The sequence below is a fragment of the Oryctolagus cuniculus genome, chromosome X (assembly GCF_051225735.1).
Source record: "Oryctolagus cuniculus isolate XC-2025 breed Fujian yellow rabbit chromosome X, ASM5122573v1, whole genome shotgun sequence".
Taxonomy (NCBI): Eukaryota; Metazoa; Chordata; class Mammalia; order Lagomorpha; family Leporidae; genus Oryctolagus; species Oryctolagus cuniculus.
In genome coordinates, this window is record NC_142888.1 from 90,488,475 (window position 1) to 90,560,147 (window position 71,673).

General features: G+C 45.6%; 1 protein-coding gene across 1 annotated transcript; it reads left to right on the top strand.

Annotated features, from left to right (window-relative positions):
- Positions 1 to 9,197: 9,197 nt before the first annotated feature.
- Positions 9,198 to 30,630, top strand: LOC100342837 (nuclear RNA export factor 2). Its single transcript, XM_008273091.5, has 22 exons — positions 9,198 to 9,325; positions 11,808 to 11,902; positions 17,206 to 17,386; positions 17,599 to 17,752; positions 18,366 to 18,449; positions 18,548 to 18,652; positions 18,753 to 18,833; positions 18,962 to 19,031; positions 19,187 to 19,275; positions 19,396 to 19,503; positions 19,655 to 19,764; positions 21,354 to 21,390; positions 21,769 to 21,837; positions 21,923 to 21,978; positions 22,114 to 22,221; positions 22,344 to 22,402; positions 22,513 to 22,628; positions 22,711 to 22,753; positions 23,323 to 23,392; positions 23,912 to 24,088; positions 30,198 to 30,258; positions 30,365 to 30,630. Exons 1-22 carry the CDS (start codon positions 9,291 to 9,293, stop codon positions 30,407 to 30,409), a joined length of 1,953 nt encoding a protein of 650 aa, XP_008271313.1. The 5' UTR covers positions 9,198 to 9,290; the 3' UTR covers positions 30,410 to 30,630.
- Positions 30,631 to 71,673: the final 41,043 nt, after the last annotated feature.

The following is a 71,673-nucleotide window of genomic DNA, read 5'->3' on the forward strand; positions in this document are numbered from 1 at the left end:
TCCCTCTTTGCAGATGACATGATTCTTTACTTAGGGGACCCAAGGAACTCTACTAAGAGACTATCGGAACTCACAGAAGAGTTTGGCAAAGTAGCAGGGTATAAAATCAATGCACAAAAATCAACAGCCTTTGTATACACAGGCAATGCCACGGCTGAGGAAGAACTTCTAAGATCAATCCCATTCACAATAGCTACAAAAACAATCAAATACCTTGGAATAAATTTAACCAAGGACATTAAGGATCTCTACGATGAAAATTACAAAACCTTAAAGAAAGAAATAGAAGAGGATAACAAGAATTGGAAAAATCTTCCATGCTCATGGATTGGAAGAATCAATATCATCAAAATGTCCATTCTCCCAAAAGCAATTTATAGATTCAATGCAATACCAATCAAGATACCAAAGACTTTCTTCTCAGATCTGGAAAAAAATGGTGCTGAAATTAATATGGAGACACAGGAGACCTCGAATAGCTAAAGCAATCTTGTACAACAAAAACAAAGCCGGGGGCATCACAATACCAGATTTCAGGACATACTACAGGGCAGTTGTAATCAAAACAGCATGGTACTGGTACAGAAACAGATGGATAGACCAATGGAACAGAATTGAAACACCAGAAATCAATCCAAACAACTACAGCCAACTCATATTTGATCAAGGATCCAAAACCAATCCCTGGAGTAAGGACAGTCTATTCAACAAATGGTGCTGGGAAAATTGGATTTCCACGTGCAGAATCATGAAGCAAGACCCCTACCTTTCACCTTACACAAAAATTCACTCAACATGGATTAAAGACTTAAATCTACGACCTGACACCATCAAATTATCAGAGAGCATTGGAAAAACCCTGCAAGATATAGGTACCGGCAATGACTTCTTGGAAAACACCCCAGAAGCACAGGCAGTCAAAGCCAAAATTAACATTTGGGATTGCATCAAATTGAGAAGTTTCTGTACTGCAAAGAAACAGTCAGGAAAGTGAAGAGGCAACCAACAGAATGGGAAAATATATTTGCAAACTATGCAACTGATAAAGGGTTGATAACCAGAATCTACAATGAAATCAAGAAACTCCACAACATCAAAACAAACAACCCACTTAAGAGATGGGCCAAGGACCTCAATAGACATTTCTCAAAAGAGGAAATCCAAATGGCCAACAGACACATGAAAAAATGTTCAAGATCACTAGCAATCAGGGAAATGCAAATCAAAACCACAATGAGGTTTCACCTCACCCCAGTTAGAATGGCTCACATTCAGAAATCTACCAACAATAGATGCTGGAGAGGATGTGGGGAAAAAGGGACACTAACCCACTGTTGGTGGGAATGCAAACTGGTTAAGCCACTATGGAAGTCAGTCTGGAGATTCCTCAGAAACCTGAATATAACCCTACCATTCAACCCAGCCATCCCACTCCTTGGAATTTACCCAAAGGAAATGAAATTGGCAAACAAACAAGCTGTCTGCACATTAATGTTTATTGCAGCTCAATTCACAATAGCTAAGACCTGGAACCAACCCAAATGCCCATCAACAGTAGACTGGATAAAGAAATTATGGGACATGTACTCTATAGAATACTATCCAGCAGTCAAAAACAACGAAACTCGGTCATTTGCAACAAGATGGAGGAATTTGGAAAACATCATGCTGAGTGAATTAAGCCAGCCCCAAAGGGACAAATATCATATGTTCTCCCTGATCGGCAACAACTAACTGAGCACCAAAGGGGAAACTTGTTGAAGTGAAATGGACACTATGAGAAACAGTGACTTGATCAGCTCTTGTCCTGACGGTTGATGTACAATGTAATACTTTATCCATTTTAGTATTTTTTTGTTCTAGTACCATTGGTTGAACTCTGTAATTAACACACAATTATTCTTAGGTGTTTAAATTTTAACTGAAAAGTGATCCCTGTTAGGAATTTGAAAACATTACGCTGAGTGAAATAAGCCAATCCCAAAGGGACAAATACCACTTGTTCTCCCTGATAGGTGACAACTAACTGAGCACCAAAGAGGAAACCTGTGAAAGGGCTGATCAAGTCACCGTTTCTCATAGTGTTCATCTGAAATGAACACTATGAGAAACGGTGACTTGATCAGCCCTCACCCTGACTGTTGATGAGCAACTTAATATGTTATCCCTCTTAGTATTTTTTGTTTGTTTGTTCTACTTAATACTTTTGGTTGAATACTGTAATCAATACACAATTCTTCTTAAGTGCTGAAACTTAACTGAAAAGTGATCGCTGTTAAATATAAGAGTGGGAATAAGAGAGGGAAGAGATGTGCAATTTGGGACATGCTCAAGCTGACTTACCCCAAACGGTAGAGTTAGAAACATACCAGGGGATTCCAATTCAATCCCATCAAGGTGGCATGTACCAATGCCATCTCACTAGTCCAAGTGATCAATTTCTGTTCACAATTGATCATAATGATAGGACTAAGAGTCAAAGGGATCACATAAACAAGAATAGTGTCTGCAAATACTAGCTGATAGAATAAAAAAGAGAGAGAATGATCCAACATGGGAAGTGAGATACACAGCAGACCTATAGAATGGCAGATGTCCTAAACAGCACTCTGGCCTCAGAATCAGCCCTTAAGGCATGAGGATCCTGCTGAAAAGCCCATGAGAGTATTTCAGTCATGGAAAGCCAAGACACTCTGGGAAAAAAAAAACTAAATGAAAGATCTCCACGAGTGAGATCCCAGTGGGAAGAACGGGTCATCAAAGAAGGAGGTACCTTTCTCTGAAGGGAGGAGAGAACTTCCACTTTGACCATGGCCTTGACTAAATAGTATCAGAGTCAGTGAACTCATGGGGCTTTCATAGCCTTGGCAGCTGATGACAAGAGCCTAGGGTGATTACTAATGCCATAAACAAGAGTGTCAATTTGTTAAGTCAACAACAGGAGTCACTGTGCACTTACTCCTCATGTAGGATCTTTGGCCTTAGTGTGCTGTACATTGAGATTTAATGCTATAACTAGTACTCAAACAGTATTTTTCACTTTATGTTTCTGTGTGGGAGCAAACTGTTGAAATCTTTACTTAATGCATGCTAAACTGATCTTTTGTATATAGAGAATCGAAAATGAATCTTGATGTGAATGGAAGGGGAGAGGGAGTGGGAAAGGGGAAGGTTGCAGGTAGGAGGGACGTTATGGGGGGGAAGCCATTGTAATCCATAAGCTGTACTTTGGAAATTTATATTCATTAAATGAAAGTTAAAAAAAAAAGAATCGATAGGAAATAGACAAATACATGGGGACTGAACAACAAGCTCCTGAATCAACAGTGGGTGCTTGTTGAGGAATAAAACCATTTCTAGAAACGAACAAAAATGAACACAGGATGGGGCAGTGCTGTGGCCTAGTATATTAATGCGCTGACTGCAACGTTAGCATCCCATATGGGCACTGGTTGGGGTCTCAGCTGCACCACTACCAATCCAGCTCCCTGCTAATGCACCCGAGAGAGCAGCAGAGGATGGCCAAGTCCTTGGGCCCCTGCACCCACGTGGGAGAACCAGAGGAAGATCCTGACTCCTGGCTTCTGCCTGGCCCAGCGCTGGCCCTTGTGACCATGTGGGGAGTGAACCAGTGGATGGAAGATCAATCTTACCCTGTCTCTCCCTCTCTCTCTCTCTCTGTAACTCTGCCGTTAAATAAAAAACTAAAACACAACACTCAAAACTTTTTTAAAGATTTACTTATTTGTTTCAATGTCAGAGGTACAGAGAGGCAGAGAGAGAAAGACAGAGAGAGAGGTCTTCCATTCGCTGGTTTACTTACCAAATGGCTGCAACGGCCGGAGCTGGGCCGATCCGGAGCCAAGAGCCAGGAGCTTCTCCCACATCTCCCACAAGGTGAGGGGCCCAAGGACTTGGCCATCCTCCACTGTTTTCCCGTGTGCATTACCAGGGAGCTGGATCACAAGCGGAACAGCCAAAACTCAAACTGGTACCCATACCTTCAATAATGCAGCTGTCCCATTCGTGGGAATATATTCAAAGGAAGTGAATTCAGCATATGGAACAATGGCCTGCACTGCCAGGCTGACAGCAGCTCCATTCACACTAGCCGAGATGCGCAATCGATCTAGATGTGCAGCAATTGATGACTGGATCAAGAAAATGTGGTGTATCCATACACCACAGGATATTACTCAGCCATAAAAAAGAATGAAATCCCGCCAATGCAACAGAATAGATACAACGGAGCTCATTATGATAAGGGGAATAAGGCAGGCCCAAAAGGGGGAAATAAGCACGCTTTTTCCTCGATTTCTGGTAGGTAACAGAGAGAGTATACAAATTGTGTGAATGTCATATCATGTGGTACCTGTATATAAGTATCCTTTCACGGAATCATACCCTCTAAAATGACAATATACTCTCGTTTCCTACGTGAACAATAAGGAAACGGAGGTGGTAGAATAGTGAGGACTCTTGGGATACTAATAGCATTTTGTTGTTAACTTGGGCATTGGCTCTGAGTGTGATCAGAGAAACAAACATTCAGTTACCTGCACACGCATGTGCAGTTCTTGGTATGTAGACTGCATAGACATTTTTGACAAAATGTCTAAAATAAATGTTTTTATATATATATATATATATAGTTTTTATATGTAGGTGCCCTTATCCTCCATTGAATAATTTGATTTCACAGTACATTTCTCAGATGTATAAAAGGCATAACTTTTGTAGGCCCAGGGGATTCATTTTCACTGCTGTATATTATCCCACGGAAAGCATGGATTGCGATGTCCATTTGAAGTCCTGTTGGTGGAAACGGTCTTCGATACAGTCTTGCTCTCACAAACAATTCTGAATTGGATGTTGTTACAGATGAGGCCGTGTGTCCACTACTCTCTGGTTACCCAAAGTGTGATCCATGGAACGGCAATTGCCTCACTACTGGCACCTTAAGCAGGGTTCTGCAGAGAAACAGAAGGAATGGGATGCCTGTTTGTGAGTGTGTGTGTATTTCTGTTACACACTCAGCTCCAGCGAGTGTAGAGCCTGCAAATTTCACAGTCTGCTGAGAAGGCTGACAGGCTGGAGAACCAACAAAGAGCTGCAGTTTGCGTCCAAAGGCAGCGTGCTGTCAGAATTTCTTCCTGCTTAGGGGAGTCAGCCTTTTACTCATCAGCCCTTCAACTGATCAGATAAGACCCACCAAATATGAAGCAGGGCAAACTGCTTCACTCCCAGCCTACTGACTTTCACAGTTGTCCCATCTAAAAATATGCAGACTCATGGTTCACTATGTATCACGGTCCTGGCACTTACTCCAGACAATACACAACAGTGGCCATCACACCTAGATCCTGTTACAAGGAGGACAGGAAGGCCCTGCCGCAGACACCCCCCAACGCCTAGAATGTGGGCCCTGCTAGCATTACGTCACTACCTTTCTCTTTAAATGTTTCTTGTATTTATTGGAAAGGAAGAGCAACAGAGGAAGAAAGGGAGAGGGAGATGAAGGGAGGGATGGAGGAAGAGACAGAGAGAGAGAGAGAGAGAGAAGAGAGATCGATCTTCCCTCCCCTGCTTCGCTTCCCTTGCCAAATGGCTGTGACAGACAGCACTGGGCCAGGCCAAAACCAAGAGCCAGGGCCTCCGTTCCCATCTTGCACCCACATGCTTGGCCAGCCTCTGCGGATTTCCCAGTGCTTTAGTAGGAAGCTAGGTGGGAAGTGGAGCAGCTGAGACTGCAAGTGGTGCTCTGATGTGGGATTCAGGTGGCTTAACCAGCTGCATCTCATCTGCCCTAAATTCCTGTGATGCAGGTTAGGGCGCTAGGAAGAGTGACAGCCTCCTCCTTCCCACTTTGCTTTATTTGGCCAGTCTAGGGGACAGCGTGTACCCTGGCATGCTCCAGGCTGGAGCTTCCCGCCTTGGGATATGGCCACCAAAGGAAGGAAGGGTTCACACGCAGCACCGGATTTCTCCAGCAGAGTGCTTACAGGGGCACGGGCCCACGGGAGCAGTACACGGAACGGAGTTCTCTCATTGAGGGAGTCATGCCATGTAAACCTCTTAAGCAGCCAAACAGTGTCACCGAATGCAGTGAGCCAGCGGATGGAAGATCCCCCCTCCCTGTGACTCTTTCAAGTAAATAATTAAATCTTAATCCATAATTTTAAAAGTAAATAAACTCCTGGCTCCTGGCTTCGGTCTGTTCCAACCCCTGCTGTTGCGGCCATCTGGGCAGTGAACCAGTGGACGAAAGACCTCTCTGTCTGTCTCTGTCTCTGCCTTTCCGTCCCTCTACCTTTCAAACAAACCCATCTTTAAAAGAATTTGTTTTGAATTATTTTGTGACCCACCCTATGCTCTGTCCTGGAGAATGGTCCATGTGTACATGTCCCATGGGTATTCTAAAGCTAGTGAATGGAACATTCTGCAGATATTTGCCAGGTCTAACTGATCTGATGCAATAGGACTCTACATTTGGTTGATTTTCTGTCTAGATATAACGGAGCGCTAGAGTAATCTACTCTTATTGTATTGGAGTCTGTCTCCCTTGTGGTATATTAATATTTGCGTTATGTATTCGAGTGCTCCAGTATTGGGTGCATATGTTTTGACAAGTGTTTTCTTCTTTATTTAGTAATTCTTTTTAAACATTTTGTATTTTCTTTGCAAGGCAGAAACAGAGAAACTGACAGAGAGATTGAAGCTTGTATCTGCTGGTTCACTCCCCAAATGCCCCCAACAGTCAGGGTTGGGCCAGGCCAAAGCCAGGAATCTGGAGCTCACATCAGGTCTCCCCTATGAATATTAGAGCCCAAGTACTTGAGCCATCATCTAATGCCCCACAGGGTCACACAACAGTAGGAAGCTGCGTCTGACACGGAGCCAGGACTCAAACCAGGCACTCTGATGTGGCAGCAGGTGGCAAGTTAACCACTAGACCCAATTCCTGCCCCAGGGAGTGTTAGTCCTTCTTGCTGACATGGGGGCTGTAGCATGATATAGTGCCCTTCCTTTTCCCTGTGCACTGCCTCAGATTTTAAATCTGCTTCATTTCATGGAAGGATGGCCACTCTTGCTCTTTTATTCCACTGGCATGGAGCATCGTACTCCACCCTCTCACTCTAGGCATGGCCTTAGAGGTGAAGTGAGTTTCTTGTAAGAAGCAATAGTTATTGTATTATCTATTTGACAACCGAAGTTATAGAACGAGGTGGATACAGAGAGAGAGAGAGGGTCTCCCATCTGCTGGTTCACTCCTCAGATGGCCACAAAGGCAGGAGCTGTGCGGAGCCAAAGCCAGGCACCAGGAGCTTCCTCCAGGTCTCCCACGCGGGTGCAGGGGCCCAGGGACTTGGGCCATCTTCCACTGCTTTCCCAGGCCATAGCAGGGAGTTGGATTGGAAGTGGAGCAGCTGGGACTAGAATTGGAGGCCATGTGGGTGCTGCATCCATGGCTTTAACTCACATTGCCTGTTTGTTTTCTAAAGAGCCAGGAGGGCCTGGCCCACACACCCCCTGCCTGCAGAAAGTGTCAGGTGGACCACCCGCAGGAAGTCTCCCCGCCCCCACTCTTCTCTGGTGTACCAGCCTCCTCTGACCCCTTCCCGACCCAGGGCCGTGCCCCCGACAGGGTCGTGAGGAAAAGGCACGCCTGAGAAGAAGGCACCAAGGGCCGACCTGCGCAGCTCCCGGACTCTCTGAGCCAGGGCCCGTGCCACACCTGGGACGAGCGAGCGCTGGTGGCGTTTAGGGGCGCGAGGCTGGAGACTCGCGGCTTTGCCTCTGCCCCTGATCGGGCCGGGGGTTCGGGGGGGGTATGGGGTTGGGTGGGGGGTGGGGGGTGTGGGCGGGCTGGACGCTGGACCGCGCGACCCCACTCCCCATGGCGCGGCTTCGGGTCTGCCCCCGGGCGAGCGCGTGCACGCTTGCCCTCTTGGCTGCGCGGTCCCATTTCCCCTGCCGCTCCTCCCACCCCAGGCCGCCCCAGGCGGCACCGCACTGCCCTGGCATTCGCTGGCGCCTTGGCAGCCGCCAGGATGGGTTTGCTGCCCGGAGGGGGTAAGGAAAGAGGCGACCCGCCACCACCCCTGCCGACCAGCCGCGTGCAGGCCCGCGGGACAAACCTTTGAGTCAGGGCTGACTTTCAATAGATCGCAGCGCGGGAGCTGCTCAGCATGTGCCTAACCCTCCTACACCTGGTGTAGCGCTGGGTTCCCTGCCAACGTGCTGCTGTGACAGGAGAGGGGGCTGCCACCTTTCCGGCACACCCTGTTTTCAGGACCCAGTTCTCTGGGTACCGACCCCTCCCTTCGAGGGGTGGGGCCCGTTGGCACCGCCTAGGAGAGCATGTAGTGGTGTCGCAGGTAGCAAGGGGCGGACTGCTGTCCCAGGCCAACGGAGGCTGCTTCTGCGCTGCCCATCTATCTATGTTCCCTAGGTGAGAAGACCCGAGTGTAGAGTTACAGATGCTTTTCTTTGACCATTGAGGTACCACGTGAAGAAGAACGTTGTCATTATGCTTTATGTAATGACGAATATTCCCGTAGTCCATATTTTGAAGAGATCCACACTCCAACATAAGGATCCAGAAAGTATTCAACATAAAGTACTGAAAAGTGACAAGTGGTAGGAAACAAGCTATGACAAAGGCAAAGTGGAGGCATAATTTGTAAACTGGTGATATCTCACTTATATTGTGTCCCTACTGTCAAGGTGTTAATTCACTGCCTTCTCAGTCACGTGGACATTTTGAATTCTAAAACCCTATATACCTGTGAAATGGGGGAAAAAATTGTAATCACCATGTGGCCAGCGCAGCCAGCCCTTGCTGGCGTGTTCACAGTTTTTCCTATTGTCACATGTCACATTATAGTCACAGGAGACTCAACCAAATCGGTCAGTTTAATATTTCAGTTCGGAAAAAAAATTATGTGTTCAGCGCCGCAGTAAAATGATTGTAAGTGCCACGCGGCTAGCGCAGCCCTCACTGTGGTTTGGGCAGTTTCTGCTATGGTTACACGCCTGCTTCACACTTCTCCAGTGAGTCTGCTCTCTTAGCGACCCAAACGCAACGAATTCGAGAACACCACCGATCGACCCACACGACCCCAAGGATCCACCACGGCGCTGAAGCGCAGCCCTTTAGGTCACGTGAACCCCACAGCCGTCGGACAGTTGTCACTCCTGTCGATCACGTGGCCCCCTAAGGTCTCGCGAGACTCTGCTCTGGCGTCTCTGGAAGATTCTACGCCCAGAGCCTCGCGGTAGCGGTAATCATGCTGCCGCGAAAAGACAGCAAACTGAAGGCCAGGTAACGCTGCCGTCCCGCGGGTTACCTAAATCCCATGTTAATCTGTCCTCCTCAGTGTATACTGAGGCAGTGTTTGGCCTTCTGAGGAGCCTGGGCCGGACTTTCGGGACTTTGGTGGGGCGAGAGGCTGAGGCGGGGGGAAATGGCGCCGACAAGCCTGGGCTTGTCCGTTTCCCAAAGCCGGGGCGCTGCCTGTCCCCGCCCTCTCAGCGCCCTCTCAGCGCCCTGTCAGCCGGGGCGCTGCCTGTCCCCGCCCTCTCAGCGCCCTCTCAGCGCCCTCTCAGCCTGGGCGCTGCCTGTTCCCGCCCTCTCAGCGCCATCTCAGCGCCCTGTCAGCCGGGGCGCTGCCTGTCCCCGCCCTCATCCTTCTCTCTCACGCGGCTTTTTACTGCCTTTGCCCTTACTGCCAGTGACTACTGCACGAAATTCATCGCCTTTTCTTCTCTTCTTCTCTGATTCTGCAAACGAGGGAGAGGTGGTTTTTTTTTTTTTTTTTTTTTTTTTTTTTTTTAGCGAGACTTGAAATAATTTTTTAAGAGAGCGAGACTTGAGGCCGGCACCGCGGCTCACTAGGCTAATCCTCCGCCTTGTGGCGCCGGCACACCGGGTTCTAGTCCCGGTCGGGGCGCCGGATTCTGTCTCGGTTGCCCCTCTTCCAGTCCAGCTCTCTGCTGTGGCCCGGGAGTGCAGTGGAGGATGGCCCAAGTGCTTGGGCCCTGCACCCCATGGGAGACTAGGAGAAGCACCTGGCTCCTGGCTTCGGATCAGCGCAGTCGGTGCGCCGGCCGCAGCGGCCATTGGAGGGGGGGGGGGTGAACCAGGGGGTGAACCAACGGAAAAAGAAAGACCTTTCTCTCTGTCTCTCTCACTGTCCGCTCTGCCTGTCAAAAAAAAATTTAAAAAATAAAAATAAGAGAGCGAGACTTGAAATAATTTACTACAGCTATAATAGTGTGAAAGTAGCTACCATGTAAAAATGAAGAATTTTTGTCTCTTGAGGCCCGCGTTGCGCCGCCAGCCTAAGCCACCTGCGGCGCCCACTTCCCATAGCCAAGTGCTGGTTCAGCTCCGGGCTGTTCTGCTTCTCCGGCTGCCTGCCTCTGGGCCTAGGAAGCAGCAGAAAGTGTCTTGGGCCCCCCGCCATCCCGTCTGGAGTTCCTGGGTCCTGGCTTGGGGCTAGCACAGCCCTGGGGAGTGAACCAGCAGAGAGATCTTTCTCCCCGCTTCCGTCCCTGCCTTTTTCTCTCCCTACTTCCCTCTTCACTTTGCCTTCCAGATGAATAAATCTTGTTCTAAAGAATTTTCCTTTTATTTACTAAGCCATATGTTTTTCAAAGTGCCATCATTCTGTACTTGAGATTTTTAAGTAGCTTACACTAGTCCAGCCATGTACTATTTCCCTCTGGTCTCCCCAGCCCCTCACCTCGGGTTTTCTAAGCATTCATTCTTATACTTTTTGAAAATTCTCTTCTTTACTTAATGTGGAAAAAGTTATTATTAAATAAAATTATGGGTGATACTTACAGTTCACAAAATTAATGAAGATAGTACTAAATGGGCCAGAGGTTGGGTACACACAGCAGGTAGAGCGGCCGCCCGCAGAGTCTGCATTCCCACTTCCCATCTGGGCTCCAGTTGGAGTCCTGGCTGCTCCATTTCCCATCCAGCTCCCTGCCAATGCGCTTGGGAAAGCAGCCTGCCCCGCGCGGGGGCAGAGGCGAAGCCGCGAGTCTCCAGTCTGGCGCGCCTAAACGCTGGCCCCCAGGTGTGGCGTGGGCGTAGGCGTGCCCCGCCAGACCCAAAGAGTCAGGGGAGCTGCAGGAGGTGGCCCTTGGTGCCCTCTTCTCAGGTGTGCGGTCTCCTCACAGCCCTGCCGGGGCACGGTCCTGGGTCTGGGAAGGGGTGGAGGAGGCAGGTATGCCAGAGAGGAGTAGGGAGGCGGGGAGACTGACTGCGGGTGGTCCGCTCGCCCCTTTCCTGAGAGGGGCGGTGCGGGCAGGACCCTCCTGGCTCTTTAAAAAAAACAAACAAGTTGCTGCAGGTTAAAGCCCTGGCTGCAGCATCCGCATCCCATAAGGGTGTGGCTTCGAGTCCCAGGTGCTCCACTTCCCATACAGCTCCCCGCTAATGGCCTGGGAAAGCCCTGCACCCGCGTCGGAGACCCAGAGGAGAAAACTCGTGACTCCTGGCTTTGGCTCCGAGCCAATTGTGGCCATCTGGGGAGTGAACCAGCAGAAGGAAGACCTCTCTCTCTCTGTTTCTCTGCTTCTGCCTCTCTGTAACTCTGCCTTTTAAATAAGTAAGTCTTGAAAAAAGTGCTGAATAGTAAACAAATAAAGGACTATGTTCACATTTATGGAGGATTTAAGTACTGTTTGGGTAGTGATCTAATGTAGTATATATATGAAATAATATATACATAGTAATACATGTTAATTATGCATCATATATAGTTTAAATATTCTATTTTTTCTCATCACAGTAATTCAAAGGTAGTTCTGCAAAACACTGAGTCTGAGAAACAGCAACAGGAACATGCTGTACCATCAATGAAATATGAGAACCATGAAAATAAAGGTAATTCCATGTTGTAGAAGTTTTTTTAGATAATCTGCTAATGTAAAATCTGAATCACGGAGGGAGGCATAATTTCCCCAATTTACATGGGAATGGAATATTTTTTCCACAGAACATTTGAGAAAATATTGTTTTTTCACAAAATATTTAAGGACACCCTGTTGAAACTAAATCTTCCACCACTTTTAAATTTTGCCATTGTTTACTAACAACAGTGGACTGTATGTTTATAATTATTGTAATCTATTATTCTTTAAGAAGTTATTCTTTTTAACTCATTTTTCTTCTTTCATTAATCTCTCTCATGCTTGAAACTTTCCCTTTTTTATAGCATATTTCTAATATTGTGATGGCAAGAAGTAAGTCCATAAGTGCAAGTTATTTGGAAGTGTTATATATAGCGACAAGTAAAGTGTCTCACTCTTGAACAGAAGATACCATTTATCTGTCAGGATTAGCAGACATAATACCCCTCGTTTTATACAGATTTTCCACACTTTGTCAAAACCATTTTGTTATTATTTCATATAAGTTATCTCATCTAGCTAAAAGAAATCCTGGAAGGGTGTTATTTTAATTTTCAGATGAGATATTTCGGCGAGGAGAAGCTGGGCAATACTCTGGGTTATAGGCAACCTCAAAACCTCAATGGCTTATTTCTCACTCCGATTACATGTCCATGGCAGGTGCACATCTTTCACAGGGTACTGAATGTTGGGGTCTCAAGTAATTCTTACTGAAAAATCTCAGAGACCGAAACAGAGCCATTACCATCCAGAAAGTGATTAGTCATCCTGCCAGAGGGTGAGAGTTCTACAGGATCTCAAACCATCAACCATGTATATTGGCTTAGACATAACACATGTTGCTCACAAGCCATTGGCCAGAGCTAATCACATACATAGCTCCACCCAAAGGAAAGTGGTCATGAAGTACAGTTTTACCAGGTGCCTGGAACAGGGGTGGGGTGAGAGGGGTTGAGGAGTGGAGGGGGTAGGGAGAAATGGAAACACCTGACTACCATGAGAAGTAATTGAAGTTCAGAGAGATTAAGTTACTTACCTAAAATTACATAGGCCCTAAGTGACTGCAGAAATCAGATATTTATGAGTTCAAGGTCCATGCTGTTTCTATACCTACCGCTTTCTGCATTGTATGTTACTCTCTTAAATGGTCAGGCAAATGCTACTTGACCCATAACATTCCACCACTGGCTCCCAAAAAGTCAAATTCTTTCAATACAGCATACAGTCCCATCACCCAAATATCCAAACTCTTAGTCTGCCATTAATTTAGAAGTCCATAGTCTGATCAGGTACTCAAAGCAGACTCTTGCATAATTCGTAAACAAGTTACATACTTCAGTGTACAATTGTGAAGCATAAAAAGGTATGCATTTCCATTCCATACAGGGGAGAAAAGGAAATAGGATAATTGGGCCAAAATAAGACTAAAAACCAGCAGGACAGTCCATAAATTCCATATCTGACATCCTCACACTGTGCTGAGGGCTCATCTCCCAATGGCTTGCGCGGCCATGCTCTTATTGCTTTGCTTGCCACAGCCTGTTTGAGTTTTCACAGATAGGGATCTCATCTCTGTGTCTCCACTAGGCACTGCCCAAGTGGAAGCTCTTTGCAATGATTCTGCTCCTGGAACCAATCTCTGTCTTGGCTCCCAGTTTGTCCTATACATCCTTTGAGATCCAGGTGGAGGCCTCCATGACTCCATGGCCCTGAAGGTCTTTGCCCACATGGCTGCTCTCTTGAGGCTAAATGCTGATGTCTGAAGCCTTCCCAAGCTGGCCTGCCTCACTGCTGGTAGCTTTTCTCAGTAGATATCTCACATCTCTGGTACTTGAGCTAGGGTGCTGCCTCCCAGGGTACACATTAGTAGGAAGTTGGAATTGGAAACAGAAATGACAGCCAGTCCCGTAGACTTTAATATGGAATGGTGACATCCCAAGTGGCATCTTGACCACTGCACCAAACACCCACCCCCACTAACTGCTTTCCTTTTTTTTTTTAATATTTATCTATTTGTTTGAAAGTCAGAGTTATACACAGAGAGAGGGAGAGGCAGAGAGAAAGAGAGAGAGAGAGAGAGAGAGAGAGGTCTTCCTCCGGGTCTCCCACACGGGTGCAGGGGCCTAAGGACCCAGGCCATCCTATACTGCTTTCCCAAGCCACAACAGAAATCTGGATCAGAAGTGGAGCAGCCGGGACTCAAGCTGGCGCCCATATGAGATGCCGGCACTGCAGGCAGCGGCTTTACCCACTATGCCACAGCACCAGCCCCTAACTGCTTTCTAACATGCCTGTATTGCCTTTGATTCTGATAGCACAGCTACAGGACAGGGGTTGTGCAGACATGCAAGACTTCAGTGTTGGATGCCCCAGTGTGTGTTTTGTCTTTGGCTTCTCTATCAGGGCTCTCTGTGGCTTTGCATCATTTGTGCACAGTGCTATGTGATTCCCAAAGCAGCCTTGCCTGAGATTGTAGTTGTAAATGTTAGGTAACTCAAATTTTACACTTTTCCCTCAGTGGCATCATTTAATGAAGGAATTTTTAATTCTCAAAAATGATGCTTCCTATACTCCATACCTTGACCAAGTGTCCTCAACCCTGATGATATTTTATTTTTTCATTCATTTGTGGACTTTCATGAAAGTGAGTTATATTTCTAGAATTCTACACATGTCACCAGCAAGTTTCTTTGTTGTTGCTTTTGAGAATCATTATGGACTTACAACTTTTTAACATGTTGAAGGAGGCTTCAAACTCCTGTTACCACGTTTTGAGCAGGGGAATGGCAAAATTTTACTTACACCTGAAAAAATCCTCTCTGCCTGCTGTATTGAAAATAGATGGTAAGGGAGTTAGTGTAAAAGTGGAGGTGTAGTTGGAAAGTACCATAACCCAGGAGATAGATATTGGTGACCTGGTTAGGGTGGCACCCCTGGACAAAGTGAGAAGTGTATGGACTCTGGATATGGTTTGAAAACAGAGTTGTTGAGAGATGTAGAGTATGAGGGAAAGGGTACTCAAGTCTACTTCCAAGTTTTTGAGAGCTACTAAGTGGAATGTCTGGGTCAAATACTCTACTCAAATTTGAATTCCTGCTCAGTGCCATACAGGGAAAATCCCAGAAGTTGTGAATAGCAGAATTATCCTGGTCAAAACTCAAACAGTGAAAGTAATGACTACCTAGCCCAGCAAGAAGTTAATCTGTCTGATTGTAAAATGATCAGGAGTGAACCAAGGTTTCTTCATATGTGTGTCCTGAGACAACATGGAGTAATTAATGTACAAAAAGCATAACACAGAGACTTAGAGAACTTTACTAGAATCCAATAGGAAGCTGATTTATAATAATCTAATTACCTTAACTCTTTTCTCCAAAAAGCACTCCTATTATCATTTGCTTGTACATCATTTCAGCTGGCTGTGTCAAAAAGAAAATAACTTTAGTGAATCTACCTATGAGAGAGAAAAATGAGAAGACAAGCCAAGTCTCACCACATGGTGAATTAGATATGTTGACAGGACACATGCAGGAGTGGTGGTATTTCGAGGAGTGAACTCAGGGTGAACTCTAAACAAAATGCTTTGTAAGCACACCTGAGGCTACATTCTCCAATAAACAAGATGACTAGACAAAGAAAATTAGTGAGAGACAAAGAGGGGCATTACATGACAATAAAAGAATCAATCCATCTGGAAGTCATAAGGATCCCAAATGTTTTCACACCAAACTATAGAGTCTCAAAGTGCATGAAATAAAAACTGATGGAGCTGAAAGGAAAAGTAGCCAGATCTACAGTTACAGTTGGGACCTTCAACACCCCCTTCTTAGCAAGTAATAGAAAGGCAGCAAGTATGTGGAAACACTAAATAATATAATCAGTACAATGACTGTGTGTAAATGGCAAAAATAAATGTTCTACCCAACAACAACAATTTGCTGTTTTCTAGTTTTTCCTTTTTTCAAGTATCTTGTAACATTCACAAAGGTAGAGCATCTCCTGGGCCATCAAACAAACCTCAACAAGTCTAAAAGCACTAAAATCACATAGACAATGTTCTGTAACAGCAATGGAATCAATAGGGAACTGAACAACAGAAGGATAACAGGGAAGTCTCTCTAAACATTTGGAAGTTATAGTCGATGCTTGAAATTCCAGTTGCCATGTAGACCCTTTTACAGAAGAATCGGGTTTAGGAAGTGTTGTCTCCTGGGCAGAAAGCATTTCAGGAAGGGCCAAAAGAAAGCTCTCTGTGGATATTTAAAACCAGGTATTGTAAAGAACAATGGTAGAAGAAGGCAGACAGTCCAGGAGGCTGCTGTAGCAGGTTCACCTGTCCTTAAAGCTTTCTCTACACCAGCAAAGGAATTTCAGCTTGCCCAGAATCAGTGTGGTAGCCAATTGGATTTGGGAGGTGTGAGAAAGGTTGCCTCCCAGGTGTTCCCGCAGTTGTTAAAGAACCCTGAAATGGGGTCAGCACTGTGGCACAGAGGTTAAAACCACTGCCTGTGACGCCAGCATCCCATATGGGCACTGGTTCGAGTCCCAGCTTGCTCCACTTCCAGTCCAGCTTCCTGCTAATGCACCTGTGGAAGCAGCGAAGGATGGACCAAGTCCTTGGGCCCCTGCACCCATATGGGAGTCCTGTAAAAAGCACCTGGCTCCTTGCTTTGGATCAGTGCAGCTCCGGCCATTGCTCGTTGCTGCCATTTGAGAAGTGAGCCAGCCGATGGAAGATCTCTCTTTCTCTCTCTCTCTCTCTCTCTCTCTCTCTCTCTCTCTCTCCCTTTCAAATAAAATAAATGAATCTTTAAAAAACCTGAAGGAAGGCAAGATTGGGACAGCTTCCTGGCATGTGGCTGATGCCAGTCTAACCCATGGGTATACACACTTCTGTTCTTTATAAATCTTACTTTATTTTTTTGGATCCTGTGTGGAGCAGCTGGTACATGAACTGGTGCCCATATCAGATGCCAGCACTGCAGACAGCAGCTTAACCCACTGTGCCACATTGCCAGCCTGAAATCCTACTGTATTTTTTACAAGGTTCAACACAGGTGCTTCCTCCTTCAGGATTTCTCCCTTAATGTGCCATCATTGAGATATCTGGACAGGCAGGGGAGTCTGATTTCTGGGGTTTGTATGACTGATTCCCACAGGGCAGGTTGGCACTTTGTTCGCTCCTTGTTCTACCATGTTGTTGTTGGCTATAACATGATACATGGTAAGTGAACCATTGGTGTATCTTCAGACTTTAATTTTTATTCCAAATTTCAGAACATAATGATGATGCGAGCTCTCCTGATGCAGGAAGGAATGTTGAGAGCTCTTTCCAGGATACTGTTGGTGATGGAAACGTTCATGATAAACACAGTAGATATGAGCATCTGCCCTCATACCTCAATGATGATGGAAATACAGCAGTGAGGAATGTCCACAGGGACTCTCAAAGGCGGTGGTAAGTGACTGTGCAGCCCTGGTTTGTGTGAAGCAGGCCCTAGAACCATGCAACTCTTTCACCGTGATCTTTTTTTTCTTTTCTCATGGAATGACTGAAGATTGCTAGAAGTGCAGTAATGGCTGAGCAGTCTTACCTGCAGTCCTGGTATCAGTGAGAAGAGGGTTCTAGAAGACTGTCTTAGCACATATTGGGCCCTCTTCTTTTTCCAGCACTCCTTATGATGTGCGTCGCAACAAGAGGACAGTGCAATGGCGCTATGATGACCAAATCCATATTACTGTATGGAGAGAGAAGAAATCTCTAGAGAGACAAAATAATAAGGACACAAAGGATGAAGCCACGGATATCTGGTTCAAGGTCATGGTGAGTGTCTTAACAATTTCTTCAATACACAGAATATTCTGAAACTTTATAGAAGGAAGATTGCATTAATACCTGAAGTTGACTTGGTGGGGAGAGATTCTGAATGAAGAGAAGAGGAGTGTAGGAAATTTGTATTTGGCACGCAAGAAAGAAATCCTGTCAACGGTCACTTCTTGGGAAGTCCTTTAAAACGATGTAGAAGGGTGGACCTTCAGCACAGCAGGTAAGTCCCAGATTGGAATGCCCATATCCCAATATCAGAGTTCCTGATTTAAGGTCCAGGTATTCCACTTCCAATCCACCTTCCTGCTAATGGAGACCTTGAGAAGCAGCAGACGATGATTCAAGTACTTGGGTCTGTGCCACCAACATGGGAGACCCAGATGAAGTTCTGGACTCCTGGCTTTGGCCTTGTCCAGCCCTGGCAGCTGTGGGCATTTGGGGGAGTGAACCAGTATATGGAAGGTATTTGTCTCTCTGTCTTTCAAATAAAATGAAAATCAGTCAATCAAAAACTAGGTAAAAGGTTGGAAAAGAATAGTTGGTTGAGCCCTTTCTCAGCCCCTAATTCTATGACGTCTCTCTCATCACATTCCTCCTTTTTCACACTTAGGTTCCATATGGGAAAAATTATGACAAGAAATGGCTGATGAATTCAATCCAGAGCCATTGCGCTATCCCCTTCACTCCGGTTGATGTAAGAGAGGATGGTGAAGCCATATGAGCGGGCAAAAGGGAAGGGGGTGAGGCCTGGAGTCATTCTGAGATTGTTTCTTTTGCCGTCATTCCTCATAGTTCCACTACGTCAAAAATCAGGCCCGGTTCTTTGTCCAGGATGCTAGCACTGCTGCTGCATTGGCAGAAGTCAGCCACAAGATTTGTGATAATGAGGACAAAAAGGTGTGTGCTGAGGACATTGCCTATACTAATTCCCAGGGCCAGAGGCTGGTGATCTTTGGAATTAGAGGCCCTAGTTTTTACCACACCCCTCCTTTCACAGATACCTATTTTTGTCAGCCGCTCTGTTGTACCCTACTCTGTGCAGAATAAGTTGCAGCCAGAACAAATGGAGCAGCTAAAGGTAATGCAGACTCAAGGCATGCTATGTATTGTCTACTCCCCAGATCTGCCTCTTCTCCCTGCACCCCCATATTTCCTTGTCATCAGCACCCCAAAGTTTCAGACTGTGCTCTCTTTCGATTTCTGCAGCTGGCCCTGAGCAAGCGATATGATGCTTTCCAGCGATCTCTTGACCTCCAGAGACTCCGTTTTGACCGAGGTATGTCTGACAGCAGTAATTCCAAGACAGGTGAAGGCAGAGGGCTTGCCTGGGTGGGAGGCATGGGGATGACAACTTGGAAAGGGGATGGTGCTGGCACTGTTTCTGCTGGGCCTTTCTCCTATTTCTGATTCCCTTTTCTTGGCTTCTGGAAGATTTGGTAAGCCATAATATTGACATGATACTGAATCGGAGAAACTGCATGGCTGCTACTCTGGAGGTCATTCAAAGTGATTTCTCTGAGGTGAGGTTCTAGGCCTCGGCCTGGTACTTAGGTCAAAGGGTGGAGGAGATGGGGTAGAGGGTATATTTATCTCCCAGGTCTGAGATAATAACTGACATTCTAACTGTTCCTCCCCTGAAGCTGGTGTCTTTGAATTTGAGCAGCAACAAACTCTACCAGCTGAATGGCCTGTGTGACATTGTTGAGAAGGCCCCCAAAGTCAAGATCCTGAACCTCTCTGCAAACAAGGTGAGAAGAGGGAGCCAGATGGAATAGGGGTTGAAGGTGACAACCTGCAGACAAAAGTACCTGTGGGAGAGGGAGGAGAGCTAAAGGAGCAGAGGCCTAGATCTCTCTCTCCCTGGAACTCCTTTTGCATTTTTCTCCCTGTATCTCTCAGCTGAGGACAGCATGGGAATTGGAGAAAGTGAAAGAGCTGGATCTGGAAGAGCTGTGGCTGGAAGGGAACCCCTTGTGCAGAACCTTCCCTAGCCATGCTGCCTACGTAAGGTCAGTGGTGGTGCCTCTGACCCTCGTGGGGACCTTCATCCCCCACAGCCCGAGCTGCCCCAACACTTGCCACCTGTAGGCAGGCAGCCCTGGTCCACTGGGAAGTCCATGGCCCTGCCCTCTGCTCTGTCCCTCAGCTCTGAGCTGCTTCCCTTTCCACCTGGTCGGGTGTGTTTCTCCCGTCTGTACATCTGGCTGCCTCCAGCACACCCTTCCATAGTTGTGTTCCGGGAAGCAGGGCTCCCTGTCCTCACCAGGGACAGAGATGCTGGAGACATGGACTCCGGTGGGTCCTCCAGCCCAGGGCCTCGTGCTGACTCAGGCTTCCTGTCCTTGGACTGAGACGGGGCTGGCTTCCCTCCCCTGTCCTGAGAGGGGCCTTCCTTCCCTTGCTCCAGAGAGGTCCTCCCTGCCTGTTCCAGGCTGACACAGGAGCTTTCATGCCTGACACTAAAGGCTGAGGCTCCAGGTGGCTGGCAGCAGGACGTCTGTTCCTCTGGTGCAGTGCTGGGAACTGGGCTGTCCTTCAAGACGAACTCAGGTTCCTTGAGTCAAAGGGTCAGATGCTGGCCAGCTGCAGTAAGAAAGGACTTCTCAAGGCACAGGTTGGAGGTCAAGGGCAGTGGAGGGTGAGGTTGAGAAGGACAGGCCTGTCCAGAGCACCACTCCTCCCTTCTTCCTCACCACGTCCTCCAGGGGATCCCTAGGAGCCCATGATGGGTCTGCTTCCTAGGGTAAGGCACCAACGACTCAGGCACAGCTGCGTGGGGATCTGGAGGAGAGAACACGGTGATCCTGAGAAGGTTCCAGGACCCTCTACCCTGTGCTGACCTGGGCCCTGACCCCTCACTGCTTGTGAGGAAGGTCTCCTGTGGCTACTCCATTGGCCACACTCAGCTCAGACTGGTCTCATACAGGTGACAAAGGCTCAACCTGCCTCCAGGGCCTCCAGCCCAAAAGGTGCCTGTTTTCTTGCTTATCTTGGGCCTTCAGGTCCACCCAGCATTAGCTGAAGAGAAGGGCTACAGCAGGGAAGCCACTCTCTGCTCTCTTCCTCCCTGACCCCCACTACCATGGTCAAGTCTCTTCCTCTTCTCTTTGCTTCCTCTCCCTCCCTTGTCTCTACTCTCGTACGTCTCCCCCACCTCTCCCTGGCCTACCTTCCTTCCCTCCCTTTCTCTTATCGTCCCTATGCCTTCCTCTTCCTGCCACCAGAGCCCTGCCTCACTCCCTTCCCTGACCCAGCTGCCTCCTGGGCCATCCCTGGGGGATGAGCTGGTCTTGTCCAGTCCATGCTTGGCAGAATGGTGGACACTCTGAGAAGTAGCAGAGGCCTGGGCTCCCATACCATTCCCTACTTCCTGCAGTGCTTTCCAAGGGGACCTGATGGAGGCGAGGAGAGAAGGGAGAGAAGGGAAAGCCCAAGCTCCCAATGAGACTTGTTGTGGCCCTGGAGAAGGGGCTCAGGACAATGTAGGTGGGAGATACCCAGGGGAAGGAGGGGGAGAGAGAGAGGAAGAGGCAGACATCGAGAGACTGTGCAACATTTTTCCTGTTAATCACTCCATTCTCTTTGTGGTTTTGGGTAGTGCCATCCGAGATTGTTTCCCCAAGTTGTTACGCCTGGTAAGTACCTACTACAATAATCATTGTTTTCTCTTAGTATGTATACTGTTTCCACACCTGCCCCCAAGCCCTTTAGGACTTGTACAGATTACACTATTGCATCATACTCTTACCTGTTTTAGAGACATGAATTACTGAGAAAGAAATTGCCTAGAAAATATATCCATAAAGATGTACATGCACACACAAAAGTTGCATATAATAGGCATTTCCTGGACTTTACAATTCAGATGTCCCCTGTAATCTTACCCGTGGAATTTTTGGGTCTGTTTCTTGCCTGGACTCTGATCCTTGCTCCCCTCTGGCCCCGTTCATTTCCTGGGTGATCCAGTGCCACCTCTCTGGTCTCCAATGCTGACTTCCTCTTCTCTTCCCCAGGATGGCATAGTGTTACCCTTGCCAGTTGGCGTTGACACTAATGAACTGCAGTTAGTAGAACCCTTCCCGGTAAGGAGGAAGGACCAAGCAGGATTTGGGATGTTGCAAGGGAGGCTTTATCAGTCATGTGATCTAAAATGACTTTTTGTTCCAGGAACCCCCAAAAGAAACTGAAATGCTGAAGAGTTTGATCTTGCGCTTCCTGCAGGAGTAAGTACCTCTGGAACTACTAGGAAGGGGAAGCCTGGAACAGGCAGCCCACCCAAACTCAGGTCTTCTCACAGTTTTCAAGCCTCATGGGGGCCTAGACCACAGAGATAGCCTGTTCTCATTGCTGCCCCACAGGTATTACTTCATCTATGACTATGGAGATCGCCGGAGTCTCCTTCGTACTTACCACGAGAAGGCCTGCTTCTCCCTGACCATTCCTTTTGATCCCATGGACCCAGTCCCGTGAGTATTGCGATTCAGACTCTGCCTGGGGCAGTGTAGCTCCCAGGCAGACACAGGTCAGCTCTTGAAAATACCTGCACTGCCTGGACCACCACTTCTTGCTGTTCCTCTTTATCTTCTAGGAGTGGCTTATGTGAGTATTTCAAGGACAGCAGGAATATGATGTATCTCCAGGACCCCTGTAAGTGTATGATGGGGAAGACTAAGCAGGGTAGGAGACTTTGAAGGTGACAGTTGTAGGGGCTGAGGGCCAGAGTGTGGCAGCCCAGAACCTCTGATTTCCTTGTGCAGACCTGCGAAGGCAGATGCTGAAGCACACAAACTGGGACATTGTGAACACCCTCAATGTGTTGCCCAGAACTCAGCATGACTTCATCTCCTTCTCAATGGACATGTGGTTCCAGATGGTGAGCACCTGCTTCCTCCCTCGGGCTGGGGCTGGGTGGCAGGTGGAGGAGGATCCTGAGTGCCCAAGTTCTTCCCTTTCAGGGAACTGCGCTCTGCTTTTCTGTCAACGGGGTGTTCAAGGGAGGTGAGTGTCTGTAGAGTCACCTCCTCAAAGCCCCCACCACTCCCTCTCACTGGGCTTCCCTTCAGAACTCACCCAGCTTTCCAGAATCTGTTCCCTTCCTGCTTGTTCTTCCTTCCATGTTCTGCCCCTATTCTGCCCACAAACCACCCTGGTCCACTCTAGGCCCGTGCCTGCCCATCCACCCAGCTTGGCATCAAGGACACAAACTGTGTGGAGTTTGAGGGCACCATCTCAGGTCCTTACTCTGTGACCCTGAGCCAGTTATCTCATGCCTCAGTGTCCCCATTTACTAAATATACTGTCTCTAATTCTTGGGCAGCTGAGAAACAGGAATCAAGTGAAGTTGTGAGGTGGCTTGTTCCAGGGCCCAGTACATGACAAGGATCCAGTTACCTGGGGTAGATGCTTCCAGTTGTTGCCCTCTCCATTCCCTCTGTGCTCTCCTGACTCCAAGTGAACAGTTTTCTCTGTCTGAAACCCTTCAAGTGAAGACCCTGACTGGGAATGCTGTGTGAATATGTAAAGCTTGTGCAACTCTAAGGGGTTATTGTTTATTGCCCTTTAAATAGGAAGTAATTCTTGGGATTCTGCATTTATCTTCACCCGGATCTTCATCACTGCTCCTAGAAGCAGTTCTAGGTAAGTACTGTGTTGCTGGTGGGAACACTTATTCCTGTCTAGGCCAGTGCCATGGGAATGCGGTGGTATGGGCCTCAGGATATTTTCAACATTGGGAAGATCCAAGGAGCAGTGTGGCCTAGTGGCTAATACCATGGGCTCTGGAGTCAGAATGTCAGAATAAGGCATCTCTTCCTGACCTCAGCACTCATTTTCAATGTGATCTAATCAAATTACTTGACCTTTCTGTGATTTAGCGCCTGCCTTTGAAAATAAGACTATCTACTCCCTTGCACTGTCATACAGGACAGAGGCATTGGGATTAAGTCTACAAATCAAGTGCAGCTGGTAAATGGTATCTCCAAAGGTGGGCTCTGTGCAAAGGTTAGAGGGCTTTAGCTAAGGAACTTGGGAGCCAGGCACAGTAAGGATACGGAAGGAGTCTGGGTGCCGAGTGGCAGTGGTTATGCAGGCTCCTGTTCTTAGGGTTGTGGGATGGACCATCTGTGCAGTTGTTTGAGGAATCATTTTTTTTTCCAGTCTGTGCATCCTGAATGACCAGCTGTTTGTGAGAGATGTCATGCCTGTTATCCATAACAGCTCTGTTCTAGGAGCCATACCTGGCTCTAACACAATGGCCGACCTGAACCAGCTGCAACAGAAAATGGTGCAGGCTTTCTACATGCAGTCTGGGATGAAACTCGAGTGGTCTCAGAAGTGAGTGCTGCCTGTGCCTGGGAGTAGGGGGGAGTTGGTCCAGCAGTGGTGTGAAAAATGGAAACACATGCACTTGGGAAAAGAACTATGTGAATATTTTATTTCCATACAAAAAGAGCAGACCTGTGAAAAAGAGAACATACTTTTTTTTAAAAAGATTTTTATTTATTTTTTACTTGAAAGTCAGAGATACACAGAGAGAGAAGGAGAGGCAGAGAGAGAGTGAGAGAGAGGTCTTCCATCCGCTGGTTCACTCCCCAGATGGCCGCAATGGTTGGAGTTGCACTGATCCGAAGCCAGAAGCCAGGAGCTTCTTCTGGGTCTCCCATGTGGGTGCAGTGGCCCAAAGACTTGGGCCATCTTCTACTGCTTTCCCAGGCCATAGCAGAGAGCTGGATTGGAAGTGGCGCAGCTGGGACTCGAATTAGTGCCCCTATGGGATACTGGCACTGCAGTCGTTGGCCTCACCTGCTACGCCACAGCGTCATCCTCAAACATACAGTATTTCTTTTTAGGTGTTTGGCTTGTTTCACTCAACATTATGTCCTCCAGTGCCATCCATTTTACTGCAAATGACAGGATCCCATTCTTCTTCTTCTTTCTTTAAAAGATTTATTTATTTATTTGAAAGAGTTACTCACACACACACACACACACACACGCACACAGGTCTTCCTTCCGATGGTTCACTCCCCAATTGGCCGCAATAGATGGAGCTGTGCTGATCCAAAACCAGGAGCCAGGAGCTTCTTCCGGGTCTCCCACGTGGGTACAGGGGCCCAAGGACTTGGGCTATCCTGTACTGCTTTCCCAGGCCATAGCAGAGAGCTAGATGGGAAGTGGAGCAGCCGGGTCTCGAACTGATGCCCATATGGGGTGCCGGTGCTTCAGGCCAGGGCGTTAACCCACTGTGCCACAGCGCCGGCCCCCCATTCTTCTTTTTATAGATGACTATTACTCCATTGTGTATATATGTATATATGCATGCATTTTATATATATATATATATAATTTTCTTTATCCATTTATCTGAGAATGGACACCTTGGTTTTTTATTCCATGTTTTGGCTACAGTGGATAGAGCTACTATAAACAATGGTGGAGCAGATCTTTCTTTGATACAATGTGGTCGTGTCTTTTAGGTATATGCTAATTAGTGGGATTGCTGGATCATTTGGCAGTTTCTTTTCTATTTTTCAAATATATCCCCATACTGTTTTCCACAATGGCTGCACTAATTTACAATTTCCATTAACAGTATGTAAGATTAGAGTTCCCCTTTCTCTACATCCTCACTAGAATTTGTTACTCTTTGTCTTGTTGATAATAGCCATTCTAACACGGGCAAGCTGATAGCTCGTTGTGATTTTGATTTGTATTTCCCTGATAGCTAGTGATATTGTGCATTATTTTCATGTATTTGTTGGTCATTTGTATTTCTTCTTTTGAGAATTGCTTATTCAGGTCCATTACCCACTTCTTAACTGGATTTTTTTTATTGAGTTTTTTGAGTTGCTGATATATTCTAGATATTAATCCTTTGTTGGATGAGTAGCTTGAAAATAATTTATCCAGTACTGTTGGATGTTTCTTTACTGTGTTGATCGTTTCCGTTGCTTTGCAGAAGCTTCTGAGTTTGGTATAATCCTGTTTGTCTTGTTTTACTTTTGTTGCCTCTACCTTTGGGGTTTTATACACGGAGCCGTCACCTACGTCAGTGTCTTGAGATGTTTCCTCTAAGTTTTCTTCTAGCAGTTTCATAATTTTAGGTCTTACATTTAGGTCCTTGATCCATATTGAGTTGATTTTTGTATACGGTGGGAGATATGGACCAAATTTCATCCCAGTTTCACTGGCACCATTTGTTGAGTAGACTATCCTTTCTCCAGTGTATGTTTTTGGCAAGTTTGCACAAAATCAGTTGGCTTCTTGTGTGTGGATCAATTTGTGGGCTTGCTGTTCGGTTCCATTTACCTATGTGCCAGTTTTTATGCCAGAATCATGCTGTTTTGATTACCATAGCTTTGTAGTATGCTTGAAATCAGGTATTGTGATGCCTCCAGCTTGATTTTTTTAAAAAGTTTTTTTTTTTTTTATCTTTTTTGCCCAGGATCATTTTGCCTGTTTTGGATCTTTTGTGAGTCCCTGTGAATTTTAGGATAGTTTTTTTTTTCTAATTATGTAAAGAATGTCATTGGTTTTTTGATAGGGATTGAGTTGAATCTGTAGATTTCTTTAGGTAGTATAGACATTTTAATGATATTCTTCCAGTCCATAAACAAAGAGTATCTTTCCATTTTTTTGGTGTACTTGATGATTTCATTCATCAGTGTTTTTGTAATTTTCATTGTGGAGATCTTTGACTAGTCTTCTTAAATTTATTACTAAATATTTGATTTTATAGCTGTTGTGAATGGGATTTCTTTCTCGATTTCTTTTTCAGTGAGATCATTATTGTTGCATAAAAGCACTATGTTTTATGCAACTTTACTGAATTAGTATATCAAGTGAAGTGTTTAGGTTTTTCCACATACAACATCATGTCATCTGCAAACATAAATATTTTGACTTCCTCCTTACCAATTTTTATGTCCTTTATTTCTTTCTCCTCCCTAACTGCTCTTGCTAATACTTCCAATATTATATTTAATAAAAGTAGAAAGTGGATATCCTTGTCTTGTTCCAGACCTGAGGGGAAATGTTTTCAGCTTTTCTGCATTCAGTACGATATTGGTTGTTGGTTTGTCATATACAGCCTTTATAAGTTTGAGATATGTTCCTTCTGTACCTAATTTTTTCAGGGTTTTTATTATGAAGGGATGCTGAATATTACCAAATGCTTTCTCTGCATCTATTGAGATTATCATATTGATTTTGTTGTAATTTATGACATTTATTAATTGGCAAAGGTCAAACCACCTTTGCTTCTCTTAGATAAATTCCACGTGATCATGGTGTACGATCTTTTTGATGTAGTGTTAGATTTAGTTTGCTAAAATTTGTTGAGAATTTTTGCATCTATATTCACCAAGGATATTGTTCCATAGTTTTCTTTTTTTGTTGTGTCTTTGTTTGGTTTTGATATCAGAGTGACCCTGGCTGTGTAAAGAGTGATTTTCAGAGTTCCATCCTTTTCAGTATGTTGAAATAGTTTGAGAAGTATTGGAGTTAGCTCCCTTTTAAATGTTTTGCAGAATTCAGTAGTAAAGCCATCAAGTCCTTGACTTTTATTTGATGGGAGACTTTTAATTACTGCTTCAATCTTGTTCTTTTGGGTCTGTTTAGATAATCTATATCTTCTTGATTTACTCTTGGTAGATTATATGTATCCATTTCTGTGAGGCCTTCCAGTTTGTCAGCATATGGTTGTTCATAGTAGTTTCTTATGAGCCTTTATACTTCTGTAGTATTAGCCGTAATGTCTCCTTTTTTGTCTCTAATTGTGTTAGAGTGTTTTCTCTGTTTCTCTTTTTCAGCCTGGCTGAAGGTTTATCTATTTTGTTTATCTTCTCAAAAAGCCAGCTTTTCATTTTGTTGACCTTTTGTGTTGATTTTTTTGTTTCAATTTCATTTGTTTCTCCTGTGATTCTTATTTTTCCTTGCCTCATGCTAATCTGGGATTTGATTTGTTCTTGCTTTTTTAAGTCCTTGAGAAACATTATTAGATAGTTTGAGATCTTTCTATTTGGTCAGTAGAAACACTTATCAGTATATTCTTCCCCCATGGTACTGCTTTTGCTCTAGCCTATCAGTTTTGATATATTCTGTTTTCATTTTCATTTGTTTAAAGAAGTTTTTATTTCCTTTTTAGTTTCAGTGATCCATTGGTCATTCAGTAGTATGTCTAATTTCCATGTATCTGTGAATTTTCTACTGTCCTTGTTGTTGATTTATTTATTTTTATTCCTTTGTGGTCTGAGAAGATACATGGTATAATTTCAATCTTTTTACATTTTCTGAAACTTGAGTTGTGATTAATATGTGGTCTGCCCTAGAAAATGTTGCATGTGGTGATAAGAGTGTGTATTCTGTAGCTGTTGGGTGAAATGTTCTGTAAACATCTGTTAGGTCCATTTGCTCAGGAATATTGCTGAACTCTAATATATCTTTGTTGACTTTTCTGTCCGGATGATATGTCCATTGATGGCAGTGGGGTGCTGAAATCCCCACTGTTATTAAATTGGAGTCTATCTCTCCCTTTCAATCTAACAATATTTGCTGTATGTATCTAGGTGGTCTTGTGTTAAGTACATAGTTATAATTATTATATTTTCTTCCTGAATTGATCCTTTTTTTTCAATATATAATGTCCTTCTTAATCTAGTTTTACAGTTTTGGGTTTAAAGTCTGTTTGATCTGAGTATGGATATTCCTGCTTGTTTGGTTTTCCATTTGCATAGTATATCTTTTTTCAAGCTACCACTTTAATTCTATGTCTATCTTTACCTATGAAGCGTGTTTCTTGTCAGCAGCAAATAGTTGGGTGTTGTTTTCTTATCCACTCAGCTAACCTACATCTTTTGACTGGGGTATATTTTCCATTTACATTCAAAGTTAATAATGATAGGTAACAACTTGTGCTTGCCATTTTGTTGGTCAATCAATGATCATGTCTGCTCTGTTAGTGAGTTTGGTACCATCATGGCTTTTTGTGATGTTTACTTCTAAGGTAGGATGATGTATTGTAAGGCTGAGGAATTTCTCCAGCAGTCATCAGTGTCAGCAGTGTCTACAAGTGCCATCGTTGTCTAGACAGCAGCAGTTTGTGGAGGCAGTAGTATGAATTTGAAGTGGGGCTGAGCTTCCAAAAGAGTGTGTCTTTAGTCCTCAGAGAGTTGGGTCTCAGTTACACTAGTGTTTATGATGGCTGTAGCTGCATTTCTTTTGTGAGACACAAAGAGGGTTGTCTCCCTTGTGCTGCCAGGCAAGCGTGAGTACTTCTGGGTCTGTGGCACCAGTATCTATAGTCTTTGGACTGTGTGATGTGACTAGACTTTCCCCTTGCCCTGCTGTGCTAACCTGACTGTTACTGGGCTTACGGCAACAAAGAGCTCAAGTTTCAGCACTGGAAGATGCTAACTGGACCTTTCCCCAGTCCCACAAGTTGACTGGCAGGTGTGGGTCTGGAGCACTAGAATGCAAATAGGCTGTTCCCTACATCCCTCAGGGTAGGTCCTGTTGGCTCTGTCTCCAGGCAGTGGAATGGGGAGGGAAGAGAGGGAGGACAGTGGGTGGATTGCTTTGTTTCTCTTTCTTTACTGGTGGTCAGAGTCTGTGCTGTTTGCAGATCTCATCACTTCCGGACTGAAGTTTTCCCCTCAGCAAGTCTCCTCAATTCTAATACTTCATATATAAAACCCTTTTCCTGGAAAGATGTGTGCTCCCCTCCCCCAGCCAGGAAGCTGCAGGTGGCAGTGGTTCCTGACACTTCTTTACTAAAGTTTCCCCTCAGACAATCTTCTGGAAATGTGGTTCTTCCCTCTTTGTTTTGAATCTTTTTTCTAGTTGAGGTAGATTCAGAGCCTCTCTATTCAACCACCTTGGCCCCCTCCCTTTTTGCTTGTTTAAGTTAGGAGAGGAGTAATTTTTTTTTTTATTTGTGTAAAAGGTATGGTGACAGAGAGCTGCTTCCACTTGTCTGTTTACTCTCCAAATGCCCACAATAGCCATGTCTGGGTCAGTCCAAAACCAGGAGCCAAGAACTTGATCCCGGTCTTCCTTTTGGGTACCAGGGACTCAAGTATCTGAGGCATCTTCTGCTACCTTGCTTCGTGTGCATTAGCAGAAAGCTGTATCGGAAGGAGAGGCAGACTGCATCCCAGGCACTCTGATATGGGACGTGGGCATGAAAAGCAGTGTGTTAGCCACTGTGCCAAACACCTGACTCACTTGGTTTACAACCTCTGTTCTTCTGCTGTGAATTCCAGTAGCATGGATGGTAGTGACAGACACGGGTTTTTCAAAAGGTTTCCTTCATTGTTGGAGCAGTTCTCATTCTGGCCTTTCATGTGTCCCAGTTAAAGAGTAGCGTTGAGCGAAGGGATGGCATTTCATGATTGGTATGTGTGTTCTGTGGTGATGACAGAGGTCACCTGTTCTCCCACTCCAGGTGCCTTGAGGACAACGGATGGAACTACATCAGAGCCAAGAATATCTTCATTACCCTCCTGGTGAGGCCTGGAGGTCTATGGGTGTTGAGGAAGGTGGAGGCCAGGTGCCCTGGGGATGGAACTCAGGTCCGTTGATTCTTCTGACATCCTTACTGCTTCCCTCCAGACCCAGAGCAAGATCCCACAGGAGGCTTTCAGGCACATGCCCTAGAAAGAGCCCTCAGATGTCGTCATCATCTTCATCCACATCATCATCTCTGACTTTTCTCCAGCCTGAGGACACAACCATGACTGGGATTGGAGGCCTGGCTTTCCAAGATGGCTAAACTTCACTTGTAGGCTGGTAGCATAACCATCAAAAAGGCCAAATGTTTTGTTCATTTTTCCCACCCAATGTTGCTGTTTATGTTCATAATAAAGAATAGCATTGCATGTCGTGTGTTCTGGGTTGCACTTCTGTCCCAGCCATGAGCCAACAGGGCCAGGCTGAAAGGCCCTGCTCCTCCCTTCCGCACGCACTTCTCCCTAGCTGTCCCTAGCAGATACAGCAGGCTTGGCCCCATCAGTAGTTCATCAATGAGTTCCAATGAGAAGGTTGCAGACTTCTAGGGACTGCCTTTGGAGACAGTGACTCTGTCAGATGTTCTGACTGGAGGCCTGCAGAAGCAGACATGTGGCATGACACAAAGGCTTTGTGAGAGGTAACTGCTGGTTCCTGAGGGTTGAGGGAGGAGGGAAGGAAGGAAGGGGGAAGAAGAGGTAAGGAAAGGAGGCAAGAAATACATTTTATTTTTTTAAAGATTTATTTGAAAGAGTTACAGAGAGAAAGGCAGAGAGAGAGAGAGGTCTTCCATCTGCTGGTTCACTCCCCAGATGGCTGCAACGGCCAGAACTGCACCGATCTGAAGCCAGGAGCTTCCGCCAGGTCTCCCACACGTGTGCAGGGCCCCAAGGACTTGGGCCATCTTCTACTGCTTTCCCAGCCCGTAGCAGAGAGCTGGATCGGAAGTGGAGCAGCCAGGACTGGAACCGGCACCCATATGGGATACCGGCACTGCAGGCGGCAGTTTAACCGCTATGCCACAGCGCCGGCCCCAAGAAATAGATTTTAAAGTTGACTTCATATTCCCAATCATTTGGACGTTTTCACAGCCTGTGATCCGGTTTATGATTTGCACACAGATGAATGTGAACTGGGCCTTTTCACAGCTCCTACTCTGATTGCATCTGTCCTTCCGTACGCCATCCTGTTTGTTCTCCTTCCCGAAGGTGCACTGTGCTGGGAGTCTCAAACCTGCAGTGTGGTGCACGTCAGCCCGTGTGCGCAGTGCATTCCTCACAGAGCTCATACTAGGTGCTCCTTGTCCACGCTCTTCACGGAGGTAAGCTGGTAATTTTCACTTCCAGAAAAGGATAGCACAGAATCTCACATTCTGTTGAAATCATTTACATTAAATAAAAATTAAAGTAATTTTTATTTATTTACCTTTATTTAATTTAAAGCCAGGGCTGGGACAGACAGGAGCCTGAAACTTAATCTAGGTCTCCCACATGGGTAGCAGTAATCTAAGTACGTGAACCATCTGCTTCTGCCTCCGGCAGTATACATTAGGAGTGGGAACTTGAACCCAGGTACTCTGATACAGGATGCAGGCATCTCAAGTGGTATCTTAACCATGGCACTAAACACATGCCCCAGGCGTAGTTTCTGAAATTAAAATAGTAATGGTACAAAGTCTTCACGTTGCAGCCTGTACACAATATAAGTGAGATATCACCAGTTTACAAATTATGCCTCCACTTTGCCTTTGTCATAGCTTGTTTCCTACCACTTGTCACTTTTCAGTACTTTATGTTGAATACTTTCTGGATCCTTATGTTGGAGTGTGGATCTCTTCAAAATATGGACTACGGGAATATTCGTCATTACATAAAGCATAATGACAACGTTCTTCTTCACGTGGTACCTCAATGGTCAAAGAAAAGCATCTATAACTCTACACTCGGGTCTTCTCACCTAGGGAACATAGATAGGTGGGCAGCGCAGAAGCAGCCTCCGTTGGCCTGGGACAGCAGTCCGCCCCTTGCTACCTGCGACACCACTACATGCTCTCCTAGGCGGTGCCAACGGGCCCCACCCCTCGAAGGGAGGGGTCGGTAACGAGAGAACTGGGTCCTGAAAACAGGGTGTGCCGGAAAGGTGGCAGCCCCCTCTCCTGTCACAGCAGCGCGTTGGCAGGGAACCCAGCGCTACACCAGGTGTAGGAGGGTTAGGCACATGCTGAGCAGCTCCCGCGCTGTGATCTATTGAAAGTCAGCCCTGACTCAAAGGTTTGTCCCGCGGGCCTGCACGCAGCTGGTGGGCAGGGGTGGTGGCGGGTTGCCTCTTTCCTTACCCCCTCCGGGCAGCAAACCCATCCTGGCGGCTGCCAAGGCGCCAGCGAATGCCAGGGCAGTGCAGTGCCGCCTGGGGCGGCCTGGGGTGGGAGGAGCGGTGGGGGAAATGGGACCGCGCAGCCAAGAGGGCAAGCGTGCACGCGCTCGCCCGGGGGCAGACCCGAAGCCGCGCCATGGGGAGTGGGGTCGCGCGGTCCAGCGTCCAGCCCGCCCACACCCCCTACCCGAACCCCCGGCCCGATCAGGGGCAGAGGCAAAGCCGCGAGTCTCCAGCCTCGCGCCCCTAAACGCCACCAGCGCTCGCTCGTCCCCGGTGTGGCACAGGCCCTGGCTCAGAGAGTCCGGGAGCTGCGCAGGTCGGCCCTTGGTGCCCTCTTCTCAGGCGTGCCTTTTCCTCACGACCCTGTCGGGGGCACGGCCCTGGGTCGGGAAGGGGTCAGAGGAGGCTGGTACACCAGAGAAGAGTGGGGGCGGGGAGACTTCCTGCGGGTGGTCCACCTGACACTTTCTGCAGGCAGGGGGTGTGTGGGCCAGGCCCTCCTGGCTCTTTAGAAAACAAACAGGCAATGTGAGTTAAAGCCCTGGATGCAGCACCCACATCCCCTATGACCTCCAATTCAAGTCCCAGCTGCTCCACTTCCAATCCAACTCCCTGCTATGGCCTGGGAAAGCAGTGGAAGATGGCCCAAGTCCCTGGGCCCCTGCACCCGTGTGGGAGACCTGGAGGAAGCTCCTGGTGCCTGGCTTTGGCTCTGCACAGCTCCTGCCTTTGTGGCCATCTGAGGAGTGAACCAGCAGATGGGAGACCCTCTCTCTTTGTCTGTATCCACCTCGTTCTATAACTCTGGTTGTCAAGTAGATAATACAATTACTATTGCTTCTTACAAGAAACTCACTTCACCTCTAAGGCCATGCCTAGAGTGAGAGGGTGGAGTACGATGCTCCATGCCAGTGGAATAAAAGAGCAAGAGTGGCCATCCTTCCATGAAATGAAGCAGATTTAAAATCTGAGGCAGTGCACAGGGAAAAGGAAGGGCACTATATCATGCTACAGCCCCCATGTCAGCAAGAAGGACTAACACTCCCTGGGGCAGGAATTGGGTCTAGTGGTTAACTTGCCACCTGCTGCCACATCAGAGTGCCTGGTTTGAGTCCTGGCTCCGTGTCAGACGCAGCTTCCTACTGTTGTGTGACCCTGTGGGGCATTAGATGATGGCTCAAGTACTTGGGCTCTAATATTCATAGGGGAGACCTGATGTGAGCTCCAGATTCCTGGCTTTGGCCTGGCCCAACCCTGACTGTTGGGGGCATTTGGGGAGTGAACCAGCAGATACAAGCTTCAATCTCTCTGTCAGTTTCTCTGTCTGTTTCTGCCTTGCAAAGAAAATACAAAATGTTTAAAAAGAATTACTAAATAAAGAAGAAAACACTTGTCAAAACATATGCACCCAATACTGGAGCACTCGAATACATAACGCAAATATTAATATACCACAAGGGAGACAGACTCCAATACAATAAGAGTAGATTACTCTAGCGCTCCGTTATATCTAGACAGAAAATCAACCAAATGTAGAGTCCTATTGCATCAGATCAGTTAGACCTGGCAAATATCTGCAGAATGTTCCATTCACTAGCTTTAGAATACCCATGGGACATGTACACATGGACCATTCTCCAGGACAGAGCATAGGGTGGGTCACAAAATAATTCAAAACAAATTCTTTTAAAGATGGGTTTGTTTGAAAGGTAGAGGGACGGAAAGGCAGAGACAGAGACAGACAGAGAGGTCTTTCGTCCACTGGTTCACTGCCCAGATGGCCGCAACAGCAGGGGTTGGAACAGACCGAAGCCAGGAGCCAGGAGTTTATTTACTTTTAAAATTATGGATTAAGATTTAATTATTTACTTGAAAGAGTCACAGGGAGGGGGGATCTTCCATCCGCTGGCTCACTGCATTCGGTGACACTGTTTGGCTGCTTAAGAGGTTTACATGGCATGACTCCCTCAATGAGAGAACTCCGCTCCGTGTACTGCTCCCGTGGGCCCGTGCCCCTGTAAGCACTCTGCTGGAGAAATCCGGTGCTGCGTGTGAACCCTTCCTTCCTTTGGTGGCCATATCCCAAGGCGGGAAGCTCCAGCCTGGAGCATGCCAGGGTACACGCTGTCCCCTAGACTGGCCAAATAAAGCAAAGTGGGAAGGAGGAGGCTGTCACTCTTCCTAGCGCCCTAACCTGCATCACAGGAATTTAGGGCAGATGGGATGCAGCTGGTTAAGCCACCTGAATCCCACATCAGAGCACCACTTGCAGTCTCAGCTGCTCCACTTCCCACCTAGCTTCCTACTAAAGCACTGGGAAATCCGCAGAGGCTGGCCAAGCATGTGGGTGCAAGATGGGAACGGAGGCCCTGGCTCTTGGTTTTGGCCTGGCCCAGTGCTGTCTGTCACAGCCATTTGGCAAGGGAAGCGAAGCAGGGGAGGGAAGATCGATCTCTCTTCTCTCTCTCTCTCTGTCTCTTCCTCCATCCCTCCCTTCATCTCCCTCTCCCTTTCTTCCTCTGTTGCTCTTCCTTTCCAATAAATACAAGAAACATTCAAAGAGAAAGGTAGTGACGTAATGCTAGCAGGGCCCACATTCTAGGCGTTGGGGGGTGTCTGCGGCAGGGCCTTCCTGTCCTCCTTGTAACAGGATCTAGGTGTGATGGCCACTGTTGTGTATTGTCTGGAGTAAGTGCCAGGACCGTGATACATAGTGAACCATGAGTCTGCATATTTTTAGATGGGACAACTGTGGAAGTCAGTAGGCTGGGAGTGAAGCAGTTTGCCATGCTTCATATTTGGTGGGTCTTATCTGATCAGTTGAAGGGCTGATGAGTAAAAGGCTGACTCCCCTAAGCAGGAAGAAATTCTGACAGCACGCTGCCTTTGGACGCAAACTGCAGCTCTTTGTTGGTTCTCCAGCCTGTCAGCCTTCTCAGCAGACTGTGAACTTTGCAAGCTCTGCACTCGCTGGAGCTGAGTGTGTAACAGAAATACACACACACTCACAAACAGGCATCCCATTCCTTCTGTTTCTCTGCAGAACCCTGCTTAAGGTGCCAGTAGTGAGGCAATTGCCGTTCCATGGATCACACTTTGGGTAACCAGAGAGTAGTGGACACACGGCCTCATCTGTAACAACATCCAATTCAGAATTGTTTGTGAGAGCAAGACTGTATCGAAGACCGTTTCCACCAACAGGACTTCAAATGGACATCGCAATCCATGCTTTCCGTGGGATAATATACAGCAGTGAAAATGAATCCCCTGGGCCTACAAAAGTTATGCCTTTTATACATCTGAAAAATGTACTGTGAAATCGAATTATTCAATGGAGGATAAGGGCACCTACATATAAAAACTATATATATATATAAAAAAACATTTATTTTAGACATTTTGTCAAAAATGTCTATGCAGTCTACATACCAAGAACTGCACATGCGTGTGCAGGTAACTGAATGTTTGTTTCTCTGATCACACTCAGAGCCAATGCCCAAGTTAACAACAAAATGCTATTAGTATCCCAAGAGTCCTCACTATTCTACCACCTCCGTTTCCTTATTGTTCACGTAGGAAACGAGAGTATATTGTCATTTTAGAGGGTATGATTCCGTGAAAGGATACTTATATACAGGTACCACATGATATGACATTCAGGCAACTTGTATACTCTCTCTGTTACCTACCAGAAATCAAGGAAAAAGCGTGCTTATTTCCCCCTTTTGGGCCTGCCTTATTCCCCTTATCATAATGAGCTCCGTTGTATCTATTCTGTTGCATTGGCGGGATTTCATTCTTTTTTATGGCTGAGTAATATCCTGTGGTGTATGGATACACCACATTTTCTTGATCCAGTCATCAGTTGCTGCACATCTAGATCGATTGCGCATCTCGGCTAGTGCGAATGGAGCTGCTGTCAGCCTGGCAGTGCAGGCCATTGTTCCATATGCTGAATTCACTTCCTTTGAATATATTCCCACGAATGGGACAGCTGCATTATTGAAGGTATGGGTACCAGTTTGAGTTTTGGCTGTTCCGCTTGTGATCCAGCTCCCTGGTAATGCACACGGGAAAACAGTGGAGGATGGCCAAGTCCTTGGGCCCCTCACCTTGTGGGAGACGTGGGAGAAGCTCCTGGCTCTTGGCTCCGGATCGGCCCAGCTCCGGCCGTTGCAGCCATTTGGTAAGTAAACCAGCGAATGGAAGACCTCTCTCTCTGTCTTTCTCTCTCTGCCTCTCTGTACCTCTGACATTGAAACAAATAAGTAAATCTTTAAAAAAGTTTTGAGTGTTGTGTTTTAGTTTTTTATTTAACGGCAGAGTTACAGAGAGAGAGAGAGAGGGAGAGACAGGGTAAGATTGATCTTCCATCCACTGGTTCACTCCCCACATGGTCACAAGGGCCAGCGCTGGGCCAGGCGGAAGCCAGGAGTCAGGATCTTCCTCTGGTTCTCCCACGTGGGTGCAGGGGCCCAAGAACTTGGCCATCCTCTGCTGCTCTCTCGGGTGCATTAGCAGGGAGCTGGATTGGTAGTGGTGCAGCTGAGACCCCAACCAGTGCCCATATGGGATGCTAACGTTGCAGTCAGCGCATTAATATACTAGGCCACAGCACTGCCCCATCCTGTGTTCATTTTTGTTCGTTTCTAGAAATGGTTTTATTCCTCAACAAGCACCCACTGTTGATTCAGGAGTTTGTTGTTCAGTCCCCATGTATTTGTCTATTTCCTATCGATTCTTTTTTTTTAACTTTCATTTAATGAATATAAATTTCCAAAGTACAGCTTATGGATTACAATGGCTTCCCCCCCATAACGTCCCTCCCACCCACAACCCTCCCCTTTCCCACTCCCTCTCCCCTTCCATTCACATCAAGATTCATTTTCGATTCTCTATATACAAAAGATCAGTTTAGCATGCATTAAGTAAAGATTTCAACAGTTTGCTCCCACACAGAAACATAAAGTGAAAAATACTGTTTGAGTACTAGTTATAGCATTAAATCTCAATGTACAGCACACTAAGGACAGAGATCCTACATGAGGAGTAAGTGCACAGTGACTCCTGTTGTTGACTTAACAAATTGACACTCTTGTTTATGGCATTAGTAATCACCCTAGGCTCTTGTCATCAGCTGCCAAGGCTATGAAAGCCCCATGAGTTCACTGACTCTGATACTATTTAGTCAAGGCCATGGTCAAAGTGGAAGTTCTCTCCTCCCTTCAGAGAAAGGTACCTCCTTCTTTGATGACCCGTTCTTCCCACTGGGATCTCACTCGTGGAGATCGTTCATTTAGTTTTTTTTTCCCAGAGTGTCTTGGCTTTCCATGACTGAAATACTCTCATGGGCTTTTCAGCAGGATCCTCATGCCTTAAGGGCTGATTCTGAGGCCAGAGTGCTGTTTAGGACATCTGCCATTCTATAGGTCTGCTGTGTATCTCACTTCCCATGTTGGATCATTCTCTCTCTTTTTTATTCTATCAGCTAGTATTTGCAGACACTATTCTTGTTTATGTGATCCCTTTGGTTCTTAGTCCTATCATTATGATCAATTGTGAACAGAAATTGATCACTTGGACTAGTGAGATGGCATTGGTACATGCCACCTTGATGGGATTGAATTGGAATCCCCTGGTATGTTTCTAACTCTACCGTTTGGGGTAAGTCAGCTTGAGCATGTCCCAAATTGCACATCTCTTCCCTCTCTTATTCCCACTCTTATATTTAACAGCGATCACTTTTCAGTTAAGTTTCAGCACTTAAGAAGAATTGTGTATTGATTACAGTATTCAACCAAAAGTATTAAGTAGAACAAACAAACAAAAAATACCAAGAGGGATAACATATTAAGTTGCTCATCAACAGTCAGGGTGAGGGCTGATCAAGTCACCGTTTCTCATAGTTCATCTGAAATGAACACTATGAGAAATGGTGACTTGATCAGCCCTTTCACAGGTTTCCTCTTTGGTGCTCAGTTAGTTGTCACCTATCAGGGAGAACAAGTGGTATTTGTCCCTTTGGGATTGGCTTATTTCACTCAGCATAATGTTTTCAAATTCCTAACAGGGATCACTTTTCAGTTAAAATTTAAACACCTAAGAATAATTGTGTGTTAATTACAGAGTTCAACCAATGGTACTAGAACACATCAACCGTCAGGACAAGAGCTGATCAAGTCACTGTTTCTCATAGTGTCCATTTCACTTCAACAAGTTTCCCCTTTGGTGCTCAGTTAGTTGTTGCCGATCAGGGAGAACATATGATATTTGTCCCTTTGGGGCTGGCTTAATTCACTCAGCATGATGTTTTCCAAATTCCTCCATCTTGTTGCAAATGACCGAGTTTCGTTGTTTTTGACTGCTGGATAGTATTCTATAGAGTACATGTCCCATAATTTCTTTATCCAGTCTACTGTTGATGGGCATTTGGGTTGGTTCCAGGTCTTAGCTATTGTGAGTTGAGCTGCAATAAACATTAATGTGCAGACAGCTTGTTTGTTTGCCAATTTCATTTCCTTTGGGTAAATTCCAAGGAGTGGGATGGCTGGGTTGAATGGTAGGGTTATATTCAGGTTTCTGAGGAATCTCCAGACTGACTTCCATAGTGGCTTAACCAGTTTGCATTCCCACCAACAGTGGGTTAGTGTCCCTTTTTCCCCACATCCTCTCCAGCATCTATTGTTGGTAGATTTCTGAATGTGAGCCATTCTAACCGGGGTGAGGTGAAACCTCATTGTGGTTTTGATTTGCATTTCCCTGATTGCTAGTGATCTTGAACATTTTTTCATGTGTCTGTTGGCCATTTGGATTTCCTCTTTTGAGAAATGTCTATTGAGGTCCTTGGCCCATCTCTTAAGTGGGTTGTTTGTTTTGATGTTGTGGAGTTTCTTGATTTCATTGTAGATTCTGGTTATCAACCCTTTATCAGTTGCATAGTTTGCAAATACATTTTCCCATTCTGTTGGTTGCCTCTTCACTTTCCTCACTGTTTCTTTTGCAGTACAGAAACTTCTCAATTTGATGCAATCCCAAATGTTAATTTTGGCTTTGACTGCCTGTGCTTCTGGGGTGTTTTCCAAGAAGTCATTGCCGGTACCTATATCTTGCAGGGTTTTTCCAATGCTCTCTGATAATTTGATGGTGTCAGGTCGTAGATTTAAGTCTTTAATCCATGTTGAGTGGATTTTTGTGTAAGGTGAAAGGTAGGGGTCTTGCTTCATGATTCTGCACGTGGAAATCCAATTTTCCCAGCACCATTTGTTGAATAGACTGTCCTTACTCCAGGGATTGGTTTTGGATCCTTGATCAAATATGAGTTGGCTGTAGTTGTTTGGATTGATTTCTGGTGTTTCAATTCTGTTCCATTGGTCTATCCATCTGTTTCTGTACCAGTACCATGCTGTTTTGATTACAACTGCCCTGTAGTATGTCCTGAAATCTGGTATTGTGATGCCCCCGGCTTTGTTTTTGTTGTACAAGATTGCTTTAGCTATTCGAGGTCTCCTGTGTCTCCATATTAATTTCAGCACCATTTTTTTCCAGATCTGAGAAGAAAGTCTTTGGTATCTTGATTGGTATTGCATTGAATCTATAAATTGCTTTTGGGAGAATGGACATTTTGATGATATTGATTCTTCCAATCCATGAGCATGGAAGATTTTTCCAATTCTTGTTATCCTCTTCTATTTCTTTCTTTAAGGTTTTGTAATTTTCATCGTAGAGATCCTTAATGTCCTTGGTTAAATTTATTCCAAGGTATTTGATTGTTTTTGTAGCTATTGTGAATGGGATTGATCTTAGAAGTTCTTCCTCAGCCGTGGCATTGCCTGTGTATACAAAGGCTGTTGATTTTTGTGCATTGATTTTATACCCTGCTACTTTGCCAAACTCTTCTGTGAGTTCCGATAGTCTCTTAGTAGAGTTCCTTGGGTCCCCTAAGTAAAGAATCATGTCATCTGCAAAGAGGGATTGTTTGAGTTCTTCCTTCCCAATTTGTATCCCTTTAATTTCTTTTTCTTGCCTAATAGCTCTGGCTAGAACTTCCAGAACTATGTTGAATAGCAGTGGTGAGAGTGGGCATCCCTGTCTGGTACCAGATCTCAGTGGAAATGCTTCCAACTGTTCCCCATTCAATAGGATGTTGGCTGTGGGTTTGTCATAAATTGCTTTGATTGTATTGAGGAATGTTCCTTCCATACCCAGTTTGCTTAGAGTTTTCATCATGAAAGGGTGTTGTATTTTATCAAATGCTTTCTCGGTGTCTATTGAGAAAAACATATGGTTTTTCTTCTGCAGTCTGTTAATGTGGTGTATCACATTGATTGTTTTGCACACATTAAACCATCCCTGCATACCAGGGATAAATCCCACTTGGTCTGGGTGGATGATCTTTCTGATGTGTTGTTGCATTCTATTGGCCAGAATTTTATTGAGGATTTTTGCATCTATGTTCATCAGGGATATTGGTCTGTAATTCTCTTTCAGTGCTGCATCTTTTTCCGGCTTAGGAATTAAGGTGATGCTGGCTTCATAGAAAGAATTAGGGAGGACTCCCTCTTTTTCGATTGTTCTGAATAGTTTGAGAAGAATTGGAGTCAGTTCTTCTTTAAATGTCTGGTAGAATTCAGCAGTGAATCCATCTGGTCCTGGGCTTTTCTTTGTTGGGAGGGCCTTTATTACTGTTTCAATTTCTGTCTCAGTTATGGGTCTGTTTAGGTTTTCGATGTCTTCCTGGTTCAATTTAGGTAGGTTGCATGTGTCCAGGAATCTATCCATTTCTGATAGGTTTCCCTGTTTGCTGGCATACAAGTCCTTGTAGTAATTTCTGATGATTCTTTTTTATTTCTGTGGTGTCTGTTGTTACGTTTCCTTTTTCATCTCTGATTTTATTGATTTGGGTCTTTTCTTTTTTTAGTTAGTTGGGCCAATGGGGTGTCAATTTTGTTTATTTTTTCAAAAAACCAGCTCCTCGTTTGGCTGATTTTTTGTAATTTTTTTTGGATTCAATCCTGTTGATTTCTTCTCTGATTTTAATTATTTCTCTTCTCCTACTAGATTTGGGTCTGGTTTGCTGTAGGTTTTCTAGATCCTTGAGGTGAATTGAAAGCTCATCTATTTGGTGCCTTTCCAATTTTTTGATGTAGGCACCTATTGATATAAACTTTCCTCTTAACACTGCTTTTGCTGCGTCCCATAAGTTTTGGTATGTTGTGCTGCTATCCTCATTTACTTGCAGAAAATTTTTGATTTCTCTTTTAATTTCTTCTATGACCCATTGTTCATTCAGGAGCATGTTGTTCAATCTCCATGTGTTTGCGTGTGCTCTAGGGATTCCTGAGTTGCTAATTTCCAACTTCATTCCTTTATGGTCTGAGAAGCTGCATGGTATGATTCTAACACTTTTGAATTTGCTGAGACTTGCTTTATGGCCTAGTATGTGGTCAGTCCTAGAGAAGGTTCCATGTACTGCTGAGAAGAATGTAAAATCTTTAGCTGTAGGATTGAAAGTTCTGTAGATATCTGTTAGATCCATTTGGGCTATAGTGTCGTTTAAATCTACTGTCTCCTTGTTGATCTTCTGTCCTGTTGATCTGTCTATTTCTGAGAGTGGAGTATTGAAGTCCCCCAGTACTATTGTATTGGGGTCTAAGTCTCCCTTTAAGTCCCTTAACAAATCTTTTAAATAAACCGGTGCCCTGTAATTAGGTGCATATACATTGATAATTGTTATATCTTCCTGTTGAATTGATCCCTTAATCATGATATAGTGTCCCTCTTTGTCTCTCTTAATAGTTTTTGTGGTAAAGTTTATGTTGTCCAATATTAAGATGGCTATGCCCGCTCTTTTTTCATTTCTGTTGGCATGGTATATCTTTTTCCAGCCTTTCACTTTCAGTCTGTATGCATCTTTGTTGGAAAGATGTGTTTCTTGTAAGCAGCAAATAGATGGGTTTTGTTCCTGAACCCAATCAGCCAATCGGTGTCTTTTAACTGGACAGTTCAGGCCATTAATGTTCAATGTGACTAATGATAAGTGGTAACTTTGCCCTGCCATTTGCCAAAGATAAGTTCTAATATATGCTTTGAATTCCCTGTGATCTTTTGCTGTGAGGTTTCCTTCCTTTACCTTCTTTCATATTGATGACCGTGTTTCTGTGTTTCTGTGTGCAACACATCTTTAAGCATCTTTTGCAGGGCTGGACGAGTGGCGACAAATTCTTTCAATTTCTGATTGCTATGAAAAGTCTTTATTTCACCTTCATTCACAAATGAGAGCTTTGCAGGATATAATATTCTGGGCTGGCAGTTTTTCTCTCTTAGTACCTGGGCTATATCTCGCCATTCCCTTCTAGCTTGTAGGGTTTCTGATGAGAAGTCAGCTGTGAGCCTGATTGGAGATCCTCTGAGAGTAATCTGACGTTTCTCTCTTGCACATTTTAGGATCTTTTCTTTATGTTTCACTGTGGAGAGTTTAATTACAACGTGTCGTGGTGAGGATCTCTTTTGGTCGTGTTTATTAGGGGTTCTATGAGCTTCCTGTACTAGGATGTCTCTGTCCTTCTCCAAATCTGGGAAATTTTCTGCTAATATCTCATTAAAAAGTCCTTCTAATCCTCTCTCCCTCTCCATGACTTCAGGAACTCCTAGAACCCGAATGTTGGGTTTTTTAATAGTATCCTGAAGATTCCCGACAATATGTTTTAGATTTCAAATTTCCTCTTCTTTTCTTTGGTCTGACTGTATCCTTTCCTGTTCTCTGTCTTCTAAGTCCGATATTCTCTCTTCTGCTTCACCCATTCTGTTTTTAAGGCTCTCTAATGTGTTTTTCATTTGATCTATTGAATTCTTCACTTCATTATGATTTCTCGTCACTCTCACAGCTTCCTGTTCTACTAGCTGTTTCATTTCATTTTGATTCCTCCTTAATATTTCATTTTCACGAGAGAGATTTTCTATCTTGTCCATTAAGGATTTCTGTAGTTCAAGAATTTGTTTTTGAGAACTTCTTAATGTTCTTATCAATTTTTTGAGATCTGCTTCTTGCATTTCTTCTATCTCATCATCTTCATAATCTTGAATTGGGGTGTCTTTTTCATTTGGGGGCGTCATAGTGACTTCCTTGTTTTTATTACCTCGGTTTTTGCATTTGCTATTTGGCATATTGGAGATATTTGGTTTCTTCACTGTGGTGCTTTTTCTTGTTATACTATGACTCTAGATTAAGTGGACTGTCTGTTTTTGATGGAGCCTTAGAGGCTTGAGATGGGTGTGGCCTGAGAGCTCTGTTTGGTGTGCCAAAGGTGACACTCCCAGGATAGGCGTGGTAGATCTCTCTCTCTTTCTTTCTTTCTTTTTTTGATTCAAAAGTGAAGTAATTCCGCACAGCTGAACGAAGTTGGAGGTAGTTAGCAGGCAAATGATATACCCACAGGAGCCAGAGATTGGAAGCTCTTTCCCAAGGACCACACAGGGAATCTGTTCTGCCCTCAGAGTGGGCTCAAATTCTCCTTCAGTCTCCCACTGGGTTGCCAAAGTTACAGAATTGTAGCGTCTCTGGAGAGTAATCACGTGAATTCTGTGAGTTCTCTCCCCCACCATCTCTTTTTTCACAGTCTCAGTTCAGTAGCACCACAAATTCACTAGCTCCTAATCTGAAAATTCACCCCGCCCAAAGTCAGGTTTTTCTGCTAGGCTCAGGGCCGGTGCAGACCAGAGGTCGCTCTGCTTATGACGTATGTCCAAGATGGTGCCTACTCTTTGTCTTGCTCGCCTTTGAGAAGTGAGCAGAGAGAGAGAAACCCGTGTCCGTATCAGTCACTTTTTTTTTCCTCTCTCTCTTCTAGTTAGCCTGGTGAACTTCCCCCCCCCCCCCCGCCCCGGGGGTCGTTCCCTCTAGTCTCCTCTCTCCGCTTGCCTGCCGGTGTCTCGGGCTATTGAGGTTCAGCTCACCTCGCGTTCCAGCGCTGGTGTGTTGAGTCTGCCACTGGTGTCCCGAACTGTGGGCTCCCACGCTCTCCACACAGGTCCACTGTGAATCACTCGTTCCGGAAGAGTTTCTTCTGCTGTTTCCTCCCCTACTCTTCCTTGAACCTGCAGTATCTCCACTTTTATTAAACTGTCTCTCCCCGGACTATCAGTGTGCTCCCTTCCTATTCCGCCATCTTGCCTTTTTTTTTCTATCGATTCTTGTCTCGTTACTTTCTGGCTTCACTCCACTGTGGTCAGAAAAGGCACTTGCTAAGATTTCTTTTTCTTTTCATGTCTTGAGACTTGTTTTGTGGCCTACTGTATGGCCTGGCCTAGAGAATTTGTCCTGCATTAAGCAAAGAAAGTATATTCTCAGCTGGGGGATGAAACTCCTGGGAATACATACGGAAATGTTCTGTATATACAAATGGGTTCATGTGGCCTGTGGTGTAGGCTAGCTCTGTTGTTTGCTGATTTGTTTGAGTGGTTTGATCTGTCCATTGATGAAAGGGGGATGTTGAATACCCCATTGTTGTGGTATTGGTGCTGCTATCTCCCTTTAGATCCATTAACAGTTGTTTGATAAAACTCAGTGCCTTACCATGGAGTGCATATATGTTTGCTGTGGTCACATCTGTTGTAGTGGAACTGCTATCTCCCTTTAGATTTAATGTTTTTTTAAAGATTTATTTTATGCATTTGAAAGACAGAGTCACAGAGAGAAGTAGAGACATAGAGAGAGGTCCTCCATCTGGTGGCCCACTCCCCAAATGGCTGCAACAGCCCGAGCTGCACCAATCCAAAGCCAGGAGCCAGGTGCCTCCTCCGGGTCTCCCACACGGGTGCAGGGGCCCAAAGACTTGGCCATCTTCTGCTGCTTTCCCAGGCCATAGTAGAGAGCTGGATCGGAAGTGGAGCAGCTGGGACTTGAACTGGCGCCCATATGGGATGCCAGCATTTCAGTCCAGGGCCCTAACCCTCTGCACCACAGCTCCGGCCCCCTAATGTTTGTTTTATAAAATTCGGTGCACTACCACTGAGTGCATATACGTTTGCAGCGGTCACATCTTCTTGTCTCATTGTTCCCTTAATCTACTACCTAACGTCCTGATCTGTCTCCTTTAACAGTTTTTGCCTTAAAGTCTGCTTTGTGTAATATGAGTGTAGCTACTCTTGCTCCCTTTTCATTTCTATTTCTGGAATTCCTCTTTCCGGGCTTTTCCTTTCAGGCTGTGCGTAGCTTTACTTGTGAAGTGCGTTTCTTGTAGGCAGCAGAGATGGGTCTTGTTTTAAATCTACTCTCCTCAGCCCTCTGGGAACTGGGTTCTTCACTGTGTTTCTCTGTATCTGCATGTGGCTGAGGTCATTGTGGCTTCTCACCGTTCAGCCAGCATGGATCCCCGCCCCACCCCCCACCTCCAGGACCTAGACATGAAATCTTAAAGAATGTTCTCACTCCCGACAGGCCTATAACACAACACATGGAGAGAAAGATACGTTCTTATGGGTATTCGGACACATCGCATGGGGGCAGGGAAAGAAATGTACAATTAAGGTGTGGGCTGGAAGCGTTTGTCCAGTTCATTGCTTAACCGGGGTAGTGAGCACATAGATGCTACTTTTATCACTCTCTATAGCACCTTGTCTATTTGACAGGCTCTATAGGTAACAAACAAATCTTTTTAGCATCAGCCTAGCGTATGCACTTGTGCCCTTCTAGGACCCTGCATCTCAAGACACTGATGGAGAAAGCTCCACCTGTCTCACTCTAATTATGTATCTGAGTCTATTCATGCACTTTCTAGAGTCTTCCTTTAAAATGTGTATCAGCCAGTCTTTTGCCCTCCATGGTGTGGTCGCAGCAACACGGCACAGTCACATCAGCTGACAATGCCAAGTTGCCCACATGCTCTCTTGCTGAGTGGTGGGAGGAGCAATGAGAATCACAATACTGAGAAGTGTATTCAGTGCCAGAAGGTGCTGGGCCTTGCCCTCAGTGTGTTCATCTGCACGGCAACTCTGAGGGGCAGCTACCGTCCCAGGTTCCTTTTAGCACAAACGGAAGGTGTTTCCCTGTTTTGTTTTCATCATAAATCCAATATATCCTCATCTTGCAGAGTAGACAGAGACTCAGAGAGTGGAAATTGCTTACTCAAGACTGTGACCCCTCACCTAAAGGTCCAAGTGCAGGTGCAGCTGTATCTTGCCCTAAAGCCCATGCCGTGCCCAGTGCTCTGAGTTGGGGCTGGAGAGAGCGCAGGCGACGGGGCTCACTCGAGGTCCTGGAGAGACTGGGTCCAGCTGTTGCTTTTTTGCTTCGATGACCTTTTTCAAGGGTTTAATTGGAAAGTGCTCCTTGGGTACCAAACCTGGAGGACAGTAAGGGGACAGGAAATCACCTGAAATAAAGTCCAATCGTTCTTTTCTTCCCTGTCTCAAAGTTCCTCACTTAATTCATCCCCCCGACAGAGAAATGCCACCACAGGTTCTGCGTTTGGCAAATCCCTGTGACTTTCTGTTTCGTGGCTGCATTTCTAGCCCTACGCTACAGTAGGTGTAGTCTTGGGCTGATCAGAGGTCATTTCTCTCGTGGGAGGGAGGATGCAGCACAAGCAGGAACACACATCTGTGCAAGTCCTACGTTGTGCTAGACATTTTATAGGTTTTCGGCTCTTTCTTTCCCATCAGGAGTCTCTGAGAAATGGGTCACGGCTTCCGTGTTACAGGGCTTCATTGTGGCCCCAGAGAGCACTGTGCTTTTCAAGGGTGGTCGCGACAAGTCAGGAGCAGGGGGAGACTTCTCTCGCTTTCTCTACCCAAGTCCACCCATAAGCCTCCTCTGAGGTGATCGGCTTCACAGAATGATGTTTTGAGCCCACCCCAGACCTGTGTCCACATGCGTTCTTCCCAACGGGATATTGACTACAGAGAGGAACTGTTCCGCCAGGAGACCCGGTGCAGGAACCACACGATCGAGCTGGTCCCTGAAACATTAACAAGGCTTCTGTGAAAGAGGCTGTCGCTCCCTCTCTCTGGAAGGTGACCTTTGAAAAGTTCTTGACATTTGCACCAGGACTTGAACCAATAGCGACCTTATGCTTTGCCTGATTTCAACTTACAGCTATTCAAGCCACTCGCACTGTTGGCGAATCACAGTTTAGGGAGCCTGGGTGGTGAGAAGTTGCGTCACTTTCCCCAGAGGAAGAATCTGGTAAATGAATGCTCAGGAACTCACAGGCTGTATTACACAGAGTGCCCACATTTTTCTGCTCAGTGGTCGGGGGAGTCAGTGAGCTTGGGCGTATTGTTTAGCACATGTCTCGCTAACAATGAGTTTTACTGATTTCATAGCTGGCTGTGTAGCTGCCTATCCATCTACCTGTCCCCATCATCCTCATCGCAAAATTGAAAAATAAAGTGTGTGTGAAACCTAGAGACAGTGTCTAACCTGTATGGCCTATCTGGGGCTAATATGTTTCACCGCTTAATGGACAGAGAGGTGGTAAAATATTAAACTCTCTGCTGGGACTGTACATAAAAACCAACATAAATACCCAGTGACAATTTTGAGAAAACTCCCAGTAATATAACTGATGAACACCAGATAATCGCTCATACTGTGTGAGACAGGGAGACGTGTCAGCGCTGTGGGCAGAGGGTGGTCAGTATTTAAAAGAACTTGTTTTGGGGCTGGCACAGTGGTCCAATGGGTTAAAGCTGTGGCCTGTAGTGCCAGCCTCCCTTATGGGCACCAGATCGAGACCCGGCTCCTCCACTTCTGATGCAGCTTTCTGCTATGGCCTGGGAAAGCAGTAGAAGATGGCCCAAGACCTTGGGCCCCCGCACCCATGTGGGAGTCCCGGAAGAAGCGTCTGGTTCCAGGCTTTGGATCACCTCAGCACTGGCTGTTGCGGGTCATTTGGGGAGTGAACCAGCGGGTGGAAGAACCCTCTCTCTCTGTCCATGTGTCTCTCTGTAACTCTTTCAAATATAAAAAATAGGATATGTTTTACACTTGGAGAAGTACCTGTCCATCTCTTCAAGATGTACCCAAAATTGACAGCGCACGACTTGTTAATAACGCATAGCTTCCGGTTGGAAGAGGGTGCAAGCAGGATGGTTAATATCCTGGAGCATTAGTTTGGCACAATGGACAGCCTGTTAGAGCATCATTTTCCCATGGTCGCTGTAAAACACCCTTTTCAGTAAAATAAGGATAACCCCAGCCTGAGGTCCCCACTTCCTCCCTTTCCCTTGTGTTAAAGCATTTAACTCAAGTGAGGAACTGCCACGTTGAAGTGGCTGCAGCCCTTGCTGATCTCTCCTGGAGCCAGTGGGTGCAATGGCCCAGGGTCAGAGCACAGAGGCCAGGACATGAAGAGATGTATTGCTACAGGGGCAGTGGCCAGGATGTCGGAAGGAAGCACCAGGTGCCGATAAGGCTCACCTTCCTGAAGGCAGGGAGCACCGTGCACAGCTCAGCACTGATGTGTCCGGAGTGGCTGCCTGACTACCACCCCTTCCCACAAGGGCACCCCTGAAGTGCTCTGATCAGGGTCCAGGGGCGGGTCTTACATGGGACAGGACGCATTTGCAAGATAACTTAGAGACGTAAGCAATCTGCCTGACAACTAAAGAAACTAGCAGAGCAAAAGGAGTCGCGTCCCTCTGTGCCTATGGAGAATTCAGAGAAAAATGAGTGGCAAGCTCCATATGGCAAAGACCTCAGTCAAGGCCAAGATTAAGGAAATGTAACGAAAAGCACTGAGCAACATACACACGTATATAAGCTAGACGCAACATATAGTGTGCAACATGGCCTAACTTTTGAACAAGAGGCATTTTCATTAGGACATGTACACCTACGTCATCTTTCCAGTATGCAGAAGCCCACAGAAGCACGTGCAGACCCTTTCCAAATACACCGCTCGGTTATCTCGGGGCAGGACATGGAAGGAAGGAGACACGAGGCAGTTCTCTCTGACGCTAGGCTGCTTTGTTCCCAGTTCAGAGAGGTCAGCACAGCGCTGCAGCCGCCTACATATGAAGCTCGGAGTGTGAATACGTATTTTAAGATAAGAAAGAAGGAAGTGGTCACTTCAGCATGTGGGGGTGTCCTTAAGGTCTGGGCGAGCACGGACGCGGATCTTAGCCAGATAAGGAAGATAAAAATATGAAGCACAGTAAGCCGAGCTGTGGTTTGATTTATGAAATGAACGCTGCAAGAATAGAATTGTCGGTATTGAAAAGGTGAACTGTGACATGGAAAGGAGGTGATGTACAGCTTTGTGTCTCTAGCCACTAAGCAGCCACAGGTGCACATGTGCTCTGCCCTGTCACGTGACCTGTGGGCTCTGCCTACTTCACTGTTTAATGATTGCTTCCTTTGCCAACCAATGCCCAGGCAATTTCTGCCCATCGGCTTCCCCAGGGGGGATCCTCCTCTCCTCTCCATCCCTCCCTCCTTCCTGGGTCTTCTACTGAAACGTGATAGCCAGGGGCAGGCATTGGCACAGGAGTTAACGCACTTGGAAGGCCCACACCCCGTATCAGAGTCCCGGGATTGGAGTCCTGACCCTGCTTCCCTTGAAACTGCCTGCTAGCATGCACTCGCAGAGGCCATAAGTGATGTGCCAGCTCCTTGGGTCTCTGCAGTCTGAGTGTGACCCCTGGAGTGGGTTCCAGGCTTCTGGTTTCAGCCTGGCAAAGTCGCGGCTGTTGAGAGCCTTTGGAGAGTGAACCAAGTAGGTAGGAGTCTCCCTCTCCCTCTCCCTCTCCCTCTCCCTCTCCCTCTCCCTCTCCCTCTCCCTCTCCCTCTCCCTCTCCCTCTCCCCTCCCCCTCCTCTCTCCTCTCTCCCTCTCAATCCCCGTCCCCCTCCCTTTCTCTCTGCCTTTCAAATAAATGAACATGCTCTTTTAAAAGGCATGCTAGTTAAAAAAAAAAAAAAAGTGATAACCAAGCTGCAATTCTGAATTTGGTCACGAGATGGCACTGGCCTCCTAGTTGTTTTATTTTGTCATGGAAAAAATACTTGAGAAACGAATATATTCTACTTTGACTGAAGGTTATGCACAAGTATGAGAGATAAACTCGTGCTTAATTGCTTAATTTAGCAGTCCACACTTTTACTACATTGTTTTGTGGAATATGAGTCTCAAACTTCAGCTGGCTTGTTAAACGATTGCTTACAGATACCCCCAAGAGTTTCTAATTCAGCAGGTCTGGATAAGAATTAGCACACTGAGGGGCCGGCGGTGTGGCAATGGGGGTAAAGGCTAGTGCGGGCATCCGATGTGGGCGCCGGTTCAAGTCCCAGTTGGCCCACTTGTGATCCCGCTTTCTGCTATGGCCTGGGAAAGCAGTAGAAGAGGTGCCAATTCCATGGGCCCCTGGCAGAAGCTCCTGTCGCCTGGTTTTGGATCAGGGGAGTGATCCAACACCCAGGACGCCTTCCTGGCCCCTCCATGCATCCCGCCGGCTGCATGCATCCCGCCGGCTGCATGCATCCCGGGAGCCGGGCCTAAGTTTGGTGAGGCCTCCTGCATGGCCTGGCAGGGCTGCACTGCCCGCTGGCAGGAGGCTCTGGCTGGGAGGAGTACAGAGGAGTGGTCTGCGGGGAGGGCGGGCGGAAGTGGGCGCTCACCATCCAGCTAATCCAACTATGGAGATTCCTACAGGAAGCCGCGCGTGATGGATGACAGCACAGCTATTGTGGATGCCGCAACACAGGAGGAGCTTGGTGCCCTAGAGAACAGCATATGGGGACGGTGGGGCTTTCCTGCTGGCCTTTTCAGCTAACATAGAGGCAGTTTTGAAGAACTCTGTGCATTTCAAGGTCAGATCCTGGAGTAAGGGTCCTGAGGAGTTTCCAGTGATTTTCATCGGCAATTAAGCAGATCTGCGTCATCAAAGACAGGTCACGAGGGAGAAAGGAGAGCGGTGAGTGCGGCAGCCTAAGGTCAAGTCGTGGAAGTCTCAGCAGAGATCAGAACGGATGGAGACCCAGCTGTCATGGACGTGTTCAGCTTATCAGGAAATTCAAGAGCAAGAAGTCCTTCACCAGGACCAACCCAGACAGAAAACACAGGGAAGGTTGCTTTGTGTCCTTGCCTAAGAGCCCTTGAGTTGTAGCAACGGAGGAAAGGAAAGCCCTCTGGGTCTCACTTAGAGTTCCCGTGTTCACACCTCTCTACCCGCACAGGTCCCTCTGGGTCTCTCCTTAGAGTTCCCCTACTCACACCTCTCTACCCGCACAGGTCCCTCTGGGTCTCTCCTCAGAGTTCCCATGTTCACACCTCTCTACCCGCACAGGTCCCTCTGGGTCTCTCCTTAGAGTTCCCCTACTCACACCTCTCTACCCTCACAGGTCCCTCTGGGTCTCTCCTCAGAGTTCCCATGTTCACACCTCTCTACCCGCACAGGTCCCTCTGGGTCTCTCCTTAGAGTTCCCCTACTCACACCTCTCTACCCGCACAGGTCCCTCTGGGTCTCTCCTTAGACTTCCTGTGTTCACACCTCTCTTCCTGCACAGGTCCCTCTGGGTCTCTCCTCAGAGTTCCCATGTTCACACCTCTCTACCCGCACAGGTCCCTCTGGGTCTCTCCTTAGAGTTCCCCTACTCACACCTCTCTACCCTCACAGGTCCCTCTGGGTCTCTCCTCAGAGTTCCCATGTTCACACCTCTCTACCCGCACAGGTCCCTCTGGGTCTCTCCTTAGAGTTCCCCTACTCACACCTCTCTACCCTCACAGGTCCCTCTGGGTCTCTCCTCAGAGTTCCCCTACTCACACCTCTCTACCCTCACAGGTCCCTCTGGGTCTCTCCTTAGAGCTCCCCTACTCACACCTCTCTACCCACACAGGTCCCTCTGAGTCTCTCCTTAGAGTCTCCCATGCTCACACCTTTCTACTCCCACAGGTCCCTGTGGGTCTCTCCTTAGAGTCCCCCTGCTCACCCCTTTCTACTCCCACAGGTCCCTGTGTGTCTCTCCTTAGATTCTCCCGTGCTCACACCTTTCTACTCCAGACTCTCTGGCAGAACTTCTGCGTGCTGCTCTGGTCCAGGCTGTAGCCACATTTGGCCATTCAGACCCCCACTCAAGAAACCTTCTGATACAGTGCAACAGGAGGAGACTGCGGAACCACCTTCACTCTCCCTCCTAGATATTGATGTCATCTCGGTATTACGTGCATCGCTTTTCACAGAAAATCAGAATAATGTGCCTGGCTTCTGATTTTGTTCCTGACTTTGTAGATAGTGTTTGAACCATTCAAAAGTATGTTCCTGGCTCTAGATAGCAAGTGGCTTCGCCCTTTTGTCACTTTGTTGCCTGGTACAGCAGGCCCAGGAAGTTTCTGCAGCGCACCCCTGTAGAGCTTCAGGTGCGAGAATTGCACTTGCTCTGTCATCCTAAGGGAAACAACACCAGCACTTCCACTGTACAGAGCACCCAGAGAGCCACACTGTGCTGCAGGTGCTGGCAGGGGTACGTGGTCTGGGGTCAGGGCCGTGGGCTTACAGTGTGCAGTGGGAACACCCACGGAAGCTGCGGATGTCGTCATGTCACTGTCTGAGGGCCCTGTCACTGATCCACAGGGGAGCACAGATCCGCCACATGGATTTCGTCACAGCTCCTGTCCTGGGGAGTCCTGTGCTTGAGGGCTTATGTTCTGGGCTCCCAGGGCACGTAGCCTGAGGCAGAAGGACCTACACTAGCCACCCAAATCACACGCAGTTTCCCGACCCAACCCAGATTGGAACCAACGTGGCTGCTTTCTCCACTGCACCTCCCAACCTGGTGCTCTTGCAGTTTAAAATGAGACACGGGGCAGACCCGGTTTGTTACAAAAATATTCCACAGCATTTTAAACCATACAGAAAATACTGCCAAGCACAGAGAAGAAAATCTAATTAACCCTCAGCAAATTGGAGGGCAGGTTATCCGCGCGTACCTCAGACTACTGTATGAACCAGGAACTCTGTTTAAGCAGCAGAGTAATTTCCAACGACATGCAAGTGTGAAAGTTCCTGGAAAACTTTAGGAATGTAATCAACCTTCTGAGACATCTCAACAAGACACACACAAATAGCAGTCTGGGAACCTGATGCTCAGTTAAATCAGGTACGTTGTACAGTAGGATTTGCAGCCATTCCATTTCTACCGAACGCATGTGTGTGTGTGTGTGTGTGTTTGCTGTCTTGTCTTGTACGCAGCGATAATGAAGCTCCATAGACTGGGCGGCTTAAACTATGGCACAGCATTCCTCAGAGCCATGGAGGCCAAGCAGTAGAAGAGCCAGGTGCCAGCAGACGCGGCGTCTGGTGAGCACTCTCCCCAGGGCTCGTAAGCAGCTGCCTTCTCCGTCTGTGCTCACGTGGTCTATCCTCGGCATGCACTCGTGGAGAGACAAGAGGTCTGTGCATTCCTTTCCCACCTCGGCACGATCCTTACCGTGAGGACCCCCTCCTCTGGCCTAATCGGAACCCAGTAACTTCCTGTCTTAGTTTATCTGCTGCTTTAATAGAAGGCCACAGGCCCGGTAACGTACGCAGTGCAGACATTTATTGCTCACAGCTCCCAAGACTAGGAAGTGCAAGATGGACAGCTTCATCCAGCGAGGGCCTTCTTGCTGTGCCCTAAGATGGCTGAGAGCAGCACAGGGCCAGAGAAGGCGGGATCGTGGGTGAGAACACTACAGGAGGTTTGTGTTTGTCACAGTCACTGCCATGAGAGCAGCCCACGCCCGGGACCGCGGTGCTAACCTGCCTACGGGAGCGCACCTTCATGGCCTTATCTCCTACCAGGAGCCCCAGCCCAACATCGCTGCTGTGGCAGCTCCATTTCAACCTGAGCTGTGAAGGGAACGTCCAAACTGCAGCGCCTCCCAAAGTTTTCTCCTGCAAATATCATCTCCTTGGGCGCTAAGGCTTCAACGTATGAATTTGGGAGAACACAGGCTTTCCTCTCCTGACAAGAGCGCATGCCTGCTGTGCAGCTCCATGTATTTTGCCCATGTATGTTGCCATATAAATATGGTCTCACACACGTGTTCTCCCTACGGAGAAAGCATCTAGAACAGGCTGCACGCCATTAAGGAAGACCACCTCAGCAGGGGCCCAGGAGGTGGAGCGAGGGTCATTTCCATCTCCACGTGTGGGTGCCTTTAGGGATGCTTTTCAGTGACAGGCACAGCTTTGTTAGTCAGGAAAGTAACAGATCGGGTTTGGGAAAACAAAGTGTTACGATATGATTGCAGAAACTGATTTCATAGTCGTCTACTGGCCTGGAAAGGAATTCAGTTAATGGTTGTTTCTAAAAAAACAAACAAAAGCATATTACACCCTGTATGCATAATATGATTTTTTAAAACATTTATTTATTTATGTATTTGAAAGTCAGAGTTACACAGAGAGAGGAGAGGTAGAGAGAGAAGGCCTCCATCTGCTGGTTCACTCCCCAACTGGCCACAACGGCCAGAGCTGTGCTGATCCTAAGCCAGGAGCCAGAAGCTTCTTCTGGGTCTTCCTAGTGGGTGCAGGGGCCCAAGGACCTGGGCCATCTTTCACTGCCTTCCCAGGCCATAGCAGGGAGCTGGATTGCAACTGGAGCAGCCAGAACTTGAACTGACACACATATGGGATGCTGGCACTGCAGGCGGCAGCGCCACCCCTTATAATATGATTGATCCCATTCATTTTTTTTTTGACAGGCAGAGTGGACAGTGAGAGAGAGAGAGAGAGAGAAAGGTCTTCCTTTTTGCCGTTGGTTCACCCTCCAGTGGCCGCCACAGCTGGCGCGCTGCAGCCAGTGCACCGCGCTGATCCGATGGCAGGAGCCAGGTGCTTATCCTGGTCTCTCATGGGGTGCAGGGCCCAAGTACCTGGGCCATCCTCCACTGCACTCCCTGGCCACAGCAGAGAGCTGGCCTGGAAGAGGAGCAACCAGGACAGAATCCGGCGCCCCGACCGGGACTAGAACCCAGTGTGCCGGCGCCCCAAGGCAGAGGATTAGCCTAGTGAGCTGCAGCACCGGCTGATCCCATTCATTATTGAAAGTACTCCTGTTGTGTATGAGTAAGCACATGCTCTAAAGCCATCGTGGCCAAAATAATATGACCTAAAGCTCAAAATATGTATGCACACACAAACACTCACATGGATATACACTCCTTCACACACACTGGCTTTTCTCTTCACTTCTGAGACAAGAGTGGAGCCTCCTGCTGGAAGCTCAAAGGGCTGAGAAGCAGCTGATTCTGCAGGAGGGGCTGCAAGGGCTGCCTACGCCATTCATGTCTCCAGCAAGCTCTTTTGGGGGCTCAGGCCTCAATACAGACTCCTGGAATAGTCAGAGATGTAGTTCCATTTTTGACCAGCAGGTGGAGATTATCTCACTAGTCTACCTTTGCTGCATCTGCAAAGTTAAGTTTTGCAAGTATGAAATGATTAGTTCTGAGGGTGGCATTGTGGCTTAGTGGGTTAAGCCGCCCCCTGCAGCGCCAGCATCCCACATGACCACCGATTTGGGTACAGGCTGCTCCACTTCCAATCCAGCTCCATGCTAAAGGGCCTGGGAAAGCAGCAGAGGATAGCCCAAGTGCTGGGCCCCTGTATCCATGAGAGACTTTGGAAGAACCTGCTGGCTTGTGGCTTTGGCCTGGCTCAGCCTCTGCTATTGTGGCCATTTGGGAAGTGAAGCAGGAAGCGGAAGACCTCTCACTCTCTCTCTCTCTCTAACTCTACCTTTGAAATAGATCTTAAGAAAGAGAAATGAGTTGTAAATACGTGGAGAGGAATAACTGGCAGTGTGCACTTGCTGATAATGACTGTCAAAGCTGAGTCTCACAATTATTGATTAATCTACTCAGTACATACATGGGAGCCACTGCCGCTGGAGACCGTTTGTCCGTCCCCTCTTCTCCGCTGCACAGACTGCCCGCTTCCAACTGCTCGCCGGAAGCATTCCCTTAGGTAACAATGACCCAGCTCCTTTCCATGTGTGTGCAGTGATTGTGTTTCTGAAATGTGAAACTGAAGAAGAAAGAACTGGATTGCATAACTCATTAAATGAAAAGAAATAGCACCGCTATCGCTTCCTTTTCCACACTCCATCAGTAAACATATGCCACTACAAAAAAGATCACCAAAACTCATGATCTACATAAATATGTGTGTACACTGGGGGCCAGCATTGTGGCGTAGCAGGTCAGACCGCCTCCGGTGACACCAGCATCCCCTACGGGCCTGATCCAGCTCCCTGCTAATGTCCTGGGAAAGGCAGCAGAAGATGGCCCAAGTGTTTGGGCCCATGCACCCACATGGGAGACCTGGAAGAAGCTCCTGGCTGTCAGCTTCTGCCTGTGGCAGCCATCTGGGGAATGAACCAGTGGATGGAAGATTCTCCCCACCCACCCCCGTCTCGCCCTCTCTCTCTGTAACTCCGTCTTTCAAATAAATACATAAATCTTTTTTAAAAATGTGTGTACTTTGAATGTCTTGTGTGTGTATTTCAAATACTCTTCAGTAATATTAGGTATTTACTTTGCATAAAAATTCCCTCCTGTGTAGAAGGGACTCTGAGACCAACGTTTCTAATACTTTTCAAAGGCCTAGTGTGTTCCAGACACCGTCTATATTTGATCTACTATTCTTCCTACAAATCTTTTTATTCAGCCTTTCTGCTATTTAGCAGGCATCTATTTCTTTACTATTTCCATTTATTTGTACATGTGATAAAACGTTGTATTGATGCGTGTATGATAATAATGAGGTTATTCCCTATCTGTGGACACGGTGCTGGTGAAAGGGCTGGGGACAAGCGAGAAGGTCACGGCCAGGATCTATCACACTTAGCAGTCAGCAGCCGGGGGTCCTTTCCACACAGACATTCACTTCTTCACTTTACAGTCACACCCTCTCTCTATGCATGCTTTCTACCAAGCATGTGAAAATGGATTGTCTCAACAGAAGAACGAGGATTTCTCTGTAATCTGCCATATTTTTTTGAGAATTTTACCGAGTGTTTATATTGAGACTGAGGAAGGTTTTTGTTTTTGTTTTTGTCAAACAACAATTGAATTGGAATCAAGGCAACTTAATCTTTTTTAAAAGATTGATTTATTATTTGTTGGAAATGCAGAGTTACAGATAGGCAGAGGCAGAAAGAGAGAGAGGTCTTCCATTCTCTAGTTCACTCCCCCAAATGGCTGAAACAGCTGGAGCTGGGCTGATCCGAAGCCAGGAGCCAGGAGCTTCTTCCAGATCTCCTACGCAGGTGCAAGGGCCCAAGGAGTTGGGCCATCTTCTACTGCTTTCCCAGGCCACAGCAGAGAGCTGGATCAGAAGTGGAGCAGCCGGGACTTGAACCAGCACCCATATGGGATGCCGGTACTGCAGGTGGCGGCTTTACCCACTACGCAATAGCGCTGGCCCGAAGGCAACCTAATCTTGTTCTCAAATTGTATAGTTTGAATCAATTATCCATAATTAAATATATGATTCACTTTTCTGTTGCTGATTGCATTAAAATAAAAGTATTTAATCTGAAAAAAATCATTCAGAAGGAAACTGTTTTCTGTATGCTTTTTGCCTGCTTTTTTTTTTTTAAAGATTTTATTTCTTTATTTGAGAGGTAGAGTTACAGAGAGAGAAAAGGAGAGGCAGAGAGAGAAAGAGAGAGAGGTCTTCCATCCACTGGTTCACTCCCCAGCTTTGCCAATCCGAAGCCAGGAGCCAGGAGCTTCTTCCGAAGCTCCCGCATGGGTACAGGGGCCCAAGGACTTGGGCCATCTTCTACTGCTTTCCCAGGCCATAGCGGAGAGCTGGATCGGAAGTGGAGTAGCCGAGACTTGAATCAGTGCCAACATTGGGATGCCGGCACTGTAGGCAGCAGCCCTACTGGCTACGCCACAACGCCGGCCCCAAGAGCATTTCTTTTATCAGTTTCTTTGTTTTAAAAACCTCCGTTAGTCATTTTTAGTTTATATTTGCTAGTGATGAAGTTTCCCAGTATTTCTTCATTTGACAATATGGCCTACTATGCCATATCACCGGCCCACCTGCTTTATTTTAAAAAACTTATTTTTTTTATTTGAGAGGCAGAGTGGCACAGAAAGAGAGAGAGAGAGAGGGGGAGAGAGAGAGAGATTTCATCTATTGATTCACTCCTCAAATGACTGCAACAGCTGAGGCTGAGCCAGACAGAAGCCAGGAGCCTGGAAGTCATTCCAGGTGTCCCACCTGGGTTGCAAGGACCCACATACTTGGGTCATCTGCAACTTTCCCTGGCACATTAGTAGAGCAGCGGAGATTCGAACCAGTGCTCCTGTAGGGGGTGCTGAGGTCATAAGCTGCAGGTTTACTTGTTAGGCCACAGTGCTGACCTCTCTTGCTTACTTTTGACAAAGATATTTTTGCATTGGTGGATTTGTTTTTTCAGAGTCATATGCTAAAGAGATGTCTTTCTCTGTAAACAATGTTCATGTATTTGCAGATAAAACTTTACAAAAGAGATTAAAAGGAGATCTGAGTCACACGAGATTTTGAAGATAGCATTCAAAGCTCAGCAAAGACTAGTGCTTTTTGTCTTCTAGGCATCTGGTTGACCTTGTTTTCGTCCATACATGACCTTGAAACTGAGATTTCCATTAATAAAAGGTTACTCATTGTTTTCTTTGCAGCATGTTTTATGCCCTGGATTTTCTGGTCTATGCCAAAAGGGGGACTGTAGTCATCCAACAAGAGTCCCCAATATATCCTTAATAGTTCTGGCTTTTTGGTAAACACTTTGATTAACTTCCATATGAAGCCTAGCATTTTAAAAACTCCTCCTATCTTATGTCTGGACAGACATAGAAGGTCAGCTTCTTCATGTTTCTATTCTTAATTTCATTCCATTTCTTTTTCTCCTTCTACTTCCTTAATTGAACTTTTTAGTTATATGAAGAAAGTTATGAAATAGTAATCATGCCTATTTTTAATCTGTTGGTGTTAGCTAATCTGGCTTTAGTTGTCATATTCCCTCAATTAATATTAGTTTACCAAAAAGGGTAACGGTCTGAAATTCCAGGAACACAGTTTTGCCCAAATCATGTTTAATTTTGTAAGTAATGACCGAGATCTAAAACTTGGAAGATTTCATATAGAAAACCAGCTCCAGATCAGAGCACGGATTTAAGTCCCAGCTGCTCCTTTTCCCGTCCAGCTCCCCGTTAATGGGCCTCTGTCAGCACGTGGGAGACCTGGAATGAGTTCTAGGCTCCTGGCTCCAACCCAGCCCAGTCCTGGCCTGGCAGTTGAGGCCATCTGGGGAGTGAAGCAATGGATGGAAGATTCTCTCACTTGCTCGCTCTCTCACTCTCACTCTCTCCTGTCCTTCCCCTTTCTTTGTCACTCTGCCTTTCAAATAAATAAATAAATCTTAAGAAAACAAAAACAGTCCCTTGGCTTATCTTGCCAAATGAGAAGAACTTGGCCACCAGGGTCCTAAATTCCTGCACACTCTCAAGGAGACTGTCTGGAGCTGAGTAGCAGCTTCCATGGTTCCTGCCACTGCCTATCGTAGGATTCGCCCACTGACACAGAGCATTAGGTTTTATTGTCCATGGTTGCTGTTGCTTTTCTTACAGTAATGAGACAAGTGAAATAGTTCTTGCTGAAGGAGCAGACTTTTAGTGTTCTTATATCGCACAAAAATGAGTAGGTGAGGTGATGGGTATATTAATTAGCTGGGCGTAAGCATTTTGTACTGCATGCGTATATCAGAGCATCACATAGTACCCCTATATATACACTCACACACACAATTATTTGTAAATCAAAAAATAATTTTTTACAAATGTGGAAAATACTGGGAGTGTTATTCAAGAAAAGTGGAAAGAGAACAATTATTTATGGTAGCAAAGTCTCTTCCTATGACTTTTATATATACCTGTTTCCATTATTTACATGATCAACACGACTCCCGCAAGCCCTACAATGTGGCCTTCCTGGAGTTAAAGTCTTCCATGTCAGACACTAATGTGCCACACAGCCTGTCAAGAGAATGTAATACATATGCGTATTTCAACCTTTAAACATATAAAGCAAAATCCATTTGGAAATAACTTTTTGATAATATAATAGAAACACGTTTGCTAGGATATAATGAACTTTCAGTTTGCATATTTAGTGCCCTCCTGTTGGCACGCCGTGATGGGGTAGTAGAAGATAGTACATCTTAGATAAATTCAGTTCTGTGGCAAGGTACCTCCACCCATGATGTTTTTCTGTGACCCAATGAGTGATGCGGGAACAGCATTTCAATTGTGCCAGCCCACGTGAGAGGTAGGTATCAGTCTGGACAGCCTGTGCCTGCTTTCAGAATGATTTGCTTTATGCTCTTAAAAGAATTGCATCACAAATATTCAACATAATTCTAACTGCCTAAAAGCTTAGGGAGTGAAGTTAATGGATGTGGATTGCAGGTAACACAAGCAACTCCTACTGCCTCCTACATTTGTAATTTTTATTCATGAATCATAGGAAAGCATTAACTTAACTGCCAAATGGCTTCTCTCAAAATTTCTAGTATTTTATTTGTTCATATTCCCTGCTGGTCCTTGTTCATATGCAGCCATTTAGTAACACCATGAAAATAGGTCTGTTTATTTGTCCATATTTGAAGTTTTATTTTGTTTTTAATTGACACATAGTGATTGTATATATTTATGGGGTGTAGTGTGATATTTTAACACATGTATGTATTGTATAACGATCAAAGCATAATATTGAGCATATGGTCACCTCAAACATCATTTCCTTGTGGTGAGAACATTTTAAAAATCCTTATTTCTAGGGGCAGGTATTTGGCACCGCAATGAAGGCACAGCAGTTAAGCCATTTCTAGGGCAACCTGGTTCAAGTCCTGGCTCCACTTCCAATGCAGCTCCTTGCTAACGCATACTCTGGGAGGCAGCAGGTTCTGGCCTAAGTGGTAGGGTCCCTGCTAGCTATCTGGGAGATCCAGTTGAGTCCCTGGCTCTTGGCTTTGGCCTGATCTAGTCCCAATTGTTGCAGGCATTTAGAGAGCAAACCAACAGAAGAACGATCTGCCTCAATCTGTCTGCTTCTATCTTTCTCTCAGTCTTTTTCTTTCAAATAAATGAAAAATAAATTTTTAAAAATTTGAATTCTTTCTGTTTTTACTATTTTGAAATATACACCATAATATTGTTAACTGTAGCCACCTTTCTGTGCTATAGTGCACCAGAATTTATTCCTCGCATATAACTCTAACTTTGTACCCTTTAATCAATCTCACCTCATCCCTCTTCCCTCCTATTCCCCTTAGTCCTTGGTCACCACTATTCTACTCTCAACTTCTATGAGATCAACTTTTTAAAATTCCACAAAAAGTGAGATCATGTGGTATGTGTTTTTCTGTGCCCAGTGTATAATTTCACAAGGCAATACCTGCTTTGTTTAATAATGAACACAGTAGGGATAGCATGGTGACGTAGCAGGTAAAGCTGCCATCTACAACACTGGCATCCTATATGGGTGCTGATTCATGTCGTTTGCTGCTCCACTTCCGATACAGCTCCTTGTTAATGGCCTGGGAAAAGCAGCAGAAGATGGCCCAAGTGTTTGGGCACTTGCACCCATGTGGAAGACCCTGATGAAGTTCCTGGTTCCTGGCTTCAGCCTGGCCCAGTGCTGGCCTTTGTGGCCATCTGGGGAGTGAACCAGTGAATGGAAGATCTCTTTCTCTCCTGCCTCTCCCTTTCTCTCTGTAACTATGCCTTTCAAATAAATACATACATCTTCTTGGAAAAAAAAAAATATGGCTTAGAAATCCACTGAAGGCCGGCGCCGTGGCTCAATAGGCTAATCCTCCACCTTGCGGCGCCGGCACACCGGGTTCTAGTCCCGGTCGGGGCGCCGGATTCTGTCCCGGTTGCCCCTCTTCCAGGCCAGCTCTCTGCTATGGCCAGGGAGTGCAGTGGAGGATGGCCCAGGTGCTTGGGCCCTGCACCCCATGGGAGACCAGGAAAAGCACCTGGCTCCTGGCTCCTGCCATCGGATCAGCGCGGTGCGCCGGCTGCAGCGGCGGCCATTGGAGGGTGAACCAACGGCAAAGGAAGACCTTTCTCTCTCTGTCTCTCTCTCTCTCTCACTGTCCACTCTGCCTGTCAAAAAAAAAATCCACTGGAAACAGATGTTCAAGTATAAACCTATTACATGAATGTTTATATCAATATTATATATAATAACCAAAAGGCAAACACAACCTGATGTCCATCAGTGGATGAATACTCTAATGAAATGTGGTATAGATATGCAATGGAATACTATTGAGCCATTAAAAAGTTCAGATACACGCTACTACCTGGATGAACCTTGAAAATGTTATACTAAGTAAAAAAAAAAATGTAAAAGATAAAATATTATGGCATGTCCGGTATAATCATAGCCATAGAGGCATAAAATAGATTCATGGTTGCTTAGGGCTAATGGTGGGGAGGATGGGGGTAGTGGCTAAAGGTCATGAGATTTCTCTTCACAGTTATGAAAATGCTCTGAAATTAATTATAGCTATGGTTATACATACATATAAATGTATTTAAAACTCTGAATTGTGCACTTTAAGTAGGCAAATTGTAGAGTATATGAGTTATATATCAATAAACCTGTCACAAAATATAAATTTTTAAATGAACACATGAGCTTGCTGGTTTTGATCACTGAATACTTCTATTCAAGGAGTATTTATGTCCACAGAAGGAAAGGAAAGTATATGAAAGAAAAGGAATTGTCAACGAATGAAAACAAATCTCTTGAAGAAGAAGAAATGGGGATCAAACATGTAAAAAGTTTTTCATAGCTCCCAATAAATAAAGGAATTGAAGTAATGCCAAGTGCAAGTGGATTCTGTTTTGCAGTCACTGAAACTAAAGCTCTTGCCACTACACGAAGCTATTCAGTCTATGCCTCCCTTAAGACACTCAGTCACACAGATGGAGAGGCCGACATGGGAGACGAGGGGCTTCACATTGGAGAAGGTGCAAGTGTGTTGATAGTGCTCCAAGCAGTTGACTCTCCTGACTGTGGGACTTGATTGTCTCACATCCAAGCTGTCTCCTCTCAGAGAGAGAGAGAGAAATTATATGTCTGTTGTGGAATGAATCAGGTCTAGGTCTTGGAACTCACTTCAGCCAGAACCGCTCATCGCATCTGTTCATCAGGTAAGGTTTAATTTAGAAAATATCCACGTCTGATGTCCTCCAGTATCTTCACACTGTTACTTTCATTACCAAAAGGAGGAGACAATGAAACATAAAGCCAATGTGAAAAAAGTCAGAGCAAACTCAGAGATCCACCCAAAACTCGGGACTTTTATCCACCTCCAGATTGGGTACTTCCCTTTCCTTAAGTCCTCTGATCTGACTGCAAATCAACTTCCTTTGCTAGGCAGCCTCTGTGCCATGATGAGTCATTGCTTCATTGACTTCCCTGTTAGGTTTCTCAATTCCCTCATGCTGTCTTCCTTCTTTCCCAACCACTGCTCAAAACCCCGCACTATGAGATACCTAGTGACTTCATTTATCAGAGAAAAAATTTGGAAATAAGAGAGGGATAAATTCCCGGAAACATTATAGATTCAGATATTCTGCATATTTTAAGTATTTCAAGGATAGGACACTCTTCAAACAGATTTTACATTATGTCTGGAAAAGGTACTTGCATTTTAAAATGTGTGAAATAGAGGTAATTACGTTAAAGAAGAAAAGTCATGATCACTGCTCTTGCTCATCAATAACACTTTTGGGGCTGGTGCTGTGGTGCAGCAGGTTAAGCTGCTCACTGCAGCGCTGCCATACCATATGGGCGCTGGTTCAAGACCTGGCTGGCTGCTCTGCTTCTGATCCAGCTCCCTGCTAATGTGCCTGGGAAATTAGTAGAAAGTGGCCCAAGTCCTTTTTGGGGCCCCTGCATCCACGTGGAAGATCCAGATGAAACTCTTGGCTCCTGGCTTTGGCTTGGCCCAGCGCTGGCCATTGCAGCCATTTGGGGAGTGAAGTAGCGGATGGAAGATTCTCTCTCTGTCTCTAACTCTTTCAAATTAAATAAATCTTTAAAAAATGAACTTTTTTTCTTGTTCTTAATATTGTAGAATTTATACACATTTGTATGTGTATGCATGTATATGCCCTTACACATTCATACACACATAGATGGCACTGACACAGACTGGATACTTCTTCTGACCTGGCACCAAGAAGTCTGACAGAGAATAGAGTTCTGGGGTCCAAACCAAAAAGCCAGAACAATATGCAGAAACTAAGAAACCTGGCACTAATGACAAGAACCACATTCTCCAGTGAGGATTTCAGAAATGTAAACGATTTCCTCTCCTTTCCCCAACGCACTTGGGGATGACTTAGTCATTTTACTACTCAGAAATAGCCCTACTAGTAGTTAATAACATGTTCCTTCTTTTGCTTGGATTTCAAGACACACTCCAGAGGAATTATGATGTCAGGATTCCCTTTCATGGGAGAAAGAAGGAGGGATGAAGCAGGCTAGGCCTGGACCAGCATTTTTTTTACAGGCCTGCTGCATTTCACATGTTTCCAATGGATTTACTCGTTTCTACTGCAGGCGTACACCTTCCGGATAGGTTAACGCCGGCGAGACCTCGGAGACACCAGACGCGTTTATCGGCTTTTCAGCTTCCACTTTATTTTTCAGCAGACTCGCGTTACATGTCGCGAACGCCCGCCCTGTTACTGGCATTCATTCACAACTCCTTCATTCACCACTCCCGCTTACTACTGGCGTTCATCCACAGCTCCCGCCTGTTACCGGCGTTCATTCATAACTCCCGCCTGTTTCCGGAGTTCATTCACAACTCCGCCTGTTACCGGCGTTCATTCATTACTCCGTCTTTTACTAGCGTTCATTCATTCACTCCGCCTTTTACCAGTGTTCATTCATTCCTCCGTCTTTTACCAGCGTTCATTCATTCCTCCGTCTTTTACCAGCATTCATTCACTCACCCGTCTTTTACCAGCGTTCATTCACTCTCCGTCTTTTACCAGCGTTCATTCATTCACTCCCGCCCACCGTCCACCTATTTATATATATCATTCACGGAAAACATGTTACCAACTAAGTGTGGGAAACATGCAATAACAGGATGCTTAAAGTCAAAACAGGATCTTGCAATTAGCAACGGGCAGGGTGGAAAAAGCCCAGCACTAAACTTCTTGTGCTTGTACATGTCGGGAGGGTCACAGCTGGCCAGGCTGTCCCGTTCCCCGACATTCTACCTCTGAAATCCTATGAGGTAGTTGCTATTAGTCTTACTGTACATGTAACCCAACTGAGGTGTTCAGAATCATCCATCCTATAGAGACAGAGAGAAGTTTTGGATCTGGACCCATAATGCCTAGAAGCCTCCCATCTGGAAGCTTCATGGGACTTGAGGCCCAAGGATTTGCTGTCTTAATTTGCTGGATTGGCTCCATGGGTTGTCGTGAAGACAAGGGGTAAGTGGCCTCAGCGTGGTGGCCTCACGATTAAGCCAGTCCTCGAGTTACCAAAGGACTTTCATAAAAAGCACAAGCTTTACACTGGGTGAAGAAAATCTTGAGAAGTGAAAAGAAATGAAGAATTTTTTTTTACAGGCAGAGTGGACAGTGAGAGAGAGAGAGAGAGAGAGAGGTCTTCCTTTGCCATTGGTTCACCCTCCAATGGCTGCCACGGCCGGCGCACCGCGCTGATTCGAAGGCAGGAGCCAGGTGCTTCTCCTGGTTTCCCATGGGGTGCAGGGCCCAAGCACTTGGGCCATCCTCCACTGCACTCCCTGGCCACAGCAGAGAGCTGGCCTGGAAGAGGGGCAACCGGGACAGAATCCGGCGCCCCGACCGGGACTAGAACCTGGTGTGCTGGTGCCGGTAGGCAGAGGATTAGCCTATTGAGCTGCAGCGCCAGCCAGAAATGAAGAATTTTATAGCCCTAACTCATGACAGCACACTTTAGACCCTTTAATTCTAACCGCACCCGATGACAGCCAAGCCCGTAATTTCTGTTTTACAGACAAGGAATGTAAAGCAAGGGAGAGTAAGCTGCTCTAGTGTTGGTTCAGGCTTAAAACATAAGCTCCTTTCATACCTCCTGCTGCTTTTCCAATGAAAACAGTTCTCAACTTTGCAAGCATGTGAAATCCCTACAAAGAACTAGGAAATGTTTAAAAATGGAAATGTAAGAACTGGAAAATACATCTAAAAGGAGAAAGCAATCTTGGGTGGACTTCACAAAAGACTGGATATGATGAAGAAAAGACTCAGTGAACTAAAAGTTCCATGAATAGAAATTATATAACCTGAAAAACATTTGAGAAACATTTAAAAACATAAAGGTCACAATGACCCATGGACAATGTCAAAAGTTCTAACCTAGGTGTACCTAGAGTTCGAGAGAGGGACAAGAGAGACAATGAGGGGTAAAATATATTTGATGGGGATTTCAGCAATTAGGTAAAAGGCTAACATTCACAGATTTAAGAAGCTAAGACAATCCCAAGCAAGTCTGAGAAAATCACACTAAGCACATCCTGATCAATATGATGAAGGCCAAAAATAAAAATATCTTGAAAGCAGTCAGATCAAGAAGACCCATTATATACAGAGGAGCAGCAATACAAATGGTGACTGACTTATCAGAAACAGTGGAGGCCAGAAAGCAGTGGGAGAATGTTTTTAAAGAACTGGAAGAAAAATTCCTGTCAATGCTTAACTCTCTATCTAGCAAAAATATCCATCAGTAGTCAAAGCAAAACAAAAACAATGTCACACAAACAAAAACTAAGAAAATACATTGTCAAATGTTTACAATACAAGAAATGCTAAAAGACATTTTTTAGGCTGAAGAGAAACTATACCAGATGTAAAATCAAATCTATGGGAAGGAATGGAAAGCATAAGAAATGGTAAATATATGTAAAAATATAAGGCACTATTTTATTTCCCTCTTAACTTCTTTCAGATATAAATAACTATTCAAAGCAAAAATTGTAATGTGTATTATGAGGTTTAACATATGTGGATGGAATACATATGAAAACTACCAGTGCTCCTTGACTTATGATGGGTGGTGTCTAAAAACATCATCATAAGCTGAAAATATCACAGATCAAAAATACGCTTAATACACCAAACCTACCAAACATCATACCTTAGCCATACAGCAAACTACAGGTTATGAATTGTTTATCCCATGCCTACTGGGAGCTGTGGCTCACTGCTGCTACCTGGAATTATGAGATGATATTCTACCATGTACTACTTACCCAGAAAAACATCAAAATCCAATATTTGAAATACTGTTTCTACTGCATGCCTAAAGCTTTTGCACAATTGTAAAGTTGATTGCATAAACTGAATTATTGTAAACTGGGACTATGGTTTGGATGTGGTTTGTCTTCCAAAGATCCACGTGTTTGAAACGTGATCCTCAGGGTGACAGTGTTGGGAAGTAGAACCTCTGAGAAGTGGGGCCCACTGAGACATCCTTGGGTCAACTGGAGATCTGCCCTCGAAGGGAGTAATAAGGTAACTCTCCTCTCTTGCAAGAGGGTTATTATAAAAGCCGAACCCTGGCCTCATCAGCTGTGGCTCTCTGTTCAAGACATGATAACTTCCCTACCCACATGCTCCCACCATTGCTATCCGCTATGAGGTAATGTAGCCAAGGAGAGGAGACCTCACAATAGTTGGCGCTGTGCAGTTTGGACTTTCAGTCTCCAAACCTGTGAGATAAATAAGGTTAAATAAGTAGGTTGCCTCAAGCACTTCATTATAATGGTGAAAAATTGACTAACAGTATAAAAGAGAGGGGTGGTAAAAGAAAATGTGTGTCATCATTGTCCTTTCATTGTATATGAAGTGGTACAACCTGAATCTAAACACACCGTGAAAGGTTAGTGATTCATGTCGTAATCCCTAAAGCAACACTTGAAAACAAAGTGGTAGAGCAAAAAAGCCAATAGAGGAAGTAGAATGGAATTCTATAAGATATTTATTTAACCTAAAAGAAGGCAAATAAAGTAGAACAGAGGAAATTTTCAAAGGAGATATATTAAAGATAGCAAAATAATAGAAGTAAATCAAATTTTGATAGTTACATTCGATGTTAATAAAATAAAATTAAAAGGTAGAGATTATGAAAATTGAAAAAAATAGATCACAGTAGGCATTTGGCCTAGTGGGTAAGACACCCACATCCCATGCGGGGGTACCTAAGTTTGATCTTGGTTCAGGCTTCTGACTGCAGCTTCCTGCTCATGTAAACCCTGAGAGGCAACACTGATGAACTGAGTAATTGGTTCCTGCCAACCACATGGGCGACCTGGTCAAGTTCCTGGGTCCTGGCTTTGACCCCAGTTTGCCCCAGTCCTAGTTGTTGTGGGCATTTGAAGAGTGAAGAGTGAATAAGAGTAACTTCTCTCTCTCTCTCTGTGTGTGTGTGTGTGTGCCCCTTAAAGAAAAATTAAACAAACAAGATCTAAACATATGTTGTCTACAGGAAATATAGTTTAAATATAAGGGCAAAACAGGCTGAAAGTAAATGAAAAAAAGATGTGCCCCACAAGCAGTAGGCCTAAAAAAGCTGTAGAGGCCATAGCAACACCAGCATGTTTACTTGGTGGCAGTAGGACTCAGACTTTAACCAGGAACAAAATGAACAACAGCCTTGCCTTTCTGGAGCTCATGGCGCAGTGGGGTTACTAATAGGTAACCAAGAAGTAAAACAGAACATGTGGTATGTCATAGGCAATTTGGAGAGGCACACCATGGTGACAGCTAAGAGCAGGGTGTTGGAAGCCAGATGGTGGATTTCAGTCATAGCTCTGCCCGTCTGAAAGCTGTGCAGGGCAGGGCTGAGGGAGAGAGATTGGCCAACAGGTAGCAAATTTCAGTTAGAAAGAAGGAATAACTCCTGGTGTTCTATAGCACAGTAGGATGACAAGTTAACAATCACGTAGTGGATATGTCAAACTAACTAAAAGGGAAGACTCTGAATATTCGCATGATAAGGAAATGATAAATGTTTGAGTTGAAAAATATGCTGATTACCCGGATTTGATCATTATACAATATACACATGTATCAAAACATCACACTGCATCCTATAAATATTTATAATTTTTATATGTCAATTTAGGAACAAAATAAAGTCTTAAAATTTAAAAAAAGTAAAAAAAAATATAAGAAGCTGTGAGAGCTTAGGAAAGACACTTAAATCTCTCAGAGATGGAGATGATAATACTAACATCTCTTTCTTAAACTTGATGTGGGAAATAAATGATTTAGTACATATGAATCGCTGAGAATAGTGCCCGGTTAAGAGCTACCTAACTCTACGCCATCATGTCTGTTATAGAAAAGTGAATGTGTGGAGCCGTAGCTGTGGCGTAGTGGGTTAAAGCCCCAGCCTGCAGCACCAGCATCCCATATGGACGCTGGTTCGAGTCTCAGCTGGTCTTCTTCTGATCCAGCTCTCTGCTATGCCCTGGGAAAGCAGTAGAAGATGGCCCAACTCCTTGGGCCCCTACACCCATGTGGGAGACCCAGAAGAAGCCCCTGGCTCCTGGCTTTATATCGGCCCAGCTCCAGCTGTTTCAGCCATTTGGGGAGTGAACCAGCAAATAGAAGACACCTCTCTCTTTCTCTCTCTTTCTCTCTCTCTCTCTGTGCCTCTCTCTCTGTCTTTCAAATAAATAAATCTTTTTTAAAAAGTAATGTGGGGAAGTTGAATGTGCAGCGCCTGGTTAGGTGCAACCCTTTTAAATAATGTAGTCATTAAAATTCTCATGGTTGGAGGTGATATTTGAGCAGAAATCTATTTCTTTTTTTCAAGATTCATTTATTTATTTGAAACGCAGCATTACAGAGAGAGCAGGACTGGGGGGAGAAAGAGAGAGAGAGAGAGATTTTTCCATCCAGTGATTCACTCTGCAATTGCTGGGGATGGGCCAGCTGAAGCCAGGAGCTTCCTCCAGATCTCCCACACGGGTTCAGGGGCCCAAGTACTTGGGCCATCTTCCGCTGCTTTCCCAGGTACACGATCAGGGAGGCGAAGCAGAAGTGGAGCAGCTGGGACTCAAACGGGTGCGCTTATGGGATGCCAGGGATGACAGGAAGCAGCTTAACCCACTGCCCTGCCACAACACCAGCCTTAGAGAGATAGATATTTCTGTACAGAGGATTATTGTCTGTTAGAGCAGAGGCCGGCACAGAGAAGTGACTCACCAAAAGTCCTGTGATGGGTGATGGATCTGGTGTCTGGGGCCTAGGTCTCCTGCTTCAGCCATGTGTCTGGTTCATCATTTCTTTCTCAAACTTAGTAGAAAATTGCCTCTTTACCGTCAATCAAAAAGTGAAATAACAGATGAAAAAGCACATGAACTTCTAACTTTCTGCTTCTTACCACTCTCGCAAACATTGTCTTTACTTTGCCAACTTGTCTCTAAATATCCAGTGTTCCACATTTTGTTAAAATCTTCACTTCCCATACAGTGTCAGTAGGATCATAAATTTTCCACAATAATCATAAACTAATAAGTATACATTAATGGGTTCCAAATATTTTACAGTGAATTATAAACTTAGTTACAAAAATTAAAGGAAAATTTAAAAAGATTTTATCTACCCAAACCCAGAAAGGTAACTTTAAGGAAATGTGAATAATGAGAAAAAATAGCCAGCATATTTTACAGGCAGATGATAAATATTTTAATATGTAAATAAACCTGACTACCTGAGAGTTTTACCCAAAGTCTATCATGAAATAATTCAAATAATAATCTAACTCACACTGAAACATACAAAAATTAAAGAACAGAAATTGTAATGTATATAAATAAAAGGGAAAATTTAAGAATATAATATATACATGCATGTACTCTTCTATTTATAGTGATTAAAGTTTTTTAAAATGTTTATTTATTTATTTATTTATTTATTTGAAAGTCACAGTTACACAGAGAGAGAAGGAGAGGCAGAGAGACAGAGAGAGGTCTTCC

Excerpts from the sequence above, each read along its gene's own strand:
- LOC100342837 (XM_008273091.5), top strand. The coding sequence starts at position 9,291 with ATGCTGCCGCGAAAAGACAGCAAACTGAAGGCCAG. Across the intron at positions 19,765-21,353 it reads AGCCATGCTGCCTACGTAAG|TGCCATCCGAGATTGTTTCC; the intron begins GTCAGTGGTGGT and ends GGTTTTGGGTAG. Across the intron at positions 21,979-22,113 it reads ATCTTGCGCTTCCTGCAGGA|GTATTACTTCATCTATGACT; the intron begins GTAAGTACCTCT and ends GCTGCCCCACAG.